This window comes from Glycine soja, chromosome 2 (assembly GCF_004193775.1).
Source record: "Glycine soja cultivar W05 chromosome 2, ASM419377v2, whole genome shotgun sequence".
Classification (NCBI taxonomy): Eukaryota; Viridiplantae; Streptophyta; class Magnoliopsida; order Fabales; family Fabaceae; genus Glycine; species Glycine soja.
The window spans coordinates 10,558,241-10,630,329 of NC_041003.1; the positions used below are offsets into that span (position 1 = coordinate 10,558,241).

At 32.6% G+C, this 72,089-nt stretch overlaps 3 protein-coding genes and 2 pseudogenes across 3 annotated transcripts in view; 4 read left to right on the forward strand and 1 right to left on the reverse strand.

Moving 5' to 3' along the window:
• LOC114386734 (uncharacterized endoplasmic reticulum membrane protein C16E8.02-like) overlaps window positions 1–4,741 on the forward strand; it is a 5,058-nt gene extending 317 nt beyond the window's left edge. Inside the window, exons 2-5 of the mRNA XM_028346771.1 lie at window positions 6–390; window positions 3,884–3,946; window positions 4,031–4,102; window positions 4,276–4,741. Coding sequence (XP_028202572.1) covers window positions 19–390; window positions 3,884–3,946; window positions 4,031–4,102; window positions 4,276–4,392 — 624 coding nt within the window. The 5' untranslated portion in view covers window positions 6–18 and the 3' untranslated portion in view covers window positions 4,393–4,741. The remainder of the gene's footprint in view (window positions 1–5; window positions 391–3,883; window positions 3,947–4,030; window positions 4,103–4,275) is intronic.
• Window positions 4,742–6,753: 2,012 nt separating this feature from the next.
• LOC114386745 (NAC domain-containing protein 2-like) lies at window positions 6,754–8,629 on the reverse strand. The gene is made up of 3 exons (XM_028346781.1): window positions 8,190–8,629; window positions 7,648–7,928; window positions 6,754–7,385 (listed from the first exon to the last, which is right to left on the reverse strand). The coding sequence occupies exons 1-3, from the start codon at window positions 8,353–8,355 to the stop codon at window positions 6,993–6,995; spliced, it is 840 nt and encodes a 279-aa protein (XP_028202582.1). The 5' UTR covers window positions 8,356–8,629; the 3' UTR covers window positions 6,754–6,992.
• A 20,722-nt stretch (window positions 8,630–29,351) lies between these two features.
• On the forward strand, window positions 29,352–39,455 carry LOC114386752 (protein SHORT ROOT IN SALT MEDIUM 1-like). The gene is made up of 21 exons (XM_028346794.1): window positions 29,352–29,543; window positions 29,647–29,737; window positions 30,054–30,248; window positions 30,673–30,966; window positions 31,119–31,222; window positions 31,469–32,143; window positions 32,255–32,300; window positions 32,986–33,078; window positions 33,277–33,332; window positions 33,750–33,867; window positions 35,277–35,488; window positions 35,573–35,636; window positions 35,946–36,119; window positions 36,228–36,258; window positions 36,369–37,687; window positions 37,782–37,856; window positions 37,983–38,057; window positions 38,156–38,704; window positions 38,824–38,865; window positions 38,941–39,003; window positions 39,139–39,455. The coding sequence occupies exons 2-21, from the start codon at window positions 29,672–29,674 to the stop codon at window positions 39,226–39,228; spliced, it is 4,341 nt and encodes a 1,446-aa protein (XP_028202595.1). The 5' UTR covers window positions 29,352–29,543; window positions 29,647–29,671; the 3' UTR covers window positions 39,229–39,455.
• A 10,719-nt stretch (window positions 39,456–50,174) lies between these two features.
• LOC114370871 lies at window positions 50,175–51,788 on the forward strand (annotated as a pseudogene).
• A 13,618-nt stretch (window positions 51,789–65,406) lies between these two features.
• Window positions 65,407–72,089, forward strand: part of LOC114372575 — a 13,979-nt pseudogene continuing 7,296 nt past the window's right edge.

The window sequence follows — 72,089 nt, forward strand, 5'->3', positions numbered from 1 at the left end:
ATTAGCCTTTTGTTGTAGATGGCATTGGGGAGAAGGAGTGGACTCTTTGCTCTTGAAAAGCATTTTGCTTTCTATGGAGCATACCACAGCAACAAAATTAACATAGCAATCCACGTGTTGTTTGTTTGGCCAATTTTTTTCTCGGCCCTTCTTATTCTCTATTTTGTCCCTCTCCCTCCCTTATTCAACCTTCAAAACTTGGAGTTTTCCATGTGGGAGAACTATGTGATATTGGTTTGGAATGTTGGGTTTTTGGTTGCTTTGCTCTACTCAGTTTTCTATGTTTCTTTGGATCTGAAAGCTGGCTCTTTGGCTGCTTTGCTTTGTGCTCTTTGTTGGATTGGTAGTAGCTTTGTTGCAAGCCAACTTGGGTTGTCTCTAGCTTGGAAGGTAAACAATGTTGTTGGGTTTTGTTGATATGAACATGGTAATATATGATATGTTCTATTATTTTTGTGAATTCATGGGAGAACCATGTCTGTTTTTCATTTATGATTAATCAATTTGTTGGGTTTTATTATTGATCTGAATATGGTGCTGTATGATATGTTCTATTATTTTTGTGAATTCATGGGAGAGCCACATGTTTGTTTTTCATCTATCATTGCACACTTTTTTTCTCTAGTTTGGAAAGTAATTAAACCATGTTGTTGGGTTTTGTTTATATGAACAAGGTAGTATATCATATGTTCTTCTAGTATTATTTCTGTGGATTCATTGGAGCCATGCTTGTTTTTCATCTATGATTACACACTTTTTTGTTTTTCTCTAGTTTGGAAGGTAAACCATGTTGTTAGGTTTTATTGATATGAACTTGGTAGCATATCATATGTTTTATTTTTGAATTCATGGGAGCCATGCTTGTTTTTCATCCATGATTACACACACTTTTTTGTTTTTCTCTAGCTTGGAAGGTAAATCAGGTTGTTGGATTTTCTTAATATTGGTAGTATATGATATGTTATATTTTTATGAATTCCATTCTGCCTATGGGAGCTTTTTTTTTTTTTTTTTACATTATGATTACATGTATTGGATAAGGAAACCTGTTTTTTCTGTATTTGTCTTTTTTTTATCTCTTACATGACCACAAATTGCAAGTAGCTTCTGGAAATGGAAATTAATTTAGACTTCAATGTTTGCGATAGGGATGGAAATGTATATTAGCCTATGTGTGCGTTTTGACCTTTTTTAAATTTTTAAGTTATTATAAAGCATAAAATAAAATAAAAATTAGAAAGGAATGGTATGGGAAAGAGCAGGGAGAGAAGAGAGGGCCAAGAGTGGGGTCAGAAAGATAGAGGGAGAGAGTATGAAGAGAGCATGGAGAAAAGGATGGGGATGGAGGAGAAAGAGAGTGGGAGAGAGACAAGAGAAGCCTACCTCCTCTTAAAATTATTTTATCCAATTTTTCAAAAATAAAACTTTTCTCATAGTTGTTTAACTATTTATTTTTAAGAATATCTTCAGTGATAATTCTTACCGAATTTTTAAATACAAGAACATGATTTTATCAAAGTTCATAGTTGCAACTTGGAACTAACTGAGGTGTAACAACAATTCTTATATAAAAATAATTAATTTCAATTTTTTTAGTGTTGGTCAAGTTAATTTTTTTTATGTACTTGGTCAAGTCAATGTTGTATACTATATAATAAAACGTATACAGAATAAAAATAATAATAAGACTCATCAAAAGTGAGTTATAAAAGAAAAGAAAAAAGAAAAAGAGGATGGAGCCAGCATTGAAGATACTATAAAGAAGATAAACCAAAAGCAAGTTTTGGGCAACACTACCTAAGAATACAAGCTATTTTGTTTTAACTAAAAATTTCAAAGTAATTCAGAGAAACTGGAACTTAGTGAAAGAGGAACATAATGCAAAAGGCCAAATTTAGATACAATAAATTAGGTGGAGTCAGTCATGCGATCCTATTATATTAAAAGGCAAATTTTAAAAAATCACTTTGAGTAAAGCTTTTGTTTTTAATGACTTCTCCTGATGTTTTATTTTGTCTTCTATTACCTTTATCAGCTACCCTCCCTTTGATTAACTTTTCTCACATCTATTTTCTATTCCCATGAGAAAACTACCTTAGGCAAGACTCTGACATCTTATTAATAGGCACTACTCTTTATTTTCCCAAATAGTACATTGGTTTATCATCTTTTCTTTTCTTTGTGTATTGATTGTCCATTCATCCATCTCAACATTGGCCCTGCAGTTGTTTGGTAGAGTTTTCCTTTGAGAGAATGGCACGCACTTTAAGATCATAAATTATGTCTGAAACATACCTCTATTTCATCCCCTTACTTGAATCACATGTATGACAGATATCCAGGGTGAATTTATAAGATGGATCCAAAATAGTTAATCCTTTAGAATTAAATCTGATCACATAATTGATTTTAGATAAACTTTTAATTGTTTGTTGTCCCATAACAAAAGATTTCATAATTGATTCTAGATCTATAATTAATTATAAATTAAAGTAATTTTAAGTAGTTTTCACATCAGATCAAAATTTTATATTAAATTATACTTTTAATTTGATTTTATAATAAAAATATTTAAATGTAAATCATATCAAATAAAAATTAATTTTAACTAAAATCAATTATGTTGATAATCAATTTTCTCAATGTTTATTCAAACAGACTAAAGCATTTCTATTTCACATCTCACTCAAGTTACAGTCCTACACTAAAAAGGATTTCATAAGCTTTTTCTCTCAGCTAAAGACTCAAGTTTAGAATTTACTTTCTTTTAACCCTCTCAAGAGAAAATACTTTAAACAGATCGCATATGGATTCTTTACTTGATAGGCACTTGAGAATTGAGACACATTATGTTCTTTGGAGTTTCAATTTGAAATCATGTATAGTGGAGGATAAATTCTAGTTCCACAATCTATAAATGTTGCAACAAAGATATATAGTATTTAGAACCTTATATCTTTCAGTTGCTACTGTAGTATTGTATTGCTTAGATATTTGGTCATCTTAAACATAGGAATTTATTTTTGTTTCAAAGTATTATGCTTGTAACTATTTAATGATAGTGTAAATAATGTAAAATAGAATTTCCTATTCTAAACAGAGTATTTCAGTTATGTAATTTTGAGGTCTGTTTGTTCCTCAATCATGTTTGTGCTCTGTGTTCCTATTCTCACTTTCATCTTCCTTTCTTATTTGGGTGCTTATTTGTTCTTTTCCCCAACTTCCTGATGTCACAAATTTCTGGCAGAGGTTCGGGTTGCAATTTCACTGATTGTTCCTTTTTCTTCTGTTAATAAATAGTATGTTAAAAAGAGAATGTTACTAGCATTTCTTACTATTGCAATTCAATTCTTCCCTCCCCTCATTCCTTCAACTAAGAAAAAGAATTTGATCTTCGGCTTATATCATAGAATCAGGGCTTGGAGGCAGCTACCTCTAACACTTTAACATAGCTGAATAATCCATGTTTGGTATAAAGGCGAGTTTTTATGTTGGCTTTTGTCTACCGAGAGCCTAACACAACTCTCCTCCTTAACCCGGACTTGGGACCAACTATGAAGAAATATAGGCGGAGTAAACACCTAGTATAGCTATGCTAGTTTATTTTGTTAGCTAGATACATTCATGCAAAACACCATGTGCATGGAAGTTGGAAATGTTGCAGCGCGTATTCCAATGTAAATCCATCAGATAAAAACAAAATGAATACAAAAGCAAGGGTCCTAATCTATTGGAAGAATTATTTTTGTCTTAAACGTAATTTGTAACTGATTTCCAAACATGCTCCATGTTGTTACATGCAAAATAGGAAAAATATTTTCTTTCTGCATAGATAAACATCAACATAACATTCCTCATCTTTTGCTCTTTTGATCATGTTTAGGTTGTTCTTGTGGTTCAGATAGTATGTTGGACAGGGCAGTTCATTGGTCATGGAGTATTTGAGGTTAGCTATTGTTATATCAACTCAATCTCTAACTTAAACATTTCTTATATTAATGTGTCTGAGAATGAGATCATACATTTTCAGAAACGAGCTCCTGCTCTTTTGGATAACCTCATTCAGGCCTTTGTAATGGGTCCTTTCTTTGTATTGCTAGAGGTATTGTACCTACAACTACAAATTTCAGATTTTAGATTCCTAATACTATTTTCTCTCTTGCATGGTTCTTTACCTTTCCTTGATATTAATTAGTTTATTGCTTGAATATGTAGTAGTAATCATTTATATCAGGCTATAACTATAAGTCTATAAAGGCTACTTGTTTAATGCAGGTTCTCCAGACTTTATTTGGTTATGAGCCATATCCAGGATTTAATTCAACAGTGAAAGCAAAAGTTGAAGCCAACATAAATGAGTGGCAAGAAAGTAAGCAGAAACTAATATCTTAGCTTCTTCTTAAGTTTGTGCATCTTTAAAAGTTAAATGATCTCCCCCAACAGAGGAAGAATAAAAGCTACAAATGATCATATATGTATGGTACTAGGGTATATATGCCTTTCAGGATAATTGTGTATATGCCTTGTATATTTGTTGAGAAGACACAGTATATCATATTATCATGGGCATGCTACTATGTTATTCTAATAGAAGCATCGACTCTGTATTTTGTTCGTGTGGTTTGAATACTCTCTTTGGACGTGGCAATATATGAACAGGTGATTGTGTAAAAATGTTTACACTAACATTTGATTGCTCAAAATTAATTGGTATAGGAAATAACATTTATCGTGGTCCCTATATCCTGGTTTTGTGGGCCTCTATTTTCAAGGTCCCTTTATCCCTTCTATCTTTGATAAATGTCATGAATGATTGCGATACTTATGTAAGTATAGTCGTACTTTTTAAAACAACATTTTGGTTGGAAAAAAAATTCAAACTATTCCTTTATGTATATAATTTTTTTTCCATTTATTAGACTTTTGAACTTGAGATGTTATTAAAAGATTCGATGTTAATTTCACTAGGTTCATAATATTGGTTCCTGTCAATAGCTTTATGAATAAGTAAACAAGGGTTTGACGTGTTAAATTTATCAGATGAACTGAATGCATGCCTAAAGTGCTTGATCATAATTCTGATTTCTGAAGACGTGTTAGTCAAGAAAAAATTATAATTCTAGCTTGTCTCGTATTTTTAAGAAACGTTGAATGTAAAAGGTATTTTAAATTCCACTTTGCTGACCACTACCAAATGGATAATTAGCAATCATTGTTGCAAGATAATGAATAGCAAAACCGTTTGAAATTTGAAGTTGCCTTCAATATAATGTCTATATCTCGGTTGAGTCAAGCTTTATTCCTTGTAAACTTGAGCCACATCCCTTTTATGCGTTAAGATTACCAATAAGAGAAAATTACGCATTTTGAAATTGAATACGAGACTTACCTTGATATAATTATTATAATGTCATTAGTCTGGGTTACTGTTTTCCATTACAAGTTTTTAGGAGACTATTAACTTATTATGCAAATCAATATATACTTGTAATTTAAGTATTGAAGCATAGTGATTAATGTATTAAAATTATAATTGAATTGTTGACAAAAATAATTTTTTTGCCAAATTTTATTTCTCTTTGAATTAAGTTTTTTTTTTATTTGTAAAACTTAGATATGAGATCTTGTTTAAAAAAATCGAATCTAATATTATTTTATTTTATTTTGTAGAATCTTTCTTTTTAATCACATTTTTTTTATCTATAAGATTTTAATCTGAAATCTTATTTAAATTATCTAATTTAATATTACTTAAACCACAACAATCTATCAAATATTTTTGTAGACATGACATGGTGAATAAAGAAAATTCAGTTGTTTGAGAATGAAGGCTTGAGTAATATGGTTCATCATATTAACTTCGTTTATTAATTAGCAATATTATGTCACGGCATTGAAGTGCTTATGTGGATTTACACAAGTCCAAATAAATGCTGCATTTCATCCGTTTCGTGTCCTAGACCAATTAAACATCCCTAGAATGCTAAGCACTCAAACCAAATTAAATACTAGCAAATCAATATGAAAATGAATATAGATACATTTTACATAATACATTTAACACAAACACACACGACTCATTCAAATGATTAGTTTGTCTAACTTCTACTTTAATTTATATTAACTAGCAATTTTCTGACGAAACAAACACAAGGATTTGTACTTTTATAAAGGGGTGAACCTCAGCCACATATTATTATATATTATATATAATAGTGCATGCACATGCCAACCTTCTCAACACGTCATTTCCAATTCTATATCGATCAACACCGCCGTTATCATTTGGGATAAGCAACCCACAAGGTGCCACCAATCACGAATTAAATTAATAGTAATTAGTTTGAAAACTCCTTTCTGCTTCAATTATTGACTCGCAGTACATAATTTGCCAATTATATATATATATATATATATATATATATATATATATATATATATATATATATATATATATATATATATATATACTTGGTCAAAATAAATAATCATTGTGATGATGTGCACGATGGAAACTGGTGGCTTAGCCTTATTTGGCTTCAAATGCTACCCAAGCATGATCTAAGCCTCCAGTTTGAATTTGAACCGTATAAGAATAAGAATAAGGAATCTAATTCCATGTTTTTGAATTTAAATTAGGAGCTAATACTTGTACGTTTACATAAAGATAAATGTTCACAATAATTAGATTTTTTATTGAATAACCTGATTACTCTTAATAATGGGACTCATGTGCAATTTTACTAAATAATATAAAAAAAAGTGTTGAGAAAAGTGTTACTTAATGAATGGTATTTCTTACAAAGAGTATATATATATATACAATTTCTATGGGAGCTATCTGATTGGATATCACTGAAAATTCTTATATTTATATATATATATATATATATATATATATTTACAAAGAATCTTCAGGATTATTTAATTGGTGACGCTTATCGTCATGTCCAAATAATCCAATTTCATTTTTTTTAATATTTTTTTTGGCATTATCCTCTTTGATAATACACTTGGTTCACAAATATGGTGGGGTTGATGGTGCTATTTTGTTTCACTTGGTACTTCCCTGAATCTGCTGCATAAGGGATTTCAACCGGCTGTGGTTTTACGAACGGGTCTATTCCACCATTGGCAGTGTTAATTTGAAAATCAAAGGTTGAATTGTATGTGGCATCAGATAATATATGTGATATTGGACCCAAGTAATCCATTTCCAAAAGATGAGTAAGGGAACTAGTCCTTGGAAATTTCACCATTTCTTGTTCACTGTCATTGTTTGCTGGTGTAAGATTGATTTGGGCTATTGGGTATTCCTCTTTTGCCTCCATTGACTTTCCAATGTTCTTCTTCTTGTAGATCCTACACAAGACCCAGTCGTCTAGCTGATGACATATCCATGTACAAGAGTAAGGTTAACTAATTAAAAAAAAAAACATTAAATAGCAAACTTAGAGTAATTTCAAACCGTTAAAATATATAATATATAGGAATTAAAGAGTTTTTTCGTGGCAACAGTCCTATCTGATTAAAAAAAAGAATTTTGTTGTTTTAATAATCTTACCTGATTTGAAGAGAATTACTTCTGATAAAAAATATGTTGTTTTGTACCAAAAATATATACTAACAAGTAAGGCAAAGGCTTACCCTCATGGATCCAACTTGTCTATTGGCTTGTCTTCTTGATCCAATTAATCTATACTCATGCATAATCCAATCTGTCTTGAGACCCTTTGGTGGCTTACCCTTATAAAAAACCAAAGCCTTCTTCACCCCTACATGCTTAGACCCACTATAGATTGCTTTATCTGTGCCAGTGGCCTTCCAATACCCAGACACGGTTGCTCTATTAGGCCTCACCCCATTTGGATACTTCCTCTCTCGTGGACTAAAGAAGTACCACTCCTTTTCTCCAAAGTCTGTTTTTTCTGTATTTCATGAGAAATCAACATGTAAGAACAAGTGAAACATGCACATGAACATATTATAATAAGGTGCAACATATTCAAATATAGACAATAGTCACAAAGGTTTAATTTTATTTTTTTTCTGTCAAAACAGAAGTCAGGTACCAAGGATTTATAATATAGCCCACGCACTTTACTCAACCAATTGAGTTAGACTTTCTTATAAGCACAAAAGTTTTATTAGCAAGTGATATTGTAATATATGCTAATACATGTAATTACCAGGTAATTCCCATGGATCAAACTTATAGATATCCACTTCTGGGATGATTGATGCAGGGCATGGTCTTGATGTGGCTTGGTTGCAAAGATAGTAAACAATTAGTTCTTCATCAGTGGGATGAAACCTGAAGCCAGGTGGGAGTACAGAGCTTGTTCTGTTCTCCATTGAGTTAAAATGAAAATCAAAACAAGTTTGAATTGAAAACTATATGGAATAGTTTTCTGTTGGCTTCTTTTGCTAATTATTGGGACAAGAGAGGGAAAGGATTTTTTTTTGTAAGGAGAAGATTGAAAGCAAAGCTTAGAGAGAAATCAGGGTGTTTGAAATGTTTGCAATGAAGTGGAGGCCCCTTTTATCTTTGAGGTTTCTTCGTTTGTGTGGAGGAGTTGCATGGCTTTGATTGGTTCCTAAGATGACTTTTCTGCACCTTAGTATATGCGTCATCTCACCATAATGCACGAGATTCCTTATCTATATAATACTAATATCATATAATATCTCCAACAAAAAAAATCATATAATATACCAACAAAAATTGGTCCAAGGTCAAAATCATATTTCACGATAATTTAGGTTCAATTGTTAAGGAATAAAATTATTTCCACAATAATCTCAAGGAATTAGCGAAATTTATTCCAAAAATAATATTATAAAAAAATTATATACTAATAGTATATGTTTATTAAACTCTTTTTTGCAATGTTTTTCTTTTATCTTCTATTTTATGTATATTTTTTATACATTATATGAATGCAATTTCTCATCATACACCAATGAGGGTCCATAACTCTCTCACCTATCTGTTATCTGACTTTTTTTCCTTTTTTTTGAGATATATGGTGCAACACAAGCACTTCTTTCTGTACGCTGGGTTGCACTCCATATTCTGAATACGGATATTATTGGAATATATTCCAGATATATAAAAGTTTCACATAACTGTGATGTCAGCAGCCAGTTTTCTAAATTTTTGGATCACTAACATGTCACTATTTGATATGGAGTGATGTTCAAAGAAGGAGGAATGGAAAAATCATGAAACTTTATTTTTTATCTTTTAAATGATTCCTTCAATTCCTTTTGCTTATTATTTGCTTTTGGGTCCAACTTCGAAGCAAGTGACTACCAAAGATTTGTTTTTTTTAAGGAATTTCCTTGTTGCATTAACTGCATTTTGTATAAGTTTTATTTACAACGCAACAATGAACAATAAACGCTATTTATTATGCACATTTCTTGAAGAAAAATGACTAATTTGATTTTCATCATACATCAAGTTACTGTGGCACTAAAAAAAATCTATTTTCTCAATATTGTGTGTAAAAAAAAGTTGGAGATATGCTCGAACATACAAACTTTGTCATACAAATTCATTGACCAAAACTGTAGTGGAAATCAACCTTGATTTATACCAAATCTGTTTTATTTTGTAATGTTTATTTAATTAATTTGTACGGGAATTCATGTTTGGTACAATAATTCGTACGGGAATTCATCATAGTATTCCGATAGTAGACTAATTATACGATCCCATCAAATAAATTTGATCTCTTTGGGTAAATTATTTAATTTTATCTATTGGGAGTAGTATTTTTGAAAATGATTAAATTAAATTTGGAAGAATAGCCATTTTAAAAATTATTAAAATAGTTTAAAAAATTAGATAAACGCGTATTAATTAATCTTCTATGGAAAAAGCATATGATAGTCACTTCTATTGTAAATGAAATTCGGCAAATCAGCAATAATTACGCAATTTCTTTTCAAAAGATGTTTGGGATATGAGAATGAGACATGTGCCTCATACGTGTTCACCACCTTGCATATAAAGAAAAAATAACAAATAAGTCAGCGAGAGAGAGCAATAATTTCGTTCACTCAATACTAATACTATAATTCCTTTACGTTGGTTTGGCACGAATGAAGGTGGAGAAAGAAAGTATGGAGTCTTCTAATGGAGCTTTTCTAAAACCATAATAAGAAAATATCTACAATGCTAGAATTCTTTGTCTTTTTAAGATAAACTTGGGAACTTATATTCCTTGTGTTGCGTGTTTCATTGATTTTTTTTTTAATTATTCCCTGGTATTTGAAGCCTTCGTTTTAGAAGTTAGACCATGCTATGCTTGAATGTGATAAATAATGATTGAACAAAAAAAGTCAAAGTTATTTTAACTTCAATTTGAAAAATATATTTCTTACATATATCTTTATATTATTTGCAAAGTTTGTTTTGAGAAAAAAAAATTAAACATTGAAATATATATTTCTTCTTTTAATGCCCCCAAAAAGATGTAATATAAAAAAAATATGCAATAGATATAATTTTGTTATTTATTTTTATTTATTGATACGATAAATGATTGCTTTGTTGTGCATTTGAAAGTTGATATAAGACTTTTTTAAATAATGTTTTTTAATTAAGAAACAAAGAACGGATTTTTTTTAAATATATTACAATGATTTTTTTGTTCAACATACGAGGTACATGTTATGTTGAAGAGTTAAAAGTAAAAATATTTTATTAGGATAAAATTTCATCATATTATAACACAAAAATCGTTAATTACTTTATATATTTTATTTATTTTATTTTCATTTTTTAACATGTACGTACGATTGATAATATGATAGCAAAAACGTTTTAAATATCCGAGTAATGCTAAATTTTCTATAAATCTTATATTTACTTTCCTGTTATTTTTAAATAAATATAAAAAAATATTTACAATGGTTTCACCTGTTGAGGATTAGATTTAAAATTATTTTAAATATTATATAATGGGGCAAGTGTACAAAATTCTTCGTGAAGTAGTCAGCAAAGGTAGCTATCAGAGTGTCACTTACCAAGGTGACGCGTGTCCTTCCAAAAGGGGTAGGTTTGAACTTGGAAAGTGAGAAGATAAGCACTAACTTATAAAAGAGAATAAAATAACTTGTGCTAGTGTTGTGGTTATTCTTATTACCTGGACAAGTCATCAGCTACACCTAATTAACAAGAGAATATCATATTATGACATGGTATTAATTTAATATTATATGTTATGATTACAAACAATTTAATAGTATCTTTTATTATATATATATATACAAGAAAAAAATATTTTTCTATTCTTAATTATAAGAAGGAGAATGCTAACCATTATTATAAGCACATTCTTTAATAAACTTAGGTTGTGTTTGTATTAAAGTTCGTTGAATGGAGAAGTAACATTTTGTTATTATCACATTTGCTGCATTGAGATGTGAGAAATTACTTTTGGAAAGCCTGTGATAGTTTTTTAAATAAATTTTCAAACATACACTTAAAGTAAAAAAAAAAAAGAAAAAAAAACTTTTGGAAGGCAAAAAATTATATTGTTTATAGTATTTTTTTTTCTTATGATTTCTATATTAAATATTTTTTTCTTTTAATTTCTTAATCAATATTTTAAAAACACTAATTAACAAGAATCTTATAAAAAATTATTTTATTATTAAATTTCTTTTTTACTCATAATTACTTATGAGATCTATTAATGATTACATTTATTTTTCTATAAAAATGAATATATTTATTGAACTATCAAGTATATTCATTAGTTAAAAAATTATTTTTTAAAAAAATAATTATTTCTTAAATCATTAATGCAATGGATAATTATAAAATAAAATTAAAATTTATGAAAAATTAAATAATATCATCATTTTTATTGGTGTCAATAAATTCAGTGGATTTTTTATAGGACCGGAGTTAGTAGTTATTTTATTTTATAATTTTTTAATATATATATATATATATAATTTGATAAAATGTTTATGTAAATAATTCAAATATATTTATAATTTTAATTTAATAATTTATAGTTTATACGTTATATAAAATTATTGTTAAATATATAGATTTTATGTAAATGCTTAGACGTAAAAAATGAAAAAAAATCATATAAATCAGTAAGAATAATTAATAAAAAAATTTAAATAATTATAATTATAAATATAGATATTTTGTTCGCCACTTCTCCGGTTCTATTTGCTGCTACTGCTAGGTAGACAAGTATGAGACAAATTTCCCCATCTGGGGTAGTTTTAGAAACTATTTTCCCAGATGGGGTCGTTTCTAAATTATTTCCAACATGGGGCAGTTATTTACGTGAAAAGCATGTCATGCAGGACCCAAACCGCCAGAACCAATGGCGAGTTTGGTGTCCTTGAGCAAATCGCCAGCGTCAATGGCGATACGCGCATGCAGAGGCTAAATCGCCAGTCCAAATGGCGACATGTTTAGCGCTTTGGGAATCGCCAATCAAACAAGCGAGTTCCATGGTCTGAAGCTGCAGGTCTACGTCGCAGGCGCTTTTTCAGTGCAAACTAGGTTTCAGGTACTTTTTCAGAGAAAGGGGAGTTGCAACTGCCATTGGCGAGTTGCCTGCAAGTTGCAACTCCCATTGGCGATTTAGGGCAGAAAAAATAGCCATTAAGATTGGCGATTTTGTGCTTATAAATACAAAAACTCTTCCTTCAGTCAGTTGTGTGCTCACAATCACAAGTAACGTTTTTAGCTGTTCTTGAAATCACAAGTAGCTTAGACGAAGAATTCTTTCCACTTTCAGCTGTGTGTGCTCACAATCAATGGCTTTGAGTTTTCTGAATGCACAAGGAGCTTTGAGTTTTCTGAGTGTTTAGGGATTTATCCGCATAAAGTTTTAAATTTGTTTGCTTGAACTTAAATATTCGAATCAGGTTTGTAATTTTGAAATTAATAATTTGTGTTATAATTTTTTTTAACTATATTTTTATAGCAGTTAGAAGGTATAGTTTTTAGTAATTCTTTAATTAAATTAGTTTTATATTTTTATTTCGTAATGTCCCGTAAAATAATTTGTATTATTATTTTTTTAAAGTAATTTTTTGTAGCAGTTTCAATGTATAGTTTTTATGAAATTTTTAATTAAATAAGTTTTATATTTTATATGATTGTTTGTGTGTATAAAATAGAAGAAATTTGTCATCAAATTTTTAATTGGTTTGAAATTTGGTTCTTGAGGGTTAACTTTATGAATGAGGTTCGTAAATTTCTGTCAAATAAATTATATTATAAAATATTTTTGAAGTAATTTTTTAGACCAGTTTAAATTTATAGTTGTTAATAATTTTTTAATTAAATTAGTTTTATATTTTATATCCTTATTTGTGTGTATAAAATAGAAGAAATATGTCATGATATTTATTTAAAGAAAATATTTGAGTCCTGAAAAAATTTGGTAAATATGAAATTTTTAGTATATTTTTAATTAGATTAGGTTGGTGTTGATAGTTTGTTAAAAATAACATGTTCTTATATATATTAAAAAAATTACAATTGATAATACGTTCCTTTCTTGGAAGTCAAAATAATACGTTCTTTTTTCGAAATTAATAATTTGTGTTATAATTTTATCTAAGTAACTATTTATAGCAGTTTGAATGTATAGTTTTTATTAATTTTATAATTAAATTAGATTTATAGTTTATTTTGTAGTTTCCAGTAAAATAATTTATATGATAATTTTTTTTAAGTAATCTTTAATTAGAAGTAGATTTTTGCTTTAAAGTAATTTTTTTTATTTCTTAGTTTGCAATAAAATAATTTGTATCATAATTTTCTTGTAGTAATTTTTAATTAAAACTAGATTTCAGCTTTAAGAATTTTTTTTAAGTAATTTTTTTTATTTCTTAGTTTCCAATAAAATAATTTGTATTTGTATTATAATTTTTTTAAAGTAATTTTTAATTAAAACTAGATTTCAGCTTTCAAGTTATTTTTTGTAAGTAATTTTTTTATTTCTTAGTTTCCAGTAAAATAATTTGTATGATAATTTTTTTTAAGTAATTTTTAATTAAAAGTGAATTTCAGCTTTCAAGTAATTTTTTTAAGTAATTTTTTTTATTTCTTAGTTTTCAGTAAAATAATTTGTATTATAATTTTTTTTTATTTCTTACATTTTACTAAACCCATAACCCCTAAACCCTAAGTCATAAACCCTAAGTCCTAAAACTAAATGCTAAACCCTACCCCTAACCCATAACCCAAGTCCTAAACCCTGACTAATAATCCCTAACCATAACTCATAACCCTAACCCTAACTCATAAAACTAGCCCATAACCCGTAAACCTAAGTCATAAACCCTAAGTACTAAAACTAATTCATAAACCCTAAACCTTACTCATAAACCCTAACCCTAACTCATAAAACTAGCCCATAACCCCTCAACCTAAGTCATAAACCCTACGTCCTAAAACTGACTCATAAACCCTAAACCTAAGTAATAAACTCTACCCCTAACTCATAACCCTAATTGTAACTCATAAACCCTAAACCTAACTCATAACCCTAACCCATAACTCATAACCCCTAACCCAAACTCATAACTCTAACCCATAACTCCTAAACCCTAAACCTACTTTAATTTTTCATTTAAAAGTTGAAAATGGTGTTTGTCGTTAGTCAGTACCATTACTTATTTTCATTTGTCTACTTTAATTTTTCTTTACGACTTTATTTATTATTCTAGTTTGATGCGCAACATAAAAATAGTCATTATGGTGTCCGCGATGGTGATTCCATAGCAAATAGTCATTGAAAACGAAATTTCATAACACATTCCATAACAAGTACTATGAGATACCATAAATTAAGTATGAAATTCAAATTACAAAGATACAACACAAATTTTAAATAGAGACATAAAAATCAGTCATTATGGTGTCCGTGATGGCGTGAGCCTGTGCCACATGGTCGATCCCACCTCCGGGCTTCACGATCAGGATTTCTTCTTGCCCGCTGTCGCCGTCCTTGTTGCTCAGCCTCAGCAGAAAACTCGTGATGCAAATCAACACCTAATAAATCACCTATATCAGGTATTGCTCCGGGTACATTCCATTGCGGAGCTAATGGGGCATTAGGTGTTGCCATTGGGGCATCATGTTGCTGCGAATGGGTCATGGTCGGCCATGAAAAATGAGGATGTGTTTCCGCAACACCACCATACGAATGTTCGCTTGCAGACATATCAGTATCATGACCTTCGAAAGGATACTGATACATCTGCGAAGGATACTGGGAAAATGTTGGTGGCGTGTAGTACATTCCATGGCCACGCTGCTCCATTTGTTGGGAAAAATCTTCCGCTTGAACAATCTCCCTTCGTCTGTCAAAACCTCGAGTTTCCACACTGGACGGAAGCATGTGAAACTGTTGTAGCAGAAATCGACGCTCTAAAAAAATATAATCACAAAAATTGACAACAAAAATTTTACATAAAAAAAATTAATTTGACTTACAACAAATTAATTAAAATGTCACTAAATAACAAAATACATAAATTTGAACAACAAAATACTATACAAAATTTAAAATCTTTCAACTGAATAATATTAACATTCTAACAAAATTATAAATTAAATTACATAAAAAACATAAAATACTAACTAAAATACTAACTAAATTACTATACAAATAACAAAATCAAAAATTTAAATACATACATAAATTTAAATAAATTACCAATTTATTTTCCGATAAAACAAAGTTCAAAGCTAAAACAAATGTCACAAATCTTCTTGATTAATTTTAATATAAAAAATAAAACTCTCTTCAAACTTGTGTTTTCTTCGTTGAGTTATATTTGAAAGGAGAAAAGGATTTTAGACTTTTGGTAAAGTTATTCTAATTTTGCAGTTATCATTCACGTTTAACACTTAATATGAAGGGAACTTATAAATTTACTATTTTTTACCATATACGTCTAGTGTTTATTCTTATTCATGTCTACTATTTATTAAATTTAATTATTTTCCAGTAAAAAAATATTTTAATTTCTGATATTGATAATTTTTTGTTACAAATCAAAATAAATTTAAATAAATTACCAATTTATTTTCTGATAAATAAAATTTAAATTAAATTACATATATTACAAGAAAAATTAAAAAAAATTAAAAAACTATATATATTATTAACAACGTAACATATATTCCAAGAAAAATTAAAAAAAATAAACTAAATAATATCAACATTCTAACTAAACCTAACAAACTATATATATAACATAAATAATATCATACAAATCTAAAAAATCTAAACCAAATAATAATAACATATCAATTAAAAAAATTTAAACAAATTCATATTAACAAATTAAATACAACTAATGTACGTATAACACAAATAATTTTATTATTTTAGGATACTACTTAAAATTTAAAATTATCACCTAAACTAAACAAACATACTATATATATATATTAACCAAAATCTACACAATATATAAAACAAATAATACCATACTAATTTATAAAATCTAAACAAAATAATATTATCAAAAACTAACCTAAAGCACAATTAATACTAACTTAACATATGTATATTAACCTAACTAATATTCTTAAAATAATATTTATAAATTAACTAAAACTAACCTAACATATATATATAACACAGCTAATAATTTACAACTTACAAAAATCTAACCTAAATAACATTAATATCTCAACTAAAATTAATTTAACATATATGTATATAACATAAAAGTATATAGCAAACAAGATAAAAATAAATTAACTAACCTCAAATACGTTCTAAGAAAAGCAACCAAAAGGTGTAGGCCAAAGAAGAACAAAAACTTCACCTACAACATATAAAAAATGTATCAATTAATATTAATATATCAATTATACTTAAACATATATATCACACAAAAAAAATAAAAATGTTCAGTTAACAATATACTTACCAATAACACAGCCCTTGGCAACAAAATAATATGAGTTCAATGGAGGAAGCAAACAGCAAAGGGAGGAGAAGGAAGAAGCAATGCAGTGAAGATTCAAAAACGAAGCAATTAATGGCCTCCTGCATTGCTTTATAGGGAAGAAAAAAAAAATTGAACAAAGCAAATCGCCACCATGACTGGCGATTTCCTGCTGCGCTTGCAACCTGCACGGCTGCACCACAGCGTAGCTGCACCGCCTAGGCTACGATTGAGCACCCTGCAAAGCCAACCCGCTAGTCAAACTAGCGGTTTCCAAAACTATGCATAGACTCGCCAGCAGGGGTGGCGAGTTCAAGCTTCTATGGATTCGCCAGTGGTACTGGCGTTTTCCTTGCCACGTGGGAGATGGTCAGCAAACTCACCATTGCCAATGGCGGTTTGCTAAGAGTTCCATGCAATTTACGTAAAAAATAACCCCCCTCGTAAAAATTTTGAAAACAACCCCATTTGGGGAAATATTTTATAAAAACAACCCCGTTTGGGGAAATATTTTATAAAAATACCCCCATCTGGGGAAATTTGCCCAAGTATGAAGCATCGTGTTTGAAATCAATGCAAACCCAACACATGGCAATTCTAATTATAATTAGCTAGCTTTCTCTTCCAATACGGAAATATAATGGATAATTTTTGTTTTGACAGAAGAAATTTATTTTATATTATTTTTGAAAAAAATTATCCAATTATTTTTCAGTTAATTGAACATTAAAAATCAATGTTTCTAAAAAAATATATAAGATTGATTCAATAGTTAAGAAAAAAAAATGACACATTCAATTTTTTTCTTAACAAAATTTAATAAACTAACAATTAATATTTAATCATAAAAAATATTTCTCAAAAAATTATTATTAAAAGTAATCTCATATGCACTCATCCAACTATTCCCGTGCTTTTTTCACGTTTTATTCTTAGAAAAATGTTTCTTATTACTTTATAATTCTTAAGTCAAATTTTATTAAATGAAATTAAAATAATTACTCAAGTCAAATTCTTGTTGTATATTTATATAAATAACATTCATTTAAATTTAAAGAATTGACACAATGATATAAGATTTTATTACGTTTAAATGAGTAATAATTTATTTAATAGAAGAATTTGTATTTAATTAGTTTTTGACTAATAAATTAAGAGATATTCATGATATCTGATTTAGAAAAAACATTCATTTATAAATTAGGCACACACATGAATTTAAATTTTAGGATAAAAATAACATTCATTTGGACAAGAGGTTTAAGCTTTATTAGTACTAATAGGGTAAGAGAGTACCTCTCTAATTTTTTTAAATGATAAATAAAAAACAAAAAAAAACAAGTTAAATATTGTTAGTAAAAAAATTGATAAAATAAAAAAAATAGCAATATAAAAGTATTGGAAAATTACTGTAGGTTAGAAGAAAATTTTGAAAGTTTAAGAAATTATTTAAGGATAAAACTATCCAATGAAATGTGAAGATCAAATGGGTTATTCCTTTTTTGTTTAGTAGTTGAGGTATTTCCTTTATTATTAGTATGGATGAAAAATATATATTTAATTTAATTTTTTATGAATAAAGAAAATTAAATTTAATATGATAGTTGGCAGTTGACAAAAGGCATTCCTCCTGAAAGAATTTTCCGTGAATCTTCACCTTGACTGGACCATTCAAGTTTCCGCTGTTTTTGTTTAGCATGCACAAGGGATGATCGTATTTTATCTTAATCTTTTCATTTATCGTGTGTTCAATGGAAAATTGATAGAATATTCTTTCCTTTCCTTTTAGAATGAAAACAACGGTACCTACATAAACCATAGCATTTTTTGTACATATATATGAATTATTGAGCCTGTCATATAATTTGAATAACTTATGAGAATGAAGTCTATATTAGTTGATTTTTTTTTTTACTTACATTTAAGACTTTGATTATTTATGGATAGTCATTCAAAGCTTAATTATTGTTCACAACTTATTAATACCTATGGATATTATATTGTATCAAATACATTGCTCCTGTAAGTATCATCTATCCATGCATATAATAATAAAAGACCAAAAAACAACTAGCACCATCACTACATAGTAAGAAAAGAAGAAAAAAATCATATCACTTCATTTGATTCATTTTCGTCTTGCTAGGGTGTAAATAATTTAACTTATAAGTCGTTTTTTTGATAATAAAACTTTAAATACATCTCATAGTCATGCATGAACATATATTTATATAATTAAAATCACTTATCTCCAGTCATATAGCTTAAAATGTAGAATTAGGAGTGTATTTAGATAGAAAATTTTAATTGAGGAAAGTAATTTATTAGAAAATTTAAATTTTTTTAATTTAAAATTTATTATTTGGATTTTTTTTATGAAGAATTTAAATTTTTAAAATTTTAAAACGGAATTTTAAACAACTAAAAATATGAAATTTTAATTTTCTTTTAAAATGTGAGAAATTGAAATTCTCTTCTTGATAGAAGAAAAACCTTTCAAAATGTTCGTGTATTTCTTTTATAACATTCATCCTCTCTTCCACCACCTGAAAGTTCTCCAAATCTCATTTTCGAACTCGCAACTCTTCCCTCACGTTGATGATTTTCTTCTTCAAGAAACACCGTTTGAGCTTGTGAAGCTTCGATCGAGTGCGGGCGTAGGGGTCACGTAGAACTACACCTGCCAGTCAGGGGAGCATCCGTCACTGCCTATCACGCAACGGAGGTGCTCGCCGGTGCGAAGGACCTGGGTCATGTCTTGCGTCGTTGACTGAATGTTGTGGTTGGGTATGGTGGTGTACGTCGTCGTATCTCAATTCCCCTACGACTCTCCATGCCGCATCAATATTCTTTTATTTGGAAGCACACCAACCATATTGTTTCTTCTCTTTGTATTCATTTTCTTTCACCCTCACAATTTTAATTTTTTTTGTCCAAACACAAAATTTTAAAAATAAAAGAATTTCAATTGAAGTATTTAAAATACTTAGAATTTAAAATTTCTCAGAATTTTAAATTCCCTCATCCAAACACACTTTAGAAGTTTTCAACCCACAAAATACTTTCAACTTTAGAAAGACAAATTATGTTCAATGGTTAAAGCTAGTCAAATGCCTGGTTGTAATAGCGTGCAGAGGTATGCTGTGAATGTGTTGGGTTCTACATAACAATTGTTCATTTTTCGCATCAAAGCTAGGCAGATGACGCCAATTGAACCAGTGGTGTTGCAAGATAATATTTTATTGGGACCATTGCACATGTAGTTTAGGCTGTTAGTTTTGATCTAAATTTTGAAATCAAATTAAGGTGGTCCTAATTTTTCTCACTCACTTCGTATATTTTTTTCAACCACTAATTAGTCAAATATGGTAACAACAACATTTCAGTTTTAATTATAAAGTTATTGAGAGTATATTTGCAGCATCCTGAAATAGTAAGATCAGTTTCTATGATGTATAGAATTTGATCTATATAACTAGGCATAGAATTCATAGTCTAAACACATAAAAAAAATACCCATTCCATCTAAAGTGAGTGTGTTAAAGGCTAGTAAGTATTGTTTGCAATTGAAACTATGAGTGTTGTCTAATTCATCGTTGAATTACGAAAAGAGCTATGGTTGGAGGTTAGTAATTCTAATTGAATTAAATATATTGTCATGATGTTTGTGATGAACAAAGTTTATCATTTGGTATCAGAGCCAGGTTTGCCTATGTCTAGCTATTTGCTATGGTTTCCAATTAATTCTTTAAATATTAACTCTTGTTCTCATAACAAGCATGTGTTATGTGCCGGTAGTTTTTACAGTACGATTGCAATGTTTCTTTTATTTAAAAGCCAAATTGTTTGTTTTCTATTACTATGAGGCTTCTACACTACATTAAATATATATGACCTTTGTTTATATATTTTATGTTTTATTAATCCACTGTACATTGTTCCTCTAAAACATACAAGCATGATTAATTCCATTAAAAGCATTTATTGTCTTTTCCATTTGTAAAAGGATTTTCCTTTTGGCATTATATTGTTTTTCTGTTTTACAAAAAATATAACCTTCATCTTTTATGCTTTTATTGGTTTAAATATGCATTGTTTGTTACATGTGTTTCCGCTGCTGCATATCATATTAGTGATGGTATATTTTATGGAGTAACCACAACATCCATTTTAACGTTATACTTACAGGAATCACATGATGATTAATATGATAACTTGTAATTGAATGTGTTTAATGTATTGAATTTTCCAACAAGAATTTATTATAATTTTCATGATCAATTAGGATAAAATAAATTTGTCTCTTAAGTAACCCACATGTATTAGGAGATGCAATGATAATTTATTAGTTTCATCATAAAAAAATAAAGTGAATTTTTTTGTGTTAGAATCTTAACCCACATGTAGATTTTGATGACGTATTGATTCACATGCATTTTAAATTATTACAAGCATTGATTTATATATTTGGTTACATGTTACAGTTGATAATCTCCGATGATAAAAATGAGGTTCCCATATTGACCGAGGGAAACTATAAGCAATGGAAGGAACAAGTTCTTCTCCATTTAGGGGTTGTTGACCTTAACTATGTTTTCCATAGGGATGAACCAATTGAGCTTACGGATTCTAGTACTTTAGAAGAAGTCGCGTTATATGAACTATGGGAAAGATCTAACTGTCTTTCCATTATGTTCATCAAGACGCATATCTCTGCTAGTATCCATGGTTTAATTCTAGAATGCCAAAAGGTCAAGGATTTCATGAAAACCATAGATGAACATTTTGAAAGTTATGAGAAGGCCTTGGCTAGCACCATAATGTCTAAGTTGTCATCTATGAGGTTCATTGGAGTCGTAGGTGTGAGACAACACACATAAAGAGAAATGGTCAATCAATGAACTTCTGACCATGTGTGTCCAAGAGGAAGGGAGACTTGTTCTAGAGATTGGTGAAAGTGCTTTTACCGTGACTCTAGATAAAGGGAAGAAGGAAAGGAAGGAAAAGAACCATATACCTCTTATTGCCAAAATTAAGAAGAGTCTAGGTGTTTTTTTTTTGTAAAAAGAAAAGGCACATGAAGAATGATGGCTATAAACATAAGGCTTAGCTTGGAAAGAAGGGTAATTATTTTTCCTTTGTATGTTTTGAATCTAAGATGGCTGATATTTGTCATGATACATGGTTTATTGGCTCTAGATCTACGATTCATATTTCTAATACCATGCAAGGCTTCTCAAGCCAAAGGGATCCAAATGAAGGTGAACGACTCATCTACTTTGAGAATCAGATGCGTTCACGTGTGACGACTATTGACACATGTAGACTTAATTTAGGATCTGGATTGGATTTATTGTTTAAGTATACTATTATTGGAAATGGTGTGTTGAATGAAAATTTGTTCAAAATTAGTTTATCTAACACAATTCCATATAATTTGATGGCTACACAAGAAAACGTTGGTATTAAACGTTGTATCATGAATGAAAAGTCATCGAAATTATGGCATAGGAGACTAGGACATATCTCTATAGAAAAAATTAAAAGGCTAGTGAATGATGGAGTAGTTGAGACTCTTGACTTTACTAATTTTAGCACTTGTGTGGACTGCATAAAGGGAAAGCAAACTAACAAGACAAAGAAAAATGCCAAGAGAAGTTCATAAATATTAGAAATTATACATACTGACATTTGTTGTCTCGATATGGACTCGCATGGCCAAAAGTATTTTATCTCTTTCATAGACGATTACTCATGATACATGTATCTTTACTTGCTTAATAATAAATATGAAGCGTTGGATGCCTTTAAGGTTTTCAAGGCAAAAGTAAAGAAACAATGTGGAAAACAAATAAAGATTCTGAGGTCAGATAGAGGAGACAAATTTTATGGCAAATACACTGAAAAGACAAGCACTTGGTCCTTTTGCAAAGTTTCTTCAAGAGGATGGTATTGTGACCCAATACACCATGCATGGCTCACCGAATTAAAATAGTGTGGCCGAAAGAAGAAATCAAACATTGATGGACATGGTAAAAAGTATGCTTAGCAATTCCAAAATTTCTCGTTCATTATGGAATGAGGCTCTTAAGATAGTCGTGTACATACTAAATTAGGTACCAATAAAGGCGGTCCCTAAAACCCCATTTGAATTATGGAAAGGTTGAAAGCCAAGTTTAAAACATATGTGTGTTTGGGGTTGCCTAACTGGATCCAAGTTAGGATTTATAATCCAAATGAAAAGAAGCTGGATCCAAGGACCATTAGTGCATATTTCATTGGTTATGCTGAAAGGTGTAAGGGGTATAGATTTTACTATCCAACTCATATCACTAGAATTGTTGAGTCAAGAAATGCAAAGTTTCTTGAAAATGACGTGGCTAGTGGGAGTGATTTAACTCAAGGCATTGGTCTTGAGAAAAAATCAATATGAGGGAACAGTTCCTACATCAAGTTATAAGCTAGTGGTTTTTGGCAATAGTCACCAAAATCGAGCAACACAAGCTCCACATCAAGTTGATCATATTCTAGAAATTGAACAACATCAAACACAAAATGTTGAGCAGCCTGTTGAACAACATCCAAAAGGTATGGATGTAACATTGAGAAGATCAACTAGAATAAAGAAACCTGCAATTCCTAGTGATTATCAAGTGTATTTACAAAAGTCTCAATATGACTTTAGAGTTGAAAATGATCCTCAGTCATTTTTGCAAGCAATTAACAGTTGTAATTCTAAGCTATGGTATGATGCTATGAAAGATGAATTGGAATCTATGGCTAATAATAAAGTATGGGATCTTGTTAAGTTGCTTAATGGGTAAAACCTATTGGATGTAAATGGGTTTTCAAAACCAAGAAGGATTCATTTGGTAACATTGAGAGACACATGACTCGATTGGTTGCTAAAGGATTTGCTTAAAGGGAAGAAGTTGACTACAGAGAAACCTTTTCTCTTGTATCCATGAAAGATTCCTTACGTGTCACAATGGCATTAGTTGCTCATTTTGACTTAGAATTACATCAAATGGATGTGAAAATGACTTTTCTAAATTGTGACTTAGAAGAAGAAGTTTATATGACACAAACTGAAAGATTTTCCTCTAGTGATAGGGCTCACTTGGTTTGCAAGCTCAAGAAATCAATATATGGACTAAAACATGCACCACATCAATGGTATTTGAAATTCCATAGTGTCATTTCATCATTTGGTTTTGTTGAGAACAATATGGATAGATGCATATACCACAAGGTCAATAAGAGTAAAATAATTTTTTTAGTCTTATATGTGGATGATATACTTCTTGCAACCAATGATTTTAGGATGTTACATGAAGTGAAACAATTCCTTTCTAAGAATTTTGACATGAAAGATATGGGTGAGACAACATATGTCATTGACATAGAGATCCATAGAAATTGATCTCAAGGGATTCTCGGCTTATCTCAAAAGGCCTATATTAATAAAGTTCTAGAAAAATTTCGGATGAAAGATTGTTCACCTAACATGGCACCTATTGTGAAAGGTGATAGATTCAATTTGAATCAATGTTTAAGAAACATTCCATATGCTTCCGTTGTAGGAAGCCTTATGTATGCACAGGTGTGTATAAGACATGGCATTGCTTTTGTGGTTGGAATGCTTGGGAGATATCAAAGTAATCCAGGAATAGAGCATTGGACAATCGCAAAAGAAAGTGTTAAGATATATTCAAGGAACCAAAAATTACAAGCTTATATATAAAAGATCTAACAATTTAGAAGTTGTTGGCTACTCAAACTCAAATTTTGCTGGTTGCATTGACTCTCGTTGGTCAACATCTAGATACATCTTCATGATGGCTAATGGAGCAATATCTCAGAGAAGTGCAAAACAATCATTAGTTGCTACTTCTACCATGGAGGATGAGTTTATTTCATTATTTGAAGCGACATCATAGGATATTTGGTTAAAAAGTTTATTGGCCAGTCTACAAGTGATTGATTCCATTCCTAGGCCGTTAAAAATATATTGTGATAATTCAACTGTTGTTGTTATTACTAAAAACAATAAAAGTGGAAGTCAAAGTAAGCACATCGACATTAAGTATTTAGCCATGAGGGAACATGTCAAAGAGAATGAAATCATCATTGAAAACATTAGTGCTGAACTAATGCTTGCATATCCATTAACAAAAGGCATGCAAACAAAGTCATTTAAGGATCATGTTAAGAATGGGACTTGATTCTGTCATATAAAGTTCCCTTTTGTAGTGAAACTTTAGTTATTTTGCTTGCCTTCTCATTTTGTTGTATACAATTTTGTTGAGAAAGACATGTGTTTTGGACTCAATAAATATTGAACATGTTCATTCATTTAAATTGTTGTTTTTACTAAGAGTGAGTACATTGTGATACATGGAAGGTAATAATCATTTTTAGAGAGCCTACCGCCATGATTCATGTGGTTAGCATCTTAGGTGTGAACATAAAGTTATCAGTATTGTAGATATCATAAAGTGTGAGAAACATTGGACCAAGTGGGAGAATGTTAGTTTTTTTTTTAAAATTTTGAAATTAAATTAAAGTGGTCCTAATTTTTTCTCATCCACTTCTTATGTTTTCTTAACCACTTGACTTGGTCAAATATGGTAACAACAACATTTCAATTTTAATTATAAAGTTGTTGAGAATATATTTGCATCCTAAAATCGTGGGATCAATTTTTATGATGGATATAATCTGATACATATAAACAGACATAGAGTCCCTAGTCTAAACACATCAGAAAACAATACACATTCCATCTAAAGTGAGTGTGTTAAAGGCTAAAAGTATTCTTTGCAATTGAAACTATGAGTGCTGTCAAATTCATCTGCTGAATTGTGGAAAGAGTGAGGTTAGTAATTCTAATTTAATTAAATATACTATCATGTTGTTTGTGGTGTACAAAGTTTATCATAGGCCAACATATATATATTATTTGGTTGGGTGTAACAAGTGTCTTTTGATAATAGTAGCAATATGTAGCAGTAGTGAAAAATGATGTACTTGATGTTGTGGTATTTGTTAGTGTTAGGAGGATATCCCTAGCATGTACCCATTATTAGTATATGTCTCTTTTGTTGATTAAAAACAACTTTCAACCTTAGAACACATACCCAAATGATGGAATGTGTATTAATTTTTTGTGTTTAGATTAGACTAGGGACTTTATGCTATTTATAGTGATAAGATTGTATCTATAGTAGAAAAAGTGATCCCTCATTTTCAAGATGTAGATAAACCTTTACCACATGCAGATACAATCCCTAATGTGGATCGAAATTCAACATCATTAATTTGGGAATTTAGTTGGAATTCACTTAAATTAACAAAATTTTAAAAAAGATGGATCAAGATAAGGGAATGGAAGAATAACGTCACAATTCTTAAATAATTAACGAGTTAAGGTTAATTTATTACAAAGAATTGTTTTTTTATAAGAATAAAGGGTTCCAAGGAAGAACATAAGAGAATCACTGTGTCTATTAGCAACAAGCTAAAATTTAATTATCAAGCAAAAGGTCTTTACAAAATGTTTAAGAAATATATTTATACCTCTAGCTAAGATGAGCACTTAGCTTAAGGCCCATAACTAACAAACTAAAGAAATTACCAAGGTAACTACTAAAAATCTAAAATACCAAGATAACTAAAATAAAGCTAATACTCAAACATGGATTCAATTACATAGTTATTAAAGTCCAACAAAGAGTTTTAAAAACAACTACTAGTAATCAAAGATTTGACTACAATTATTATCTTCAAGACTCCTTCCTTTTCCTTCTCCATATATAAGTTCATCTTCATATTAATGTCCTCCTTTAGCTTTCTCAACCTTGCTCTAGTAACAATTGCTCCTAACCTAAGATCCTTATCATTTTGTAACCCTTCATCATCCCTCCTTTTTGAAAAGAATTTGTTTTCATATTTGAATCAAATATACCTACATCACAAAAAGATAAATTACTATCATTGAAAGTTTACTCACACCATACTTAAGGGGAAAATCAATTTTATAAGCGTTGTCATTTATGCACTCCAAAACATGAAAATGACCATCTCCTTTAACTTGAAGTTTAAATTTCCTTTGAGAAGGAAACCTATCCTTCCTTAAATGGACCCTCACCATATATTTTCCTCCCCCTTGTTTGCTTGTTTAGCATATTGTTTCATCTTCCTTTCAAATTGAGTCTTCACCTTTTCATGCAAGTTCCTAATAAAAGAGGCTTTGGAAAGTCCATCTCTATTCAACGTAGAATCAACATTAGGCAAATGAATCAAATTAAAAGGAAACAAAGGGGCTAATAAAAAAAAAGAGGAGACAAAGGATTAAGACTATAAACAACTTCAATAATAGAAAGAGAAGTGGTATAGTTGGTTACCCTATTGTATGAAAATTCCACATGGGATAACCAAATTTTCAAATTACCTTCAATGAGGCACCTTAGGAGTTGAGAAAAAGTTTTATGTACCACTTCGGTTTTCCCATCAATTTAGTGGTGACAAGTCGTGGAGAAAAGAAGCTTGGTGCCAAGCTTTCCCCCACATAGTTTTCCAAAAATGGCTCAAAAACTTGGAGTCTTTATCTAAAACAATACTCTTAGGTAACTCAACAAGGCGCACAACCTATTTGAAGAAAATATTTTCCACATGACACACATCATCAACTTTGTGGCATGGAATGAAGTGTGCCATCTTGAAGAATTTATCAACAACCACAAAAATAAAATCCTTGCCTCTCTTGGACCTTGGGAGACTAAGCACAAAATCCATGGATATGTTGGTCCATGGAAAGGTGGAAATGAGCAATAAGGTATACAATCCATGATTCATGACCTTAGACTTAGCTTTATGACACATAATGCAATTTGGCACAATGTTTTAATAACATCATGTTTCATTTTAGGCCAAAAGAAATGTTTGTGCAAAATGACCAAAGTCTTTTCAACCCCAAAATGTCTCATTAAGCTATCTTCATGAGCTTCTCTAATCATGAGTTCTTGCATAGAAATTTTAGGCAAACACAATATTTTATCTTTGAATAAGTATCCATCATGCCTAAAGAATCCCTTGTGATCACCTTTTTCACACACACACAAAAAAAAAAACAAGTTAGAAAAGCCATGGTTTTGGACATACAATTATGGATCAAACCCATATCTTGGACCACATTAGCCGTACTTTGTGCTTAGTCGTAGCTGAATTGTTTCAAGTATTCCACGAAAAGTGGATAGAAATTGGTACAATATCATACATTTGAAGAAATCGAAGCATTATCCAACTATATCACCTTAGTGGAAAATTGGAAGCAGTCCAGCTTGTATTCGTGTCTGCATGTTCTATAATTACCTCAATTTTCATCAACAACAAAATATTGAAATGAGTAAAAAACTTGTTTTTCTTTACACTTAATATTTGGGGAAAAAACTTGTTTTTCTTTACAACCTTCAGGAAAATAACATAGCTCTTTCAAAACTCTAGTTTTAAATTCAAATCCACCGAGTGAATGGGATGGAGCATTTATTCCTTTATATGCTTAATTCCTTTAGTTCGCATTTGCTAACAACCTAGTCCACATGTCCCAAACTAGCAACTTTTTTAGAAGGAATTTTTGCCCGAACCATTCTTTAGATTACATGTGTACTTTCTTCCCCCTACACTGACCTTAAGATGTTTATTGTATAGAAGATATATTTGATAATATTGATGATATCATCTTGAATTTTTGGTGTTAGTAATATGGTCCTTGGTTTTACCATTTGTTTGTTGTCATATTGCCTAATAGAAACTTTTCTTCACCATTCACCTAATTCACATATGCAGGGGGTGGTTAAAGCAAGCAATCCTGTCTCGACTTACTTTTAACTCATCTTAGGCGAGACATGTTGGTTGACCCGTCAAAGAAAACATGTTGAGAAACACAACTCATCCCACTTATAGGTGGATCGGTGAATTGGAGGGTAGGCCCACCGTGGCAAGTTGTTGAGTTATAAAATGACAGGTTGGCAAGTTAACTAGCTAGAAAGAACCCGTAAATAAATCATATTAATACTCGTCAACTCTTATAATTTAATTCCATCTAAAGAACAATGCATGACCTACTAAATAAAGGGGGAGAGAGAAGAAAAAGGTGTTTTATTTTTAAACACGGGAGGATAATTTGGGTACTTTAAAAAGTCCCAAAACATGGGGAGTGCAAGGAGAACAAAATAGTTGTGAAAAGAAATATCCATTATTACATAAGCACTCGTATCAAATTTTGGTCCATATAACCTCACAAACCCATAATACATAGCCCATCAAGTTAACCCCTCCAAAAAGCATAAAGCAAAAAACCCTCATATTTTTTGTCTTTTCTCTTTCGTAAAACTTGGGTTATTTCATATGCCTTCGGAATCGAGATAAAACACCACACACCGTTTCACTCCATTCTTCACTCTTTCTAGGGTTTCCCTGCTATCTTCCTCAATTCGAACCTTCGCCTTTTTCCCATTCGATTTCTCATCTTCCAATTCGTCACTCGAATCCGCGAGTCTCGATTTCCTTCTCTGCAAGCGGTGCGTGAAAAGTGGATAGAACAAAAAATGCCTAATTTGTTTCCTTGTTGTTGCTGTTGTTGTTGTTTTGGTGAATGAATTGTTCGATTTTCGTTGGTTTCAGGATTGGTCGCTTGTGAAGGAGGAACATGTATTCAAGAGGTAGCGGCGGTTACGGCCAATCGTACACTGGTCAATCCGCATATGGCCAGAACGTAAGTGTTTCAATTTTGTTGTTTTTGAAATTTTTTAACACTTTTATAATTGCTTTGCAATTTCTTATAACTCAAGATTTGCATTTCCCTTGCCCCCTCCCCCCTTTCTGTTCTTAACATATATGTTTTTATTTTTTAAGCATGGGTTTTGAATATTTGCAATTTCTGGTGGCATTGGAATTTCTTATGTTTAAATATTTGCATCCCCTCCAAAAGAGTGTTTTTTTTTGCATGTGTTTCATAAGTTTGCGATTTTCAAACATTGAGTGTAATAGCTTTATAGACTATGGTGTTGATTTGGATTTTGTGGTTGTAGCTGGGTGCCAATTATTCTGGGAGTTCCGTTGGAGGGCATGATGCGGGTCAGCATTCTGTGGCTTCTAGGCATTCAACAATATTAGGTGGTTCTCAGGACGTTGATGTTGGTGGGTATAGGCCTTCGGCTGCTGCGCAGTATGGGGGACAGTATAGTTCTGTTTATGGCTCAGCTGCTTTGAGCAGTGCACAACAGGTCAGTATTTTAAGTATTATTGGTGAATATATTTTATTTGGAATATAAAAATGTGTTGTTGGTTAACAGGAAGTTTGTTAATGCCTAATAGTTTGATGTGAAAGTGGTTGGATTTAAGTATCCGTTTTCTTGGATTAGCCTTGTGATTATTGTGCATCATGTTAATTAACTATTCCCAGCACTAGGGAAACTTGTGCCCTTGTTATGATTAATGTACTAATAATTTTTTATTCAAGGGCTTGAAAGTTGGGTGAAGTAATTACGTTATGTGTGTCAGCACTGTTTAACTTCACACTATCTCTGTTTCTGTTAGAACTTCTTGTTCTTTTAACCTGTCTTCTTGACCTTGATACCCCAAATAATATTCTCTTTACAGTGCTACATGTGGTAAATTGATTGTTATATTTTTTGAACTTTTGTATAGGTCCCTTCATTGAGTACCAAGGGTTCTGCATCATCAGCTTTAGATGGTCGTGGAGGTTATGCTTTGGGTGTCTCTGATTCACCTAAGTTTGCATCTGGAGATTATGTCTCGTCCTCAAGCCATGGATATGGTCACAAATCTGATCAATTGTATGGTGACAAAGGTTTGGAATATTCTGGATTAGATAGGAGACAATATGGTGAACGGCAGAGTGGTTACCTTGGTAGGGACTTAACAAGTGACCCAGCTGGAAGATATGCTGCTGATCCTGTTGGATTTAGTCATCAACGTCAGGTGTATACTTGCTCCTAGAAAAAAATTGTGGCAGCTTTCTTAGTTTTTCTGAGTATCTATTTGCAAAACAAATGGAAGAAAATTACCATTCTTGCATGCTTTATTTTTTGTTTTTTTAACAAAATAATCATATTGCATTTTTTTATGTTCAGCAATCAGAAATTTATGATCGCATTGATCAGGCAGCTTTGCTTCGACAAGAGCAATTACTGAAAGCTCAGTCTCTGCAGGCTGCATCACTTGATGGGGGTGCTAGGTATTTTATTTTATTTCTGAAAGAATGTGCATTTTCTTATGTTTGCGTAGTGCTTTTTTGCCAATCCTAACAAACTTATTTTAATGAATATATTATATCTATCCATTGTGGTAGTAATATGTAAAACACTTTGAGTTGTCTTTTGAATTTCTGATGAAACTTGGCTGAAGTTGATCAACAGTGCCTAGCTATATTAAATGGTAATAATATTTCTCTCTACACTAAGTAGCAACACATTTCTGGCAGACAAGCTGATTATCTTGCAGCAAGGGCTGCTGCTAGTCGTCACCCCACCCAAGATCTTGTGTCTTATGGAGGAAGGATGGATTCTGATCCCCGCGCTTCATCCATGCTAAGTGCTACTTCATATAGTGGACAACATGCACCATCAATATTAGGAGCAGCTCCTAGGAGAAATGTGGATGATATCTTGTATTCTCAGAATGCTTCAAATCCTGGTTATGGAGTGAGCCTACCTCCTGGCAGGGACTATGCCAGTGGAAAAGGTCTTCATGGGAATGCCATGGAGTTGGACTATCCTGGAAATGTTCTGCCACATGGTGGGCATACTGATCGCAAAGATGACCGAGCAAGTTATTTACGAGAATTTGAGCTAAGGGAAGAAGAGCGTCGCCGGGAGCGCTTGCGTGAGAGAGAGAGGGACAGAGAAAAGGAGAAAGAACGGGAACGATTGCGAGAACGAGAACGAGAAAGGGAACGTGAAAGGGATCGCATTATGGAGCGGCGCGAAAAGGAGAGGGAGCGAGAGCGCAAACGTGCACTTGAAACTAAGCCTGAACGAACTCCAGCGAGATCCTCCAAGGATCCCCGTGGTACTTCAAAAGATCCCCGTGGGTCATCTTTGACAAAGGAGGGGAGATCTACACGACGGGACTCCCCACATCATGGAGCATTACATAGGTGGATCTTAATGATTTTTCTATTTCTGCGTCCTGCTCTGGTTCTGAATATCTAGCTGCTTGTATATCTTGCAGCCTTTTCTAACTAACTTAATGTTCTGTTATGCTGAAGGCACCATTCACCTGTTAAAGAAAAACGGAGAGAATATGTCTGCAAGGTAAAAGGAAATAAAAACTTAGTATATTAGTTCCTCCATCATTATAAGAATGTTCCTCGTCAAGGAGCTAGTTGTGCTGCTGTTTTTCCTCTGGAGATCTGTCGGTAGTACTGGGTTGATTATATTTCCTGTAAATTGCTAATAATTTTACACTTTATCCTTTTGTTGGTTTTGTTTTATCTTAATAATCCACTCCTGATCTCTACCTGTTCATGTAAAATTCGATTCAATGATGATGGGCCATTTCAGTTGCCTTTGTTCCTTTTGTCTTTACAGTCAGTCCTTTTTGGGTTTGCATCCTCAGGGTACTTGTTTTCTTTTGGGCCGTAATTATTCTTTCCTGTTCCTTTTTGTCCAATCCATATGGTTGCTTTGCAGTTCTTCCATCTGGTAGTTTGTTGCTTCCTTTTTGTTCCTTCTATTGTTACCCACCCTGTTTCTTATTTTTGGGATGTTTTTCTAGTAGCGGATCAGGAGATGAATCAAATACAGAGGGGGAAAATAGTTTTTCTAGAATATTCTTATTCTTATTGATGCTGCATTGCAATTATAGTCCTCTTCAGCAATGAATGTGAATTGATTTCTTGAAATTGAGACTAGATTACAGTTTTTGTACTGTTTATATTGTTTCATGGATCTGAAATCAGATTAATTTAATTTTACATTTTCTGAACTGCATGGACAGGTATTCCCATCCCGCTTGGTAGACATTGAGAGGGATTACCTCTTATTAGATAAGCGATACCCCCGACTCTTTGTCTCTCCTGAATTCTCCAAGGTATATTGTTACTATTGCCATGTTTGTTTATTTGGGGAAATGTTTGCTTTATTATTTGTTCCTTGAAAGCTCTCTCAGAAGCCTGACCAAAATCTTCTTTAAATACCAAATTAGCTAATCCAAAATTTCTGTATATGTTGCTTCTTTGATGAGAAGGTCTTGATATTGATTTGAAATTATTTTGCAAAATTTTCTTAGGTTGTTGTGAACTGGCCAAAGGAAAACCTTAAACTGTCTATTCATACTCCTGTCAGGTACCTCTATCTTCATTTGTGTCACGTCAGTTACATGATTACAAAATATTATCTTATGCTTCTAAAGGTGTACTATGTCTTGAGACTTTTGATTTTCTTTATTTTTCTACCTTGTCCATAATGTGAAGAATTTAATTATTTGACACTTTTTCATTGTGTAGTCTGAGTATCTTGAACACTTAGCAATACTAGCTGGGTGTTGATGATTTTGGTTTTGAGAGGAAAATATATTTGGGTGGGATGACTGTGGTTACATTTGCATTATATTTGGTTTCAAAAAATGAGTTTTGTTTTCTTGACAGTTTAAAGTGATCCCATTTTTAAAAACTATTTTCTCCTATTTTGAGCTTGTCTTAATCATTTATGCATTTCCTAGCCTATATATGGCTGTAATGAGGTAACCATGATTTTGAGCAGTTTTGAGCATGACTTTGTTGAAGAAGAAAATGCCACTGAGCCTAGAGACTCCTCCAACAAGCTTCTGGTGGGACAACTTCCAAATTCAGAACATGGAAATACAGTTTGGAATGCTAAAGTAGGTTCACTGGTGAAGTTTGTAATCTACGTTTTTCTCTCTATTTATATCATGTGTTGCACTGAATTGAATTAAATGATATTCATTATGGTTTTGTTATTTTATGGATCATCCAATTGCTTTTTCTTATTTTTGTATTTCATTTTGAAGCATTTGTTTGATATCAAACAGTTGGTTTTGGCATTCTGAATTTGTTGTTACTTAGAGGACTCTTAAGTGTTATAGAGAGAATTGATTTTGGGGAAGATGATCAATTTCAACCATGCTAAAATTTTAACAAGATGTTGCTCCCTTATAAAATGGGTTTGCATTCTTGCTTAGCCTGGGGTCAATAACCTTGTGTTTTGACCATGTTAATCCATGTGAAGTTGGGCAATGGACGATGTAGTTTTTAGAGAAAAGTTGGATGGATATAATGAGTTGAAGGCCATGGGATATTTTGTTTAAACACGGGTATGTTTTGATTACACTTGTTGGATGTTAAGAATCCTGGCCTAATTGGTTATGCTGACTAAAGTTCTAAACTTCATTTGATTTAATTTGGAATGCCATATAAGGTAGTTGATTTTTATTTCCTAAAATTCCTAGAAGTCAATTATTATACATTGCAAACAAAAATGGCATATATAGAGAAGCCAGATGGTTGGGTAAATTTAATTTTTCTTTTTAAAATTGCTCTATCCTAATTTTATAGAATGTTTATTCTATTTTGTCCTCAATTGGATCAATTAATCCATGCTGTTTTTGTTAAAATCCTTAACCACCCTCCTTTTACTCCTCAGCCCTATTAATGGACACACTTACGAATTTAGGTTTTGAAACATCCTGATCTGTGGTAACCGTGTAATAGTTTATTGTCTGCTGTTGTCTCAACATCCATGATAACATCAAAATCTTCACCAGTGAAAATATTAGACTGTCACTTTTCGAAATTTAAATAAATTCTGAATTTAAGTAAAAGTGACTCATGCCCTGGTTTTTAAAAAAAGTTGCACATGAGGCTCCATTTAAAAAATTCACTGTTAGATAGTTTTACAGAAAGTTGTGTCTGAAATGGTCCAAGACTACCACCTAAAGCCTTATCTCACTAGTTGTCGGTTATGTGGATCACACAGCACCATTCGTCTTGGTTAAAGACCAAATCTTCTGAGATATTATTTACCATGAGATCTCTCTTAACAACTTGCCCCAATGTTCTTCTGAGTCCCCCTCTCCTATTTTTCACATGACTAAAAACCACACAATCTACTCTCCTCACTGGTGCGTCCAGTGACCTTTGTACTGGTTTCTTGCTGCTGTATATTTGGTCCACCATAGATGTAATCTTTATATATGAAGTTTATATTCTAGTGAAGGATTCGGTGCTTCTACTGTTCGATCAATCTTTTTTTTTTGTCTATTTGTTTCAGATAATCTTGATGAATGGACTTAGTAGGTCTGCGTTGGAGGAGCTGTCATCTGATAAAATTGTAGATGATCGCATTCCTCATTTTTGCAATTTCCTTAGATTTGGGGTTCTTAAGAAGGATCATTCTTTCATGGCAGTTGGTGGTCCATGGGAACCTGTTGATGGGGGTGATCCATCGATTGACAATAACTCTTTAATCAAAACTGCCCTCAGGTTCATGCTTATGATGTGATTATTGGTGTTAAATATTTTATACTTTCCACTCCAGGACTTGTGAATGTTTTCCCCTTTTTACAGATATGCAAATGATGTTATTCAACTTGACTTACAGAATTGCCAACATTGGAATCCTTTTCTTGAGGTATCAGTTATTTTTAATACTATTTATTGGTTTTTCAGCTAACTTACTTTTGTTCCTTTATCTTTTTGTTTAAACCGCCTCCACATGTTAAGTATTCATTTTTAGCATATACCTGTTTTTAAAAAAATACATCAAAGCAAGTAACTTTCTTTTGGTTTAATCTGTTTGTTATACGTAGTTGTTTTGCTCCTTTCTTTTTTGGTAATATTTCCTTTTATCTAAGGTTATGTTTATAACTTTTGGTTCCATTTAGAAAAACTTGTCTTTCACTTAAAAAGTTTAGTTACTGAAAGCTGTAAAATTTCCCAGATACATTACGATAGAATTGGCAAAGATGGTTTCTTTAGCCACAAGGAAATCACTGTTCTTTATGTTCCTGATTTGTCTGACTGCCTCCCTTCATTGGATGAATGGCGTGAGAAGTGGCTTGCCCACAAGAAATCTGTGGCTGAAAGAGAACGGCAACTTTCTTTGAAAAAAGAGGTCTGTATTTATTGCTTGGGGTTGCTATGAGATTTATTTGTTGGATGGTTTTGTAGAGGTAAATTGTTTTCCATATTTTCTCATATTATTTTTTTGGTTATGTTTCAGAAATCAAGAGATAACAAGGAAGAATCTAAAGGTGAGTGTACTACTCCCTAATTTTCCTTTGCATGACATGAGATCTTTTTCATCTCCCCCCCGCTATATATAACTAGTTGTGATTGGTTTTCCTTTTTAATTATACTACAGATAAATCAGATAAAAGGAAAGATTCTACTCCATCAGGAAAGTCAGATGTAAAGAAAAAAGAAAAGGATAATAATACTGTTAAGGAAGAAATTGAAGGAAAAACTGGAGTGAATAACAATAACATCGTTAAAAATGAAGGTTCTGACATTGGTGAAGAAGGCAAAAGTGCTGAAAAAAAGCTAGCTGGGGAAACTGCCACTGGTCAAACCACAGGTGGTGTGAAGTCTGTGAAAAAGAAGATTATAAAGAGGGTTGTGAAACAGAAAGTTGCCACTAAGGCAAATGCTGCTGCCACTAAGGCAAATGCTGCTGCCACCAAACAAACAGACAAAGCAGGTGAAAAGGATGTTGCTGAGGAAGTGACAACATCCAATGTTACTGATCGGGATGGCAAATTTTCTGTGGATCCTACTGGGGTTCAAACTCCCATAAAAAACTTAGTTGCTGAGGATATGTCTATTGGGAAAATTGATGGTGAAGAGGGCAAAGATACAGAAATAAATAGTTCTGAAGATAAACCTCAAAACAAGCCAGATCCAATAGTAAATGCAGTTGCGAGTGATCCTGCTGTGAAAACAACAAAGAAGAAAAAGATTATTAAGCGGGTACCTAAAAAGAAGGTGGTGGGTGAAGCTTCTAAATCTCTTGTATCTGAACCTAAAAAGGATGTGGAGAATCAAGGACAGGATGGTACCCTGAGCTCTGGCAAGCAGACTGCGGATGCAAATACTGTAGTGACTGAGGTGAAGAAACCTGGGAAGGTAGTTCCTAAGAAAAAGATAAAAACACCTGTCTCTAAGAAGCAAGAAGAAACTGCGGATTCCAATAAAACAGAAACACCGTCTGACAAAAAGGATGAAGGGAGTGTTGTGGCAGTTCAAGCACAAGATGACACACAGAGCACTGGCAAGCAGACTGCCAATGCAGATACCACAGTGACGCCAGAGGTGAAGAAAACTGGGAAGGTTGTCCCTAAAAAACAATCAAAGACCCCCATGCCTGAAAAGCGAGACAATGCAGATACCAGTAAAACAGAAACAAAGTCTGACAAAGATGACAAAAAGGAAGAAAGAGGAGGAACTGGTGAAAAAAGTGGGGCAAAGACAGACAAGCAGAAAGCCTCTGATGTTAGCAATGTAAAGGGGAAAGTAAAAGAGGGGGACAAGTCAAAAGATGAGAAAGTAACAAAAGAGAGGGATGGAAAGGACGAGGGGTTCAAAAGCAAATCTAGTAAGGAAGTGAAAGACAAGAGGAAGTCTGATGAACCTCCTCGTCACCCTGGATTTATTCTTCAAACAAAATGGACCAAAGATTCTAAAGTATGTTATCTTTAATTTGACTGTAAAAAGTATGCACTATTTGTATGTTTTACTATATTATGTTACTCAGTTTAATCTGTAATTTCTGGTACAGATACGTTCTTTGTCATTGTCACTGGATTCATTGCTGGATTATACAGATAAAGATGTTGAAGAATCAAATCTTGAGGTATGCTCACATGTTTTTTTATTTGCTCTCCATTGTAACAGTACTTTCTGTCACCAAATTATGTACTTATGGACTATTTCTGATTCCAAGTTTATGTTGTATGTTTCTGGATTATTGGTTTTGCAGCTTTCATTGTTTGCCGAATCATTTTATGAAATGCTTCAGTTTCAAATGGGTTCTAGAATTTTGACATTTCTTCAGGTTGGTTAACCTTTTTTTTTTTTTTTTTGTATAGTTGATATCTGTCTTGATTCTTCAAAGGCAGCCTACTTAAAATTTGGTTTACCATTTTTCTCCAGAAACTGCGCATAAAATTTGTGATCAAAAGAAATCAGAAGAAGAGGCAGAGGGATGATGAGCAAGAGAAGGATGACGTAAAAAAATCCCCTGTAAAGCGTCAAAAGGGAGATGATCCTTCTGTGAAGAGTGAGCCCACAAATATGGACACATCAAATCCAACCCAAGTAGATGACGAGAAAGCTGTTGTTGAGAATGAAAACTCTAGTAATAAGGAGGATGATGTGAAGATGGAAGATGGATCAGACGAGGAAGAAGATCCAGAAGAGGATCCTGAAGAGTATGAGGAAATGGAAAATGGTAGTCCCCAGCATGAGGCATCCCATGATAATAATGCTGAGCAAGAAGTGAAAGCAGATACTAAATCTGAAAATATAACTACCAATAATAAAACAACAGATGAAACTTCTAAAGAAGAGATTAAGGTTAAAGATGAGGTGCAAGAATCCAAGGCTGATGCACAGGTAAAAGAAGAAAAGGAAGGAAAGGACGATACTAAGAAAGAAACTCCCGCTGTTAAGGAGGTTGTTGTGGACAGAGAATTGTTGCAGGTATTTTCTTGTACACTATGTAACACTTTGTTATATAGCTTCTGTTTGATAATTTATTTATAATCTGTCTACAATTTGCTTTGGATGAAGAAATAATTCTTTGATATCATTTATGGCAGGCTTTCCGGTTTTTCGATCGTAATCGTGTTGGGTACATCAGGGTAAGGACCGTGGTCTTTGTTTTGTTTGTTTCAAGCCTTCCTCAAGAATGATGACTAATATTTGTTTCTTTCCAGGTTGAGGATATGAGAATAATTCTCCATAATCTGGGGATGTTCTTTTCGCACAGGGATGTCAAGGTGAGAAAATTTCTGAAGCTTGTTGATGTTTGTCATGTTATTGCCTCAAGATATTTGTTGAGCATATTCATCTTCTGCCTCCCATGATTTTTCATTGACCTTCCATTCTAATCTATTATTATTCTATAAAAACAGGAACTAGTACAAAGTGCATTATTGGAGAGCAACACTGGGAGGGATGACAGAATTCTTTATAATAAGCTAGTGCGGATGAGTGATATTTGATGTCCCTTTTGTGTCTATTTTCATTATCTATGGAACACTGGAATTGCCTGTGTTGGGATTAATGGAAGTTGCTTTTGTAAAATTACAGTTGGACAGGTCCGGTTTTGAATTTGTTTTATTTGATTGTTGAAAGGGATGGTAGTCTTTGGTTTTAGCGAGGGTAAAACCTTTCTTGGCCTTTAATAAACCAAGTATTATATTTACAGGTTTGACTTTTTTTAACATCATCTTATCGCGTAACTTTTATGTTATTTTATTCGTCGCCTGAGTTTTCGAATTTCGTTGTGTATTTTGGAAATATAACTTTCGAGGAATTGGGATGGCTTGTATTTTTGAAAGAACTAAATCAAATTCAAATTCAAACCAAGCCTTTAGAATGTTTTGATTTTCCAAATTGAAATCATTTTTTACGAAATCAGTTGGAGTTTACGTTGTAGCTGATTTGAAGCTTGTTTTTAAATTATTTTTAGCTACAGATTAACATTATTATTGTTATTCATGAATGTAAATGTGGAAATATGTGGGATACATACAGGGGCGGACCGACATATTACTGAGGGGGGCGCCCTCTTGACGTTTTTTCTGAAAATTAAAATTAATGAGTGCGACTGTAAAAAAAAGAATAAGTGGGGTGCATTTAGCAAAAACTATACAAATACTAGTAATAATACAAATGTCGTCGAGCATAAATTGAAGTGCAAAGTGTATTACGTGCGTAAATTGCATATAAGGATTGGGAGAAAATTGTCAATTCTCTTGACTTTATTTTTTTTATTTAAACTATTAAATCAATACAAATCTTATATTTTTTTGAAAATTTTATTTAAATATTACATTTTATTAAATTTCAGTTACTATTTAGTATGCAATCATCTTTTATTCTTGGCTTTTTTAAATTATAAAATTTATAATAATTGTATCTTTTTTTTAAGAGAAATCTTATCTTAAGATTATATTTTATTAGTTTTAGTTATTATATAACTGTTTTTATCTCTTAATTTTTTTTCTAAACTATAAAATCGATAGCAATCTTGTCTTTTGTTAAAAGAAGTATTTAAATATTATATTTTAGCAAACTACTCATTCTTAATTCAGCTTTAAATCCGAGAGAGATGAAGACATAATTCATAATTGATGACATTTGTCAATTGGTAACAAAATTTTATCCACAAGACATTGCACAATCTGAGATGATACAATTGAGGATGCAACTTGAGTACTTTGATCATGTGAGACAACTTTCTGATTTTGGAGCATTGAAAACTATTTCTGATCAATGTCATTGGTTGGTTAATACTAAAAAAGCACAAGCTTATCCTCTCATGTATAAGGTGATAATTCTTATTCTCAGACTTCATGTGTCTACACTGTGTTTATGACGACTACAAAGCGATCTTTCTTAGATACGAATATCTTCGAGACTACACTTCACAGTAAAATGAAAGATAAATTCTTGACTAATTGTATTATTTGTTAGTATATACTGAAAAGCAAATTGCTGAAAAATTTAATATAGATTCAATTATAGATAATTTTCGTGTGACATGCAAGAAAGACCTTCCGTATTTTGATAGAATATTATTATAATTAATATTTTAGAATATTAATTTATAAATATTTTTTATGATATATATATATATATATATATATATATATATATATATATATATATATATATATATATATATATATATATATATATGATGAATTTTATTTTTTTATTGTTGACCGCCTCTGACATTTTAGTCCGAGTCAGTCCCTTATAACAAAAGTAAGGAGAACACTCCTTGAAGATTTTGAGCTCATTATCTTCCTAAAGGGACGAAAAAAGATTAAGTAAAAAGGTTAACAGAGAAATATGTTTAATACTATGAGGGGCTCGCTAAGTATTGAATTAATAGGGGATAGTTATAAAAGGTAGAATATGTATAGAAATGTGGACAAAAAAAGTAGTTACACAAAATGTTATTCCCTTTATAAATTGTTATAGATAAAAATGAAATTTTTAACAATTAATTTAGTTAGCATTTTATTAGGTGAAAAAGGATCATAGTTATACTTAAGTTTAGTTAAGTTCTAATTTAAAATCTTGAAAGATGAAATATCATTGAACAAATAGGTTTTTTTTATATATGTAATTTTATATCAAATTCTAATATTATTTTTTAAAAATTTTAGGTGAAGTTTGGTATATATGAAAAAAAGAGAAAGAAGGGTGAAAAGATTCGATTGCCTGAGAACTGGAAGAAGAAAAGTATTTTTCTTTGAATTATCTTATTGAAAATGTTTGAAGTTACGACATAATTTAGATGTCATGTATATTGAAAAAAATGTTTGTGACAACATAATAAGAACACTAATGAATCTTAAGGGAAGACAAAAGATAGTATAAAGTTTCATTTTGATCTAGAGTGTATTGGCATTTGACCTGAGTTTCATGCAACCATGGTTGAAGATGGTAAATATACATTCCAACATCCAAGTTACACTATGTCATCTTAGGAAAAACGCGCTTTTTGCCCATTTTTAGTTGATTTGAAGGTTCTTGATGGTCATTCATCTAATATTTCTTGACGCATAAATGTCTAAGATGGAAAAATGTCTGGGATGAAATGTCATGATTCCCATGTGTTTTTACATTGTTATCTCCCACTTGCATTACATAGTGTTCTATAGAAGGAAGTTTGTGAGGTGTTAATTGAATTTAGTTTCTTTTTTAGAGATTTATGCTCTAAGACATTAAGTTTGGAGAACTTGGACTTACTACAAAGAACAATAGTTCTAACCTTATGCAAGTTAGAGAAAATATTTCCTCCTTTTTTTGACATAATGGTCCATTTGCCCATTCACTTAATAGACGAGGCAAGAATTAATGGGCCAGTGCAATATCGTTGGATGTATCATATTGAAAGATACCTATAGAAGGATCTATTGCTAAAGGATATATTGCACAAGAATGTTTGCATTTTTGTTCTAGGTACTTACATGGAGTTGAGACAAGATTGAATAGAACTGGAAGAAATTATGAAGGTGATTTAGATCAACCGAAAAATTCAAAGTTGAATTTTTTTTCACAAGTAGACAAACCATTGCTCGAAAAAAAGTACATTGAGTTGAGTTTAGTAAAATGCGTGCAAGCAAGAATTTATGAAGTATCACCATTTATTAAGTAAGTAATTTTATTAAATTATATATTTACATTTATTCTAATTATATGTAATTCATCATATTTATTATATATGTGTTCAAATGACTAGACTACACAAAGAAGAATTAGAGAAAGCAAATTCTCAAAATATGGAACAAAGTCATGAAAAGGAATTTTTGCAGTTTAAAAATCATGTAAGTATGATTTTATATATGTCCATTATCTATAATTTATAATCTATAATAATATATAAAGGGGATATCATTTTGTGTAACCACCTTTTGATGTCTACATTTCTACATCTATGCTACCCTTTATAACTACCCACTATTAATTCTTTTTAATATATATTTTTTTAACTTCTTATTTTATTTTATTATTATTTAAAAATTTAGAGAGGCATAGAGTGCCTCGTTTCTCTCTATTTATAATAATAATATTATTTATTGTTGTTGTTAATTATTATTCTTCTTCTTCTTATTATTATTATTATAATATAATTTAAGAATATGATCACTTATATTTTTTTCAACAAACTGCGACACTTGAAAAGGCATAGGAGAGAAAGTATGAATGAATCATTGTTTAACTTAGCTTGTAGACCTGATACACGTGTTTTTCTATACACAAGTTATCTTATAAATGATTGGAGGTTTAATATAAAGGATCATGATATGCATTTGAAATCACAAAATAACGAAGTTTTAGTTAAAGATGATGAAAATGCAGGTAATTTAGATTACTTTGATTTCTTGATAGATATTATTGAATTGAGTTAGTCTGGTGAAAACAATATTGTCTTGTTTAAATGTGATTGGTGGGATGTATCCTCCAAGAAATGATACTAGATTGACAAATATGGATTCTTTCTTATTAATAGTAATCGTAAACTGAGGACTAATGAGCCATATATGTCTTGATTAGTTGTTGTGAAAACAAAGCTTCAAGACTTGTATGATGTGCCTGAGGAAGCTACACATGTGGCTTGTCAAGAAAATGATGATATTGGCTCGATCCCTTTTGCATTTAATACCCTAGATAATGATCAAGGATTGTCTTTGGATAGGAATGATTTTAGCTCGACTAATAATTGATGGAAAACGGGTGGTACCTTCAGAAGTTGTTGACCACGAAGAAGAAGAAAGTGATGACAAAATTATTGATTTAGCAAAAGATGAAGAAAGTGATTATATTGATGAAGCTAATAATAGTGATGATGATTATTAGTATTGTATATATTATTTTTTGTACACCAAACTTTTAGTATTTTTTTAATCATATATTATGTTGGTTGGTTGCTATAATAATTGCTCTTGTGAAGGTTATACTTTTTTTTCTTGACATTTATTTTAAATAGAATAAAATCAAATTTAAAATTTTAATTTATATTTTTAATTTGATAGGAACAATATATGAAAAATTTGATTTAATAGACTAGTATTAGAAGATAGATAATATTTTAACTATCCTCAAATCCACCACTGAAAGGTGGTCAGTAGAGTAATGGATTTAAGGAAAAAAGAAAAAAAGTCACGTGATTAAGATTTTATTCTAATAACATTTTAGTGGTCTGTTTTTTTTGCACATGATGAAAGTTAATTGCCCAAAATATGTTGTTAGTGATATCTAGTGACATTTTATTAAAAAAACTACCCATACAATCAAAATATAATATTTTATTCTAATAATATTTTAAGATCACTAAAAAATTAACATACGTGCTTTAAAATTTCAATGAATAATAAATAATTTAAAGTTATTTTACAACAAAAATCTAAATGTTAGTAATAATTAATTAACACAAAATACACCGAGCATTATACTATGTCAGTAGATATTTGTGTTTATCACAGGTAATTAATTTTAAAATTTACATTTACAAGATAACTAATATTTTATTGATTACATTTTATTATTTATATTTAAATCATTATATATATTTTTATTATTATTTATATAATCTTATTTATGTTTTCTTATTTATATTTGCATCATTATAATTTTTTTATATATGTTATTATTTATATATTTTGTTTATATTTTTATTATTTATATAATCTTATTTATGTTTTATTATTTATAAATAATAAAATATAAATAAAAAATACACGTTTAATATATAAAATGATATATAATATATACAATGTTTTCAGTCGCAGTCATAATTTGTTGACATGATCTTTTAGGAGTTTGGTTCCTATTTAATTTCTAATTTATATGATTTTTTCACTGTGATTTTAGCTCTTACATTTCAGAAAATTCAAAATTTAATTTAGTCCAATAATACAACCCTAAAATTTTCATAGTTTGTTTATTTTATTTTTTATATTTCAATTAATTATTATTTATTGAGGATATTTTAAATAAATATGTTAGATTTATGGTTCAATTATAATAAAATAAAATAAATAAAACCTATATGCAAAATTTAAGATGGGACCAAAATTATAAATTTCTAAAATATATAGAATGAAATGAATGTTTTATCTTAAAAAAAAGACTAAAGTGACGAGAAAAAAAAATTGGGGACGAAGATCATAGATCAAAATTAAAGAGAGATAAAAAAAATTACTTTAACCAATTTTATTTAAAAAATTATAAAAATAAAACATGACTTATATCACTTAAATGTAATTATATTGCTTAATAATACCCAAAAATATTTTTAACGGAAAAAATATCGTCTTATTCAAATAGTAGCAACAACTCTAGTGGCTTGCACTAGAGTGGCTTGCACTAACTCCCTGTTATGGCGAATAGGACATTTCATATACATTCCACAACATTTTTCGTGTTAGTTTTTCTGTCGTACACTGCTTTTTAAATTTACTACTCCATTAGGATTTAGGAAACACGGTAAACCTAACTTTACTCATCAACCAGCTATTAATTTGCAACTCTTGCTCGTCTTGTGTATTGTTTTTCTCCATATATATAAGACCATAATTAACCATGCATTTAATGTACCGCATTATTTGATCTGTAACTGTTTTCCTTCTACAAAAGTGATATTATAAGTGTCTATTGTCCACACTTAATGTTTAAACAGTTGTTGATACTCATTTTTGCCCTTTTGAAATATCCACTTGAAGAAGTATTTCTTTTGAAAGATGCTTAAAGTTGACTTTGAAAGATACTACTTTTGAAATATTTCTAATGAAACGACCAAAGTAATTATACTCGTACTTTGAGAAGAAAAAATGATTGTATATAAAAAGTTGTATAATGAATACGCCTACAACTACATCTCCAACTTCAAAGACAATTTGTTATTCCTCTCCGAAAATAGTACAGTTTGATGACATGACATGATAATCAGCTTAAGATTCGATAGTTTCGAATGCAGCCTTTACAACAGCATGATACAATTTCTTATGTGAGAATCTCAGCTAGCTATATATCTCTTCGTAATTAAAAGTATATATAGTTGGTCTAGTCCATTGCTCACATGCATGCATTTACGCATATTATATGTTTCAGGAGTCTGCAACCAATATGCATGGGGCTCTGAATGTGAATCTATTTGTTCTCATATCATGACGATTAGAGAGCCACAAGGCAACTTTATATTCTTCAATTGATGTGTTCTGTATGCTTTCAACTGTGGGGTTGGAACATTTCTTTTGCTGAATCGCTAATTTTGGTTACAGCAAATTAAAATGTTTTTTTGCTTCACACTGGGGATGCTTGGTTTGTTGTATCTGGGCAGTTTTTGGTGCTTTGTACTTATTTGTTTTCATCCGTGGGTGGGCACACCTTGTTGCCTTTTTGACCAAAAAGGGGAAATTTTTTTATTTAACCAAATGGGGGTAATTTTTGAATTAATTCTCAAATAAAATTAAGTCGTATGAATTCTTACAACTTTAAAACAAGTTGTAAATTTTTGTAACTTCTGCTTTTTTTTTTAAAATTTATTCTAATGAAGTTGTAAGAAATTTTAGAACTTTTATGACTTTATTTTTTTATTTGTCTTTTAACTAAACAAACTAAAGTTGAACAATCCTAAACAACTTTAAAGTTGTGTGTCTTATTTTGAAGTATGATGAATCCATACATGACCAACAAAATGATTCCTGTAAGATCGAAGTAATGACAAATCAATTGGACCTCCGAGGTCCAACGATGCCTAATGGTTGTGGCTTTGCATGTGGTCCCTGTGGCTTTGCATGTAGCTGTGTCTCTGGCTTTGTCTGATGTTGTCGGCCTCTGATGTCTCTTTGCAACATCATCCTCTTCATATGAGGGACCCTCATATGAGAGGGATTACGTCCAACAATGTATGAAGTTTGTTTTGTTCGAACCATGCGAGATTAAACAAAAAACTAAACTATTAATAAAAAATAACAAAAAGAAACACACAATTTTGATGGGGGCAAATTAGGTATTTCACTTTAGTGTAGGGACCACCGACAAAAGTTGTAGGGGCCAATAATAGTCCCTTTTTTCTAAAGTATGGGAATCCATGAATACAACTATTAAAGAAAGACATAATTTTTGGGTTTGTTTGACTTGAAAAAAATTTTCAGGAACTAAACTAATTATAATTGGTTGAGGATTACTAACAATGCACCCTGTGACATGCTTTCTAACATTAATTGATTAAATTTTTTTAAAAACTATAAAAATAAAACAGAAACTAAAATAAGATGGGACTCACAAAAAATTGTATTTTTTAAAAATAAATTTTAGCTAATAATAAATAGTATTTTTTAAAAGAGAGTGTGAAAGTATATTTTCTCTTCCGGACTGAAATATAAAAAAAATCCTGATTCAAGTTAATTAAGAAAATAAGTTATATCATATAATTTTGATAGTCCTAAGTAAAAAAATAATTTATTTCTTAAAATACCTTTTACATTTCATTGCATAGGAAAAAAAAATAGAAAGTTGTTAGAATAAATTTCTTTTTAAATGAAAAGTGTTTTGAAGATGATATTATTAAATATAAAAAAGTTAGTTAAATAAATTTACTTATATTTTTGTTTATGATAAATAAATGTTTTTTACTTATATTTTAGTCTGAAAGAAGTACTAACATTTCTCTAATTGATTTGGTTTGATTTTTTTTTTTTTAATGTAAAATGACGATATTGAAATTAGAATCTATAATCTTATGGAAACTAGTCAAACCACCACTTAATTTGGTTCAGATCGTCAGAACCAATGAATCCTATCCATCAATATATATACCATTGCTTTTCCTTAATGAACTCCGGTAGTTGTCGTGGTCCTTCTACAATTTAAAGGACTTGAAGGGTGTAGGGTGAGAGTTTTTGCCTTAGATTTATGGATCTTTACTTATGTGGCTGTTTGCTTTAACTATGTAACTAACTCGATCTATTTGGGTATAGTGTGTGACGCACAGCTTGTGCGTACAGTTGGCATTCTTTGTGTAATCAACGAAGTCCATTTTGCTTAATTAGCAAATGCTTATGTGCAACTTCGCCTGTTAATTTTAGAACCATAAGCTTATATGCAGCTCAATTCATTGTAATTGGTTTGGGCAACATTCATGATTCCTGTGACACTAACGCCTCCATTTTGATGAGGTGTTTAACCGGTGCATTGGCATTATACATATACTATGTTCTGGCTTATGAGCTATAAAGAATGGACTCTGATACGGATTACAAATATTTCGATATAATTATTGTCTAAAATTCAAGATACGTAGATATTATATACATACACAAATAGAGAGACTCCAATGAAATGTAACATGAGTAACATATACCTAAAATTTTAAATTGACGATATATTTTTTAAAAATTAATATTTGATATTTTTTTAAGTGTATGAGTTGCATAAAGAGAATAATTTAAGTGTTGGAGTAAGCAAAATATAATTTTTAAATTAAACAATTCATAAAAAAATGTAAAGTGTTGAAAAAATATCAGTATCAAAAACATATCTGACATAACAAAATTTTATACAAGAGATGAGGTTTCCATCCTTCATAACTTATGAGCCATTCTAGATTTGAATATTCCTCAGAACATATCTATTATGATATTAGTCAGTAGTAGTGCTGTCAAATGAATCATGCTAATTAACTACAATCATGTGTGGTCGGTGGTATATTGAATCTAAAGTCAAATATGAAGGGGACCAACCTTCATATATAGTAACGATCCTAAATTTGGAAACATCAATCTTTTCAATGCCATTTAAGGGGAGTGCTCACGTCACGTGGTCTTGGTGGGCATTTTCATCACGTGCTATATATATAAACTCTTGTGCCTTGGTAGGTGGGCCATTGATTTATTGATGCTTTGGGTATAATATATAATTTTTTGTAAGATGATTGGTTCCGCAAACATAATGGTATATTTTGTAATTTGGGTCAGGAATTAGTTAAGATTTTACATTTTAATATGATAATTAAGTAACTTAATAATAGATAATATATCTAGTATAAAAATAGAGACAAGAATATATGATATATATAGTTGAAATAATTATGGGGTGATATAGTATAGCCAATAGGACCTTTTGGAAATAGATTGGTAATATATATCAAGATCTAGTTAATGATCAAATATAGCTATGATTAATGACCGAGATGAAGCTGAAACATATTTGTGTATAGTTGCAATTTGCTAGCTTGGAGTGATTTGATGAGTGTCTCCCAGTTGAGGTCATAATTGTAATTATTTTTGTTTGTTTTCTTTACAGAATGTGTGTTCTTGTGTGTGTCTAATGCATGAAAAGGGTAGAACACTTCAAGATTTGAAGGCTCAAATTAAAGCTTCAAAAGATATCTAAACAAGTAACATGAAGTAGATATTAACTAGGAATAAAAAGTGATTTGAAAACAATTCAAAAACAGTCAAAAATATCACAAAGAACAAATTAGTAGATTACTATCTAGATCAATATATAAGCGGTTATATTTGTACCCTTCTGAGAATTTAATCAGTTCTACAAATTAAATAATCAATTATTTACTTATAATACCAGATTATCTGGCACTTGAGAAAATTCGATTGCACAAAATAATCAATTACCATTGAAAATGATCGACTATTCTTATCTGTTTTGTGCCTAGCAGGTCAATGATTAAATTAATTAATTATCAAGTGAAGATAATCGATTCTTCCTGTTCTGCCTTATAAATGACGAGCTTTGTGCATAAGGCTCCTATATTCTAATCATATGTTACATCACTACGAGAGAAAAGTAAACTCTATTCTTGATACCTCGAGATCATATACTTTGATTACGATTGACAAACAATATTATGCAAATGGATCTCAAGGATTTTTTGAGGAGTCATTCTAGAAGAACAGACTAAGTCTCATACTTGTGTAAACTCATCACACATCAGGTGATATCAATCTTTTACTCATTTTCTTTGTTGTTGAGTTGCTTTGAGTGGGTTATAATTGTCAAAAAATAAATTATATTGTCACTTACGGTGCTATTAGACACTTAATTAGAGAAAAAAGTAAAGAGAAAAATATAAGTACATTACTACATATAGGAGACATGATGTGTTTGGAAGAGAGATTTAGAAAAATAAAAAGTGCTAATGGAGCAGTCTTTAAAATAAAACTCTTAAACATAAATGAACAAATTTTCAACAACCAAGAAAGTAGGAAAACGAGTAAAGACTATATGGACAAATTTCTTTTAAACAAAAAGCTGCAAAATAAAGGACGTCGGTATAGGGACCTACCACTTTGATCCTGACCCATCTTCATAAAGTTGACAGATAAATGTATTATATAGCTTACCAATATTTATACTTATTATAGTATCAATGACCTACCATTGGACGAGTCCATATATATCATTATCCATATATAGGTTAACTTTTGGACTGCTGCTGCGGCATAACAACAAGCACAAGGACTGATTCTGGTTTCCTTGTATCAGTTTGTCATTAAAAATGGGAAGGATGCCATGCTGTGAGAAGGTAGGTTTGAAGAAAGGACCATGGACACCCGAAGAAGATAAGAAGCTCGTTGCTTATGTTGAAGAGCACGGCCCCGGAAACTGGCGTTCAGTGCCTGCCAAAGCGGGTAATACAACTTTTTTATTACCCTTTTTTTTCTTCTCAATCTATGTGAATCGAGGTTTTAAATTGCGGTTGCAGACACGATTTAGGTTTTGTTACGATCCTTGATATTGTGGGACATTGTGGACAAATGCAGCCGATTGAAAAGGTTGCAATTGCAGTTGCTATGTGAATGCAGATACTCCAAAAACTTTTATAACCTAGTTATGAGTGTAAATGTTCTTAATCCTTTGAAAAATCAAAGTTTTAAATCTTAATTTCATTTGTTACATACATTTATATCTAGGTCTTGAAAGATGTGGAAAGAGTTGCAGACTTAGGTGGATTAACTACCTCAAGCCTGATATAAAACGAGGAAACTTCAGCATGGAGGAAGACCACACCATTATTCAACTTCATGCTCTTCTTGGAAACAAGTGACCTTTCATTTCATTTGGTTTTCAGATTTTTCTATTGTTATATCTAATGGTTAATCATATATTGCTTACAAACTAATCAAGTTGCCATTTTTTTTTTGTATGTTTGTATTTGCAAGCACAGATGGTCAATCATAGCAGCTCACTTGCCCAACAGAACAGACAATGAGATCAAGAACTATTGGAACACCAACATCAAGAAAAGACTCATCAGAATGGGCTTAGATCCCATTACTCACAAACCAATCAAATCCAACTCGTTTGAAGCCTATGATGAGTTCAAAGACACCACAAATATGGGCCACGTGGCTCAATGGGAGAGTGCTCGACTCGAAGCTGAAGCAAGAGGATCTATTTTGCAAGTTGGATCTGGCTCCTCAAATCTGCCTGGTTAAACTTAAGCAAAATCCCAACTCAGCCTTGTTCTTCATCATATTCAATTTCAAATGAACACATGACAGCGTATAACATGTATGCCCTCGTGCTTGCAACGAATTACGACCTTCAATCATCGGTATCCACTTTGAGCGTTCCCAAGCTTCCTGAAGTCTGTACCATTATTGGAAAATTCGCCAACGCAGAAAGCTTACTCTCATATAAGAATGATGATAATGTCGTAGAAATCAGTAGCCAAATTCAAAAGGTGGTGGAAGGCAGTGTATCAAACTTGCAAGATGACGATATTATGATGGCTGTGGAAGCCTTTAGAACGGCAAAATGTGAAAGTATTCAAGAATTGTTTAATGAATCCGCTGTAGAGAAGGTCTAATATAATGGCTTTTTTTTTTTTTTTTTTTTTTTATAGAGATGTGTAGAAGAGTACGGAAATGAAAAGTGCAATTTGTGGTTTTGTGACTTTCTGTTTGGAGGGGTTTTCAGTATCATAATTATGTGTCTCACGTTTGTGTGTTGCTTATATGATAGGTGCTGAAGGCGGGCTCTGTTAATTATCAGGAAACAGATACTTAAAGTTTAGTTTTAATTTCTCATGTTTGGATGATAGTCTTGAGCGTTAATTGTTGTGCCTATGATCCAGTTTCTTTTATCCTTAATGAATTATTTGACTTAACAAAAAAAAAAAAAAAAGAATACTTTCATGAAAGCCAAGGTCGTGATTGTACGTACATACTTACATGTGTCGATTATCACCTCTTATTCTCGGCCGGAACTTGACCATAATTTTGAGGGACCAGAATAATAGAAAATATTCATAAACTAAAATTCAAAATAACATAATTATATAAGTTTTTTTTTTGGGTGAGAACATAATTAAATAACTCAAAACATAAAACAATAAGAAAGTAATTAATAAATATCCACTCATATTAAACTAATCCAACACATAAAAGGTATTTCGAATAATTAACTTAACAAGATTATAACTTAAGTTATCAATCCACTATTTGTAAAATGATATATTAAAACAAACACAAACATATAAATTTATAGAACTTAATAAAAACATAATTTCTTTTCGGCAAATAATTCGCTAGTAACCCAATAACTAAGAAGTCACAACACTTCTTTCACTTGGCAAGTCAAGTAAACAATAGGCAATAAAGCTTTTGTCTTCCCTTTGGCATATAGTAGCTTCTCGTGTAAGTTTAGCTTTGGATTTTTGAGAAAGCTTTCTTATTTTTTAAAAAATATTATTATTATATTTAAATATATGTTAATATAAAGTTTAATTACTTATTTGATTGTTATAGTTATACAAATTTTATCTTTTAATTTCTATACTTAAAAATTAACTCTTTTAGTCCTTATATATAGTATTTTTAATTCTTTTTAGTCCTTATGACTTTAGATAATAGGAATTAAAAGAGATTAAAAAAAATGGTATCAACTAAAAAAATTAAAAATAATGTGTTCGGATTAAAATAAATAATTTTTAAGTATAGAGAGTAATGTATAGTTTGTGTAACTTTAAGAATTATCTTAATAATTAAACCTTCACATAACTATATATAACATCTGTTTTCAAAAGATCAATTTATAATTTAAATAATTCATTTGATTTAATTTTGTTTATAAATATCCTTTTTTTGAAACGTGTTTATAAATGTCCTTATAACATATGTTTACTCTCAGTTTCATATTAATGGGGGAGCTTCATGGAAAGCTATGTGAAGAAGAGATGTATCCCTTGTTTTCAATCTATCACCTATGTACCCATATATGCAGGGTGCAGATTTAAATGTATTTTGAGAAAAAAGTTACGTAGCTGAACAAATTCTGTACGTTAACTTGCCTGTTTTCTTCAGATGAATTAATAGAGGGGCTTTAGAAACATGCATATATAATTTCAAGTGGTAACATATTGCTTTCATATTTCCATGTAAAGTGATATTTAACATGACATCTCTTTTTATATATAATCATATGATGATTAAATTAATAAAAAAATGATATAATAATTAACCTAAAATATATTTTTAGTCCCTCAATCTTTCTCATCATCTCGCCAGTATAAATCTTTTTACTTTATCATCATCTTTTTCACCGGTATCAATCTTTTTCGATCCTCTTTGAATATCATAAACGAAATAATGAGGAACAAGAAAAATATTAGTTCGATTAGAGGGAAAAAATAGCTTACCTTGTTCCAGTATTGATGGAAGGAGTCTTTCTCTTTCGAGAAGAAGTTTTCTTAGAAGCGCCTTAATTTACTGTCATCATCACTATCCCAGTCCTCTATGATTCCCCTTGACTAGGAAATTTGGCAGGAATTTCTGAAATATTGAGATAAAAAATAGTCCAAGTCAGTAAATAATATGAAATAAGTAAAAAGATTCGTTCAAAAAGAATTTTAGCATTAGGTGCTATCGTTATACACTCCACCCAATCTTCTGGAACAAGTTAATTTTGAAAGGATAGATAGTGACCACGGTCAATTTTTGCGAAAGTTGTTTTATCTTTAGGGGTTCTTTCGAGTTTATATATAAATGAGAAGGGGAATAATTCTTGAACCCAATTAAGGAGGGTTTCATAAATCTTTAATTTACTTATACCAAAAGAGGCTTTCGGCAAAATGGGAAGATTTTTTGGGCAAAGCCTATCTAAATTTGTTCCTCCTTTTGGGTTAATTACTCGATTATTATGCTTATTTTTCTCTATTAATTTTGTCTTAAGGGCAAAAACTGCTTCCAGAAAGTTGAAATTAGGGCGAGTAAGATGATAACACACATGGTAGAAATTTTTTGAATTTGATAACTGAGGAAGAGCTCGTGTTTACCTTTACTCCTTTGTTAGTACCCTGCACAAAATAATGAGAATTGATTAATTTCTCTAGACAATAAATAATTGAAATAGGTCTCTAGGAATAATATTTTTCCACCAAGTATGGAAGTCCCAGCTGCTCAAGAAGCTTGATTTGAAAGAAATTGGATGAAGTTGAGGCTTCACTTTTGGAGTGCCCTTTTCAATAACCTTTGGAATAGGGTTTTCGTCACCTTGGATTTGAGAGGGAGATGCCATTTGTTTATATAATGGCATTGGAGAGGCAATTGGCAGAAAATAATGTCCCAAGTTAGAAAAGCACTCAAAATTTTGATTAACTTCGATTGCTGACCAGGAGTGTCACATGGAAACCTTGCTTTAGCCAGCTACGTCCTTTCATTATGTTAAAAAAAGGTGCCAACTTTTCATTGAAATTCCTGTCTGTAGGAAAGCCTTGATATACTTAAAATAAATTTCATAATTGAAAAATTCTTTACTTGGAGTCAAGTAAGTCAAACGAACCTCCAATTCAATGGGAATATCTGGAGTGAGTCTTTCAATGGTGATATGCCTAGCCAAAATAGTATTCAACCAGAGTTGGACAATCCATAATGGGCCAACTATATATGCTTCATATTTTTCCTGGAGTGTCCATTTATTTTGACAACTTCGTCCATCACTTGAAAACTGAAGCTAGCAAAAATTTGCTTAGGCAAATCTTCCCCAAAATAAGGCTTGAGCAGGATTATAGAAATACATGGGAATTTGAAGCGAACAAGTGCATAGATCGAAGGTGTGAAGATATTCAATACATCAGGAAAACAATATATTCTTTGTCAGGGGTCTCTTCAGAATCTTTCATATTCTTTACGATAAATCCACCGTAAGATTTAAAACTCCAATAAATTTTATCTCATTCTTGTCAATTTTGTCTGCAAACAAACCCAATGCATATGTTTTTCCAAGGTTTGAGACCTGTTATAGTTGCAATATCCATCAAAGTAGGAGAAACAAGACCATAGGATAGTTCGAAAGCATGGAGACTTTGATTCCAAAATAGAAAGGAGGCTATCATCAACATAGGCATGTTCAACTTACTACATCATATTGAAAACAAAACTAAAGTTGAGTTGAATGATTTCTCACTCTTATAAATGGGGGAAGAGAAATTAAATGATTAAAAATTTTAAATTTAAAATGAGTTAGTGGCATATTATTAGTGGGCAAGAGCGGTTATAAGTCTTAAGCTTTAATAATGGCTTTTCTTGGGTAGCATGATATCCGTTGCACGTTAAAACATCTTATACAAGACATTTAATGCCTATCATGAACATGAAACTTTAGAAATGAAAAATATGTCATTATTAAATATCAAAGAACAAAAATACTATGTTCTCAAAATTAAGTTCTCGAACACAATATTTTTTAGGCATCTATTATCTCTGTTAATTAAAATTTCGTAAGTGTAGGATAAGTAATTTTCTAGGAAACTAGTTTTGACAAGCACAGAGTGTGATTAGGGATAAGAATTGGCTGAACGACTAACAAAGGTCTATGGTTTGGTTTGTTTAACAAAAAGATTAAGTTTAAGTTTTTTAAACAGCCTATTTAGTTAAATAGATTAAGCTTGATCTTATAAAATAACCTATTAAGTCTGATAGGATGACTTATTTATTCATTTGAAATATAATAAAAAATTAATATATATATATATATATATATATATATATATATATATTACTTCATATTTCATATTTTAATAATCTTGTATCATAAATAAAATAAATATTTGAAATAAAAAGGTCTTTAAATAGGCTAATAAATTAAATTAGACTTTTAAAAAGACAAGTCAGTATTAAATACCATTAAAAAATGGTATTCAAGAAGATTAAAAGTATAACTATTTATTGAAATATATTTTCAATAAGTGTTTTTATCGAAAATGAAATGTAATTATTTCAATAAGTGTTTTTGGAAAGACTCTTTTTGACAAAAATTGGTTTCGATGTTAATTCCACATGTGCATTTCGAAGCACTCAAGAGGAAATTCGAATTCAAATTGAAAGAAGTAGTTGCAGCGATTTTTGTAGAAGACGCACCAAAACTAGCAACGCTATTAGAAATAGGAAGTTGAAAAATATTCATACACTATTTCTCCACACACAGGTATGACTATTGATTTGAAGGTCATATAGTGTATATATTTATTTTACTTTTAGTAAAATTTATTTTCATTTGATTTATTTTTTATGTACTTCCTTTTCATTCTTTAACTTTTTCTAATCTCAATCTCTACTTAAAACTTTACTTTTCCAATCTAGTTTCTTATCATAATTTAAAACAGTACTTTAAACTACCATAATGAAAATTGTTATTGAAATTATGATTATTATTTTTGTCAATATATAAACAATTAATTCTTTTGAGTTGAAAACTATAATTACTTGTTTAATAAAAAAGAAATTACAACGAAAATACGAATCCTGTCTTATGATAAAAAAATCTTATTTATTAATAAAATCTAGCGTGAAAATATAATTATTTAGATTGGAATTTATCAAAAACATTTTTTTTTATAATTTTCACTGTTAACAGTATGATAGTGTAGTGATTTTTCATTTCATTCCATACAAAATAAATTATATTTTCTTGCCTAATGAGCATTTCTTATGCTATTATTTAGCTTATTGATAAAAAAAGGGATTATCCTAACAAAAGCATAACAATAAATTGAGTGAAATAACAACGTAAAATACTGATATCTTATCTTAAGTGTTATATATATATATATATATATATATAATGCCAAAACTATTTTTAACTGAAAAGTATTATCTTATTAATAAAACTACTTTGGTGGCAAATAATAGTTCGTAGCAACAACTTTAGTGGCATGCACTAACTCCCTATTATAGTGACTAGGACATTTCATATACATTTGGACCGCATCTTCTGTACTCCTCTGCATGCATGATGATCATAATTTGTTATAACATTTTTCGTGTTGGTTGTTTATAAGCCGTACACTGCTTAAATTTACTTATCCATTAGGAAACAAGGTGAAATTTTACTACTCAACCAGCTATTTGCAAGTCCTTGCTCATTTTTGCCCTTTTGAAAGATATCGTGAAATATTTAATTCTTTTAAGAGATGCATAAATTTGACTTCGAAAGATACTTTTGAAATATTTATAATGCAACAACTAAATTAATAACACTTGTATTTTAAGAAGGAAAAAAATACTGAATATAAAAAGCTAATTATTAATGACGGCAAAAAGAAAAAACTACATCGTTCAGCGAAGTTTGTTATTCCTCTGAAAAAACGACGGTGTGTTGACATGATTTAAATTAGCTTAATATTCAATAATTTATAAATATATGTCATCTCTCTATATATTCTTAGAATGAATAATGTGAGAGGTCTAACTCAACCTCAAAAGTTAGTTTAAGAAATGAGGGAAAAATTATTTTTCTCTCCCCTTTCGTTAAGCATCATTAGCTTATACAAAGGATTACAAGCTTAAAGATAAACTAAGAATAATGATTAGCTAGGTTAAGAATACCGATAGAATATCTTATCATATATTTTAATAATATATTCTATCAAATACAAACTGATTAGTTAGGCTAACAATACTGATAGAATATCTTATCATATAGTCTATCACACCCTCACAGTCGAAGCGAGAGGTCGACGAACACGAACACTGAGATTGTCTCAAACTGGACCCAGGACCACCGCCCCTAATTTTTTTTTTCCAGAATTCTTGTGATATCCAAACGGCTTCCCACGTTGTTGTTGGTCTGAATGAGAGAAATTTGAGTCATAAATGGATTATGAGGCAGCCACCATTGCCGATCCGGCTTCCTCAAGTGTGAGCATCGACCAAGCCTAATAAAACGGAGGTTGATGACCACTCTGTTGAATTAACGTTCCTACACCTCGATATGCACTTGTGAGACCCGAAACAAGTTGAATGACGAGACAGCTCTTCGACAGACATTCTCCATTTCAAGAGTGATGGAGATATGGTTCCTTATATTGGAAATCGCAAGAGACGAATGGAAAGAACTCTTATTGTTCGTCATGGCGGTGAGAAGAAGAAGAAATAAGAGATGGAGGGAAGGTAAGGTAAGGGAAGTGATTTGAGAGAGATAAGGTAAGAGAAAAGATTTGAGAGAGACAGCGAGCAAAAAGGCTCACCGGGGTTTGAAAAGTTCAACCCATGTCACGTATTGGACCTTTTTCATCTTAAGAATGATTGGGACATGATTCTTGATGTTGGAGACAGCAAGAGCAGTGTGAAAGATAGAGTTTGAGTGAGACATGTTGATGGAGAAGAAAAAGAAAGGGATTGAACGACGCTAGGGCCTATGCGCAAAAGCCAAAGGAAGGCGCTAGGGCTCTGACACCATCTCAGAATGAATAATGTGAGAGGCCTAACTCAACTCCAAAAGCTAGCTCAAGGAATGAGGGAAAGATTATTTTCCTCTCCCCTTTTGTTAAGCATCATTAGCTTATATAAAGGATTACAAGCTTAAAGATAAACTAAGAATAATGATAGAATATCTTATCTTATATTCTGATAATATATTCTATCAAATACAAATTGATTAGTTAGGCTAAGAATATCGATAGAATATCTTATCATATATTCTATCATATATATATATATACACACACACACACAAGAATGAAACCTTTACAACATCATGCTAACATTCTTTAATTATGTGAGAATCTCAATCTCTTTCATAAATAAAACGAAGTTATCCGTGTCAGTCCATTTTTTGTGGCAGTTATACGTATATACTAATTGAACTGTAAATATGCGATGTAGTTTTTATTTTATTTTTATGTAAGATATTAATGGAACCTCCCAACAGGTGAAGCTCCCGAACAGAAGTATTGCACCCCATTACTCAATTCCAGACAACATATATATAATGTTCTAAGCTATACCACCCAATTATCATGTGTCTGAAATCTATATAACCAAACTGTGATAGGTATTAATAACCAAAAACCACAACCAAATCATTATTACTCCATATGTCCAAAGACATTATAAAAAAAAGAGTAGGAATTCCCAAAGACAGGATATCTATTAAGTTATATTTGGAAATTAGTTATATTTGGTAATCTTTTAATGTGCAAATTTATGCAAATCAAAGTGATTTCATTAATAGCTATTTACAACTGTATAATAATTAGGCTCATGTATGGACAAATTAGAGGCACCATTTTAGGAGGAATAACAGGTGCATATTCTTGTATATAAACAATGGCCCCCTTGAGGAATAAATCATCTGAACCATTTTTCACATGGTATCAGAGCCTATCCTAAATGGATCCCTATGATTGTCACGCTCTAGGCAGGTAGCCTTGAGCGTGAGGGGAGGTGTGGTCACACCTAGATAGAGGGGTGTGTTGAAAGTCCCACATGGCGGAAGAGCTATGAGAAAAAATGGGGCATATTGAAGTTTCACATCGAATAAAGATAGTGCCGAGATAAACTATATAAGTAGAGAGTAATCCTCACCTTACAAGCCAATTTTGTAGGGTTGAGCTAAGCTCATGAAAAACCTACTTTCTGACATGGTATCAGAGCCATGGAAGAAAAAGAAGATCGACCAAAGTCTTCCGTGGGAGAAGATGACCAATCTCAGAAGAAAAGGCCATCACCATATGATCTTAACCCCAATGACAACCCTGGAAGTGTGATCGTGCAAGTCCAGCTACGGGATGAAAACTATGATGAATGGGCTCGAGCTATGAAGACTTCCTTGAGAGCAAGAAGAAAATGAGGTTTCATTGACGAAACCATAACGAAACCTGAAGAAAGATCCTTTATGATGGAAGATTAGTGGACTGTCCAAGCCATGTTGGTGTCGTGGATCTTGAATACAATAGAACCTTCTCTGCGAACAACCATGTCTTATTTGGAAACCGCCAAAGAGCTTTGGGATGACATAAAGGAGAGATTTTCAGTTGTGAATGGTCCAAGCATTCAACAGCTGAAATCAGACTTGGCCCAATGCAAACAAGGAGGTTTGTCCATGATGGCTTATTACGAAAAGCTGAAGGCTCTGTGGGATGGCTTGGCCAATTATGAGTAACTGCCGACCTGTACTTGCAAAGGCTGCACGTGTGGTGTTGCAACAAAACTTGAAAAACGCAGAGAAGAAGAACGATGTCACATATTTTAATGGGCCTAGATGATGGGCTCTATGGAACAGTCTGTTCCAACTTGTTGGCCATAGATCCTATGGCATCTTTAAACAAGATGTACTTTATTATAGTACATGAAGAAAGATTACGGACTATCACACAAAGCAAAGAAGAAAGAACAGAAGTCATGGCCTTGGTTGCTCAAATAGGCACAAGGGTGAAAGGGCGTGAGAATAAGAACAGATCTGTTTGCATGAATTGCAACAAATCTGGTCATGATGAAGCATGTTGTTTCTTGTTGATTGGATACCCAGAATGGTGGGGTGACCGTCCCAAAAATGATGACAAGGCAGGTGGACGAGGAAAAGGTTAGAATCACACTGGAGGTATTGGATCAAACATTGGACGTGCACAGAAGGGTCCAATACGTGCTGATGCTGTACATAACTTGAGATCCAACATTAGTGGAGATGTGGAGAATTCTAGCATGGCAGGATTGAGCAAGGAGCAGTGGGAAACTCTGGTTGAATTACTTAACAATTCGAAGGTCACTCCAAATGAAAGCATGACTTGTAAGACTAAACTCAATTCATGGATTCTTGATAGTGGGGCATCTAATCATATGGAAGGAACCTTGCAACACCTATGTGATGTGAGGAAAGTGCCTGGGTGCCCTATTGGACTTCCTAATGGACATACTACCACATCTACTAAAGAAGGAACCATAAGGCTTGCTGGTGGTTTAACACTTGGAAACGTGCTTTATGTGCCTCAATTGAATTGCAACTTAATTTCTATATCACAATTATCAGATGAATCCAATTGTAATGTCCAGTTTACTGCTAATCTATGTGTGATACATGACCACACTTTGAAGATGCTGATTGGAGCGGGTGAACGATGGGATGGACTCTACTTTTTTCGGGAAATTCCAAAAGTGAAGGCTTGCAGAGTTGAAGGGATAACTCAACTAGAAGTATGGCACAAGCATTTGGGATATCCATCTTGGCAAACTACTCAGTTAATCTCTAATGGTAGTAGGAATATAGTTAGTGAGTCATAGAATAAAGTTTGTGATACATGCCAAAGAGCTACGCAAACTAGAGAAACATTTCCATTAAGTAATAATCAAGCTTCTAATACATTTGATTTGATATATTGTGATTTATGGAGACCTTATAGAACTCCTTCTTGTTGTGGTGCTTCATATTTTCTTACCATTGTTGATGATTGCTCACGTGCAGTTTGGGTTTTTCTATTAATTGATAAGAAAGAAGTATCATGGGCACTGACAAATTTTTTTGCTATGTCGGAAAGACAATATAACAAAAAGGTTAAAACTGTGAGAAGTGATAATGGAACAGAATTCATTTGCATGAAAAAATATTTTCTTGAGCATGGGATAGTTTTCCAAACTTCTTGTACAGGAACACCTTAACAAAATGGCAGGGTCAAAAGAAAGCATCGATATATCCTCAATGTGGCGCAAGCTTTGCGATTTCAAGGAAGTCTACCTATTGAATTTTGAGGCGAATGTGTGTTAACAACAAGATACTTGATTAATCGTACTCCAAGCTCAGTCTTAAAAGGAAAAACTCCATATGAAGTATTGCATGGCCAAACGCCCTCTTATACTCACCTACGTATCTTTGGGTCCTTGTGTTTTGCACGTAACTAAAATACACACGGAGACAAATTTGCAAGTCGCAATTGTCAATGTGTCTTCATGGGGTACCCTTATGGGCAAAAAGGATGGAAAGTCTACGACCTTGAGACCCATGAATTCTTTGTGTCACAAGACGTTACTTTCTTTGAAAACTAGTTTCCATTTCATCACATTAAAACTACATCAAATTCCTCAATCTCCATCACTGATGAAGCTGATTTGGAGAATCAAATTGATGATAGAGCAGCCAATCAAAATGAGTTGACCGTAGAACAGATTCTTGACGATAAGAGGGGTATTGACACTATAGAAGATGTTGTAACAAATACTATTGTGTTTCCAGAACCTCTAGATATACAAATCCCAAATGCTCACGATGAGAATGAACCACTGGGGCGTGGTTGTCGTGTCAAATATCCATCCACTCGGTTGCAAGACTACGCCACGATTCAAAAGTTGAGTCTTTCCACTCGTTCATCAGCTCAATCTCATTTTCAAGTGCACCATATCCCATCGCCCGTAGAACAGATTCTTGACGATAAGGGGGGTATTGACACTATAGAAGATGTTGTAACAAATACTATTGTGTTTCCAGAACCTCCAGATATACAAATCCCAAACACTCACGATGAGAATGAACCACTGGGGCGTGGTTGTCGTGTCAAATATCCATCCACTCAGTTGCAAGACTACGTCATGATTCAAAAGTTGAGTCCTTCCACTCGTTCATTAGCCCAATCTCATTTTCAAGTGCACCATATCCTATCACACATTATGTAAACTGTGAAAAATTTTCCTTGCCACATAAACATTTTCTTGTAGCTATTACTGCAGAAAAAGAACCACTCCATTTCCATGAGGCAGTGAAAGATGCTCGTTGGAAAGAAGCAATGCAATATGAGATTCAAGCTCTTGAGCAAAATCGTACATGGACTTTGCAGGGACTACTGCCCGGAAAGAAAGCTCTCGGGTGCAAATGGGTGTACTGCATAAAGTATCACTTGGATGGGACCATTGAACGTTTTAAAGTAAAATGGTCACAGTGCGTACTATCTTAGCAATAGTAGCAGCAAAAGCTTGGGAACTTCACCAAATGGATGTTCATAATGCCTTTCTGCATGGAGATTTGCACGAAGAAGTGTTCATGAAAATGCCTCTTGGTTTTTCAACTTCACAACCGAATATGGTCTGTAAGCTGCGAAAATCACTTTATGGGTTAAAACAAGCTCCACGTTGTTGGTTTGCCAAACTCTCTATTGCTCTCAAATCCTATGGATTTTAGCAATCATATCTTGATTACTCTCTGTTCACTTTGCATCGAAAAGACACTCAACTTGTGGTTCTTGTGTATGTTGACGATTTGATCATTGCTGGCAATACTTCTTCTGCCATCAAGCATTTTAAGCTCTACCTTAGTACCTGTTTTCATATGAAAGATCTTGGTGTTTTGAAGTATTTTCTGGGTATTGAGGTTGCCAGAAATCCTACCAGAATTTTTCTTTGTCAGCGTAAATATACGCTTGATATTATATCTGAAGCTGGTCTCCTTGGTGCTAAACCCGTTGCCACTCCATTAGAGCAGAACCATCACTTGTCACTTGCTACTAGACAACTTCTTTTAGATCCCGAGCAATATCGGCGTTTAGTTGGGCGTTTGATTTATTTATGTTTCACTCGCCTGAGCTGTCATACAGTGTCCACCTTCTGTTCAATTCATGCAACAACCCTGAGCTAAACACTGGGAAGCTGCATTCCGAGTGGTTCGATTCTTAAAGGGTAATCTCGGACAAGGAGTATTTTTTTCTCGTGAATGTGACTTACAACTTTATGGGTGGTGCAACTTAGATTGGGCCAGTTGCCCTTTGACCAGACGATCAGTCACTGGATGGCTAGTGCAACTTGGTGACTCTCCTATTTCCTGGAAAACAAAGAAACAACATACAGTTTCTCTGTCTTCTGTTGAGGCTGAGTATAGGTCTATGGAAACCACTACATGCGAGTTAAAATGGTTGAAAGGGATCCTCTCTGACCTAGGGGTTGTCCATGACAAACCCATGACCATTCGCTGTGATAGTCAGACCGCTTTACACATTTCCAAAAATCCAGTGTTTCATGAACTCACCAAACACATCGAGGTAGACTGCCACTTTGTTCGGGATGAGATTCTCAAAGACAATATTCGCCCCAGCTATGTTCCTACTACCGCTCAACTTGCAGATATATTCACAAAAGCATTAGGGAAACTGCAGTTTGAAACTTTCCTTGGCAAATTAGGCATTCAAAATCTCCATGCTCCAACTTGAGGGGAGGGGGTATTAAGCTATATTTGGAAATTAGTTATATTTGGTAATCTTTTAATGTGCAAATCTATGCAAATCAGAGTGATTTTGTTAATAGCTATTTATAATTGTATAATAATTAGGCACATGTGTAATTGGTAGATGGACAGATTAGAGGCACCATTTTAGGAGGAATAGCAGGTGCACATTCTTGTATATAAAAAATGGCCCCCTTGAGGAATAAATCACCTGAAACATTTTTCACAGATATGTTGGCTTCCATGGGATTGTGAGATTTTGGGCAAAGTCTGAAGCAAAGCATAAGAGAATTTTTTTTTTCATTTAACCACGAAATGGCTTTCTAGCTTGCACATAAGTTGAAGTAGGAATGATGTTGATTAGAAGTGTGTCATGAATGATGATGATACAATCTTGCCTATATGCATGTGTGTCAGTGATAATGGAACAATGATGCATGCATATAAGTTGATGATAAATTTGCAATACCAAAGTCAATGTAAATAATCTTCCACTTGCAATTAAGAAGGATCCAAAAGTGAGAGAACTAGGATGCCTATATTATCAAGAGTCTTGCTAATTAGTGTTTTAAAGAAATTAAAAGAAAAAAATATTTATTATAAAAAAATGTAAAAAAAAATCATAGCAACATTTTATACATTTTTTTAATCAGAAAAGATAATTATATTAATATATAAAAGTTACAAAGAGTATCCAAACCTTATACAAAAATTCCTGACATGTCTAAAGAAACCCAACCATCTTTCTAGGTTACCAAATATTAATATCACAATATAAAGTATATATGAATGCATGACCATGAATACATAAACCTATTATGATGGCAACAGTGACAAATCCATGAATAAAGTAATTGGCAATTACTTTGTAAAAGACCAGAAGTTTGTTGACCACATATATTGGATGAAATGCAATAGTCCTTTCCTGGTGATAAATACCATATCCACTGCACAATTGATATACAAAATGTCTCTCATATAGCTAGGGCATGTGCTTATATTACGATAGACTAACTAAATATTACTAGAATTATTAAAATATATGTCAATATATTTTTGTATTTAGTATCCTTATTAGAGTCTAGGATCTCTTTTGTGTATAATTAGTTTTCTTATTATAGCCTAGAATATCTCTTGTAACTGTGGTATATAACCACAATTTTACTAATGAAATGAACAGTAAATTATATTCTTTCATGGTATCCGTAGTCTAGGATATGATCCTCTCTTGTTTCCGCCGCGCCCTAACTTCTCTTCTCACGTCAGCCACCATGACTGACTCCAACAAATTCCACCCAGCTCTTGTTGTCTCCAACATTAAGAACCATATCTCCATCACCTCGGAGATGGAAAACGTTCAATACGCGATGTGGGCGAAATTGTTCAAGATTCATGCACGTTCTCACAAGGTCTTCCACCACATCGTCCCACCCGAGAAAGGCAAGGAAAGGGTTCCTAAAACTGATGAAGAAAAGGTATTGTGGTCGACCCTTAATGTTGCAGTCCTTTAATGGATCTATGCAACAATCTCACATGACCTGCTACATACTATTCTTGAACCCAATGCAACAACAATGGAGGCCTTGAATAGGTTGCATGATATATTCCAAGACAATAAGAATTCTTGGGTTGTAACTCTTGAGCAATAATTCTCCCGTACCAACATGGAGGATTTCCCAAATGCCTCTGTGTATTGTCAACGACTCAAGAAATTGTCCGATCAACTCAAGAACGTAGGCGCACCAGTGTCGAATAACTGTCTTGTTCTTCAAATGGTGGCCGGCCTCATTGAGGCTTTGTTTACGCTGGAATTTGGTAAACAACCGCTAGTCTAAGTTAATTGCTTGCGAGATCAACTAGTGAATCTCAGGAGCATGCCATTTGTGTGTTTGCATTGAACGTAAAGCTTTTGATGTTCATCGTTGCAACGAACATTCATTGGCTTTGAGGTTTGCAGAAAGTAAAAATTCTTTGAAAGAATCGAAATGCTGGAAGTAACTTGACAAGGGAAAGGTAAATTACAGAATTTGAAGGATCAACAAGTTCATTCGATCGAATGAACCATTTAAAAGACATGAATTATATAAAATGAAACGTAAATTGCATTGCATTCGAAATGTAAAGTTTACAGGAACTTAAAATGGTTCACAATCATACATTTTCCTTGCGTACTCGTTTCTCTCTGCGCTGGGTACTTTGAGTATCTAAGGATTTGTAGAAATGATTTGCGACCCTGAAATCTGACTAAAAAACTGCTATATATAGACATTCGAAAATAAAACTGCCCTAACGGTCGAACACTATCCTAATGCCAAGTGTCCTGCTACGTACACCTTGCATGCACATAACTGCTCCTTAGAACGGTTATCCATATCGCTCGAAGTCGAACTGATTTTGTGAAGTTTTGTCAGAAATTGCGCTAAGTCCAGAAATCTTGCTGCCTTGACTTCGATTCGACCATATGCCAGCTCGATTCGCCCAATGGTTCGAAGCCCTCTTTCTTGTCTTAGCCTTATACTTCGTAAATACTTCCTCGAACCTGTGAATCCCTTTCAATAGACTCTTCTTTCTTTTCGATTCGAACATAATCTGGCAAAATTCGTATTTAGAGCATATTTTTAGCTCATCAAAAATATGGGCTAACAAATTGCCCCCAAAAAATGTCTGCTTCGATTCGAGATCGAAGGAAGATGAGAAGTTGACATTTTTTCTCTTCTTCTACCAATTTTCCTGAAACGGTGACATGATGGCACATTTACTGGTAACCGTCGCCTCGATCTCCCACTACCCATCATTAATTCCACTTTTCTAGGCAGAGTGGGACACGTGTCACGCTGGGGAGTCGGAAGGGAAATCTGATGTGATTGATTTTTGACCCTTGATTCTTATTATATTGTTTTTCCCTTTTTTAAAGTGAAACTCCATAAATAGCGCCAGAACTCCAGACAAAACCCCTTCAGCTTCTCTGCTTCCAAAACCTTTCTTCTTCTTTGCTTCCGAAACCTTTCTTCTTCTACTTCATATTTCCGGCGAAACCATCTTACTTTCAGATCTTCATATCAACTTGTTACTCCTTTCATCATCAACCTCACCGTATCCCTGAGCTTTGCCACTGTTCTCCGTGAATCCAAGCCTTTACTCACTGATTCTATCAGTCACCAAACCCTTCGTACGAATCATCCTTTTTCAGACTTCTTACGATGTCGCAAGAACAATCAGTCCCATTTGCTGGGAAATGGCAACACTTTACAATCAGGAACGATGGAGAGAAGGTGGTCCCAGAACCCCATGGTAACGCAGAACAAACAGAAACCTGGGAATCAGAGGTGATGATCCCTTTTGCAGTGGAAAGAACAGTTTACGCTTTTGGTGGCCCCTTACCAGACAAAGCATCATTTTCGAGTAAAATGGATAAGGTATTTCCCTGCTACCAAACTTGTGAACCTAGGATTTTTGATAGTGAGCCTTACAACTTTAATTGTTTAAGCAAACCCAACAAACTTTTCCGATCCGCCCCGTCAATAGCCCATAGGGATTACCTGCCTTGGCTTGATCGAGTCGAACAAGCGTATGAGGATTTCTGGAAGACATATGGCATATTTGATTTGATACAATTCTCTCGATCTGGTCCTGAATATCGACCAGAAATGCTGATAGCAGCTATGCACTTTTTTGAGTCTTCTACCAACACCTTTCAATTTAAGTGTGGTATGATGACCCCCACTCTCTTAGATGTAGCCGCCCTCACAGGCCTTAGGCCTAGCGGAGAAACTTATGACCCCACTAATTCTACTGATAATATAAAGCTAGTATATAAGGAGAACACCTTCTCCAAATATATAGCTGAACACCAAGGACCGGTCGAAGAGGAGGTCTCTGATGAAGAGCACGTAGCCTTCTTAACTCTGTGGCTATCTCACTATGTCTTCTGCACGAAATCCTTGCAAGTAGCCAAAAGATTTATTCCAATGGCATTACAAATTCATGAAGGTCGGAACTTTGGATTTGGACGCCTCTTGTTAGCAGTGCTATACGAATCACTTGGTGAGGCATGCGATGATCTGAAGAAATCGAAGGATGGGTCTTCCTTCTTAGTGTCCGGGCCTATGTGGCTTCTCCAATTGTGGCTTAATGCCACTTTCGAACAAGAAATGGGATTAATAATCCCACAAGATTATGCTGAAGAAGTTGCAAATCGCTCGATCGAAGGCCAGAGAGCACTTCGATTAACACCCAAGACCTTAGATCAAAACTCACAAAAGCTGTTCCTAAAGTACATGAGGATTTTTCTGAGCTTTGACAAGTTTCTTCCCCAACATGCTCCCTTCATTAGTCGAGAAGTTGGCCCGGCCTGGTTCACTGACTATTTTCCTGCTGTCGATCCGGACAATGAAGAAGAAGTGAACGAAATATGGTCATTTTACTTGAATCCACAGATCCTGTCTTGTCGTACAGGTGTTCAATCGAACTATTTAGGCCTGGTTGGATACCAGCCTAATTTGGTTTCAAGACAATTTGGCCTCTCGCAAATCCGTCCTAAAAGCTTGTTCGAAGATCCTCGAGACGTCATAAGAGGGGCCAATCTTTCGGAAAAGACTTTCAAGAAGTTTTTGAAGATTTCTCTTGATGAAAACTATGACCTGCATCCTTTTGAGTTCAACCATTCCCACTTCTGCACCATGGGGTTTGTTACCTGGTGGGAGAAATATTATTCGACCCGTTCAGTTGGAGACACTACTATCATGATCTCCAGACTTGAGAGTGGTTTTACACAACCAACGGTCGAGAATATCTGCTCAAACCTTCAAGCTCGAGGTATTAAATTACTTTTGACTTTCTAAATTGATATGTATTTTTGCCTTTTCTAATATTCTTACTTTCAGGCAAAACAATCATGACGAAGAAAAGTGGTGAAACGTCTCGAGCTGATGTGAGACCCAAGAAACCCACTGGGGTGAAGATCCAAGAAGGGAAACAAGAAGAGAAGGTAACTCTTCTGAACTTATCTTTTACTCTTAACGTCTTGCCTCATATTTCTTTATTTTTTCAGAGTCAAAAGAAAGATGATAGCATTGATACTACCACGACTTCGAAACGCTCGAAGCATGCGGTCGTCGAATTAGACGAAGAGAAAGATGCAAGTTTTATTTCTAATGTCAAATATTATAGCTTTCTTTCAAGTCTATATTCTGACAATTCTTTACCCTCGTAATGCAGGAAGAAGAGGAAAGACCTCTTATAAAAAAAAGAAAGTTACCTGCGACTTCGACCAAGTCTGCTGAACAAACAGAGGCAGGCAATTCCCAGGCTCAAATGCCTAAGAAGAAAAAGAAAGTGAAGCAGGTCGAGCCTGAACCTTCTGTGGCTGTTGAGGGTGGTGAGCCAATCAAGAAGAAAAAGAAAAAGACCAAGCCTTCAAAAGAACAAGGTGACAATCAACCTGTTGACGTCCAACCACCTTCGACCGATATTGACGGCACTGAAGTAGAGGCTACTCCTTTTATTGCTGAGATGGGCAACCCTGTCGATCAACCGGACTCACCACAAGAACAACCTGCCGTCGAGGTATCATCCTCTTAATGTGTTTTAAATCATAGCTTATACGAAACTATTTGTTAACCTTTTTCCATGATAATTCGAATCAGGTACAACAAAATGTTTCTGTAGAAGAAATACCCTCACATGCTCGAACATCTCCCGCTCCTGAGACGGATGCAGTGAATGTTGAGGAACAGGGTGAAGGTCAAGGCATTGGATCCAGCAGTCCTCATGGATCGAGTCAGAAAAGTTCATCCGAAGAAAACTTTTCCGATGAAGAGGCCATAAAAGAGGCTGAAGCTGGAGGTTCGGACATTTAGCCGGCGTCTTCAACATCTAAGCTTTCCGCTAGCATAGGGATCGCAGAAGATACATTCATCCAAATGCAAGACGAAGACCCTGCTGCAGCCCTTCGACTCCTGCTGAACACAAGTCAAGCCAACACCTCAAGTGAAAAGATTCCTGGTGCTTCGTCCTCATCTGATGCCGAAATAAACTCTTCAGTACGCCAAGATTCTCTGCTCTTGAAGTTATCCATGGAATACGCACGAGAAGATGTGCTTAAATCCATTGAAGAGAACCCCTCTGCTGCCTTTGGGCACCTGAACTTTTTGAGGAAATTGCACAACCCTCTTACCTCTGATGAGATTCTAGGCAAAGTTATCCAAATCGAGGCCATCATTGACCAATTTGCAAGTACTGTGCAGAAAAAACGCGAAAATGGCGCCAGACTGGATGCCCAAAAACAGGCACATATCCTTCTGCTCGAGAAAGCCCGAGCTGCTCAACATGAAGTCGAACGTCTCACCAAAGAGGCGAAAGAAGGATCTTCTGAGATCAAAGCCTGTGATGATAACATCTCCTCCTGGGAGGCAACTATTACGAATTTGCTATCTCAGGTCGATGATCTAAGGCAGAAAATTGTAACAGAGCAGGCCAAACGCAAAGAACTCCAGGAGAAGGCCGCTAACTCGATTCAGAAACTGGTTGCTGAAAAAGGGAGGGAAGGCCTGAAGGCCTTTAGCGCATCTCAAGCTGTAGCAGATGAGGCAAGGGTTATGGAGAGTGCTGACCAGGTCTTAACTAAAGAAATGACCACCTTGAAAAAGCTGTATGAGGATTTGGTCATGACTTAGTAGAACTTATGATTTCTTTATTTCGAATTCTGTATTTCGATTCTACTTTTCGATGTAATATTGACACATGCCCTTTCGTGGCAATTTACTGTTATCGCCATTTTTATGTTTCCCGTATTTCTCTTATTCTATGCTTATTTTAACTTCGAGCAGTGTTGGTTTATATTTTTTCAAATACTTACCATTTATGCTCAAAGTACGTTTCTGAGGGGTTAGCTCCTCTAACTCATAAGCACCATTCGAATAGATCTGAATTATTTTAAACGGTCCTTCCCAATTTGGGGACCATTTGCCCAAGGCTCGATCCTTACTATCTATGGGCAGGATAACCTTCCAAACTAAATCTCCAACATTAAAAGTTTTTGACTTCACTTTCTTATTATAAGCTTTAGCAACTCTTTCTTTTTGTTTAGTCAAAACTTCTAATGCTCTTAATCTCTCTTCATCTAAATCAACTAACTCATCTGACATCATTTTCCAATAATGGTCGATTGGAATGTCCATTTGTTTTTGTACCCTGGCTGATTGCAAATGTATTTCGACCGGAAGTACAGCATCATGCCCATAAGTCAGTCGAAATGGGGTAGTATTAGTTGATTCCTTAGGAGAATTTCTACATGCCCATAGAACTTGATCTAACGTTTTATTCCAATTTCTTGGCTTTAAGGCAATGTGTTTTTTAATCAAGTTAATTACAATCTTATTGGCTGCTTCGACCTGACCATTTGCTTGCGCGTAATATGGTGTTGAGGTTAATAATCGAAAGCCAGTTTTTTGGGCAAATTCTTGCATTTTTCGTCCAGTAAAAACTGAACCTTGATCAGTGGTAATTGTTTCAGGAATACCATACCTATAAATAATATGATTTTGAATGAAACTAATTACTGCTTCCTGATCAACATTTGGCAAAGGAACTGCTTCGATCCATTTTGTAAAGTAATCGATACCAACTATAATATAACGCTGGTTCTTAGAAGAAGCGGGCTTGATTTCACCAATTAAGTCCAAAGCCCATCCTCTGAAAGGCCAAGGTTTGATTATGGAGTGTAACTCACTAGCAGGTACATGCTGTATCCCTGCATGCTTTTGGTATCCCTGCATGCTTTTGGCATTCCTGACAGCCTTTAGCAAATTCTATGCAGTCTTTTAACATCGAAGGCCAATACAAACCTTGTCGAAATAAAAGCCATTTCATTTTATGACCTGCTTGATGTGATCCACAAGCC

Coding starts and splice junctions, on each gene's coding strand:
- LOC114386745 (XM_028346781.1), bottom strand. CDS start 8,355: ATGGAGAACAGAACAAGCTCTGTACTCCCACCTGGCTTCAGGTTTCAT. Junction 7,929..8,189: donor TGATCCATGGGAATTACCTG/GTAATTACATGT, acceptor CATGAAATACAG/AAAAAACAGACTTTGGAGAA. Junction 7,386..7,647: donor GACAAGTTGGATCCATGAGG/GTAAGCCTTTGC, acceptor ATATGTCATCAG/CTAGACGACTGGGTCTTGTG.
- LOC114386752 (XM_028346794.1), top strand. CDS start 29,672: ATGTATTCAAGAGGTAGCGGCGGTTACGGCCAATCGTACACTGGTCAA. Junction 30,249..30,672: donor CTTTGAGCAGTGCACAACAG/GTCAGTATTTTA, acceptor ACTTTTGTATAG/GTCCCTTCATTGAGTACCAA. Junction 33,333..33,749: donor TCTATTCATACTCCTGTCAG/GTACCTCTATCT, acceptor GATTTTGAGCAG/TTTTGAGCATGACTTTGTTG.